The following is a 72,089-nucleotide window of genomic DNA, read 5'->3' on the forward strand; positions in this document are numbered from 1 at the left end:
AGGGGAATAAAGTCATGGAATTCATGGCGCATAAACTTCAAAACTGGGATTTTTATTCTAATTCTGTTACTAAAGACAGAATTTTGGTTATTTGGAGGAAGACTTTTGTGAGGGTTACTATTATAGAGGAGACTAATTAGTATGTTCATTGTGTGGTTAAATTGGCTGGTCAAAGGCAAGCTGTCTGTGCTACTTTTGTCTATGGGCTCAATACGATGGAGGGAAGGAGGAGTTTATGGAAAGGGTTACATAGGCTTTCGCTCCCTATTAAAGCTTGGATTATATTAGGGGATTTTAATGCAATTTTTACTGGTATGGACAGGTCTGGAGGGAAATCGATTTCTGCAATGGAGTTGACTGACTCTATTCAGTGGCTTGCTGGAAATCAAGTTGAGACTCTTAAGAGTACCAGATCTTATTTTACTTGAACGAATAATCAAGAAGGTCCAGCTAGAATTTACTCTAAAATAGACCATGTGTTTACGAATGAGGAGTGGCTTGATATTTTTCCTAATTCTACAGCTGTGTTTCGGTGGGAAGTAGTTTCGGACCATTGTTCATGTGTTATTTCTACTATGACCATGGAGAATGTGGGTATCAAATTATTTCAATTCTATAATTTTTGGACAGATCATCAAGATTTCAAAGAGGTGGTTCTGAATAGTTGGAGGAAACCTATTAAGGGGACTGGTTTAAGGGCTATCTACTTGAAGACTATGAGGCTGAAGCACATATTAAAGAGGTTTAACAGGGAAAACATTGGAGATATTGGTCTGTATTATCAGAAGGCTAAGGAGGCTTACCAGGATGCTCAACTTCAAGTTCAATCTCATCCCCGAGACTATGGGTATCAAGAGTTAGGGAAGGCTACTGTTGAAGCTTTTACTGTTCAGGAGCACATGTACCATAGTTTCTTGGCCCAAAGAAGTAAAATTACATGGTTAAGGAAGGGAGATATGAACACTTCGTATTTTCATGCTTGTTTGAAAAAGTGCAGAGCTGAAAATGGAATTGCAACCTATATCACTGAACAAGGCAGTTTGATAGATAATTTTTCTGATGTAGTCTCTCACTTTGTGGATCATTTTAGAAGCTATATGGGAAGTCTGAGTTCAGCTACTGGTATGATCGATTTACGCTGTATTGAGATGGGTACCAAGCTTTCAGTTGATCAACAACTTATTTTTTTGAAACCCTTCTCTCATAAGGAAATTTGAGATGCTCTTTTCAGTATTCCCATCACTAAGTCACCGGGGCCTGATGGCTTTGGATTAGGATTTTTCAAGGCGTTATGGCAGGATATAGGGGTGAAGTTTGTACAACAGTTGGTCAGTGTTTTGAAACAGGGAAATTTCCTTCTGAACTCCATGAAACTACTCTGTCTTTGGTCCCTAAAGTTGTTAATCCTTCTCGGGCTGTAGACTACAGAACTATAGCCTGCTATTCTACATTATACAAATGCATTTCTAAGCTTTTGTGTTCTCGTATGGCCTTAGTTCTTCCAAATGTCATTCAGCCGAACCAAGGAGCCTTCATTCAGAGTAAATCCATTGCTCATAACATTATGATATTCCAAGATCTTATCAAGAATTATGGGAGGACCTCTACATCGCCTAGATGTGCTATTAAGATAGACTTAAGCAAAGCCTATGATACAGTTGAGTGGCGGTTTCTTGAGGATCTTTTAAAGGATTTTTGCTTTCCAATGAAGTTTATAGGATGGATTATGGTTTGCTTGAAAAACTCATCTTACTCTTTGCTTATGAATGGTAGAGTTCAAGGTAGTTTCAAGGGCGAGAAAGGGCTGCGTCAGGGTGATCCTATGTCTCATCTTTTGTTTGTGCTTATCATGGAGTATCTTACTCGGAGCCTTCAACTAGCAGCTCACAATTACACTTTCAGATTTCACCCCATGTGTAAAAGTCTTAAACTTCTTAATCTTTGCTTTGCTGATGATTTGATTTTATTCTGTAAGGGAACTTTTTCTGCTGTTAGAGTTTTCAAAGAGGTTCTTGAGGATTTTAGTGCTGCTACAGGGCTTTCTATTAATGCTAGTAAATCTCACATTTTCTTTGGAGGAGTTATTGCAGCAGAGAGAAGGACTATAGCTCAAGAGATTCAGCTCTCTGAAGGATCTTTTCCGCTTAAGTATCTTGGGGTGCCTATGCGGCCAACTAAGTGGAGACATGAAGATTGTGACATTATTATTCAAAAAATCAGATTGAGGCTTCAGTCTTGGACTAGCAGGCATCTATCTTTTGCTGGCCGAATGCAACTTATTCACTCAGTTTTATTTGGGCTTCATAATTACTGGATGAATATCTTTGTGTTACCTCAGAGTATTGTTAAGGAAGTGGAAAACTCTACCGTGGGTTTCTTTGGGGAATATCTGGAAGTAGAAGCAAGATTCATATTGCTTCTTGGCAGAAGGTTTTCCTCCCTAAGGCCTATGGTGGTCTCGGTTTCAGAGATGGTGCTAGTTGGAATAGAGCTAGTTTAGCTAAATATATTTGGGCCATATCTGAGAAGCATGATATTCTTTGGGTCAAATGGGTTAATTCAATCTATTTGAAAGGTTCTAATTTCTAGAACTACAACTTGAAACTAGATTGCAGTTGGTATTGGAGGAAGTTGTGCCATATGAGGGGAAAATTCAGCTTGGCTGAGGTCCTAGCTGCTGGTGTAACAGGAAAGTTTAAGGCTTCGAAGCTCTACAACAACTCCTTAAATCAACAGCCGGTGGGATATCATCAAGCAATTTGGTGTAAACTTGCTATACCTAAGCATCAGTTTCTTCTGTGGCAGGTGGTTAATTCTCATCTTCTCACTAGGGATAACATGCTCCAGTTTAACATTAAGTTGGACTGTCTGTTATGTCCAGTGTGTGGTGATCAAAATGAGAGTCACACTCACCTTTTCTTTGAGTGCTGCCTTTCTAAGAAGGTTCTTGATTTAATATTTGCTTGGATGGGATTTAGAGCTTGGCCTGGTGAGTTCACTAGCTGGATTGTTTGGATTGCAAGTAATAGACCTGGAATTGTCTCTTCTATTATAAATTTGATTTTGGCTGCTGTTACTTACTATATTTGGAGGAACCAAAACAGGTGTATCTTTGATGGGTGTTCTTTGGCAGCTGATTGTATAGCAAGGGATGTTATTAACATAGTGCAGTACATATTTTTCATAGTTAAAAATAGGAAGCTTTCTCTTCAGGAACAACATTTTATAGGAAAACTTCAATGTAATTATTTGGGGTGTTTAGTTGGTTCTTTTATTAGTTTGTACATTATTGGTTGGTTGGTTTGTGGGTGAATTGCCCCTTCAGTTGTATTGGTTGTTTTGTTCAATGAAGTTCATTTTCTTCTTGATAAAAAAATAATAATAATAAAAAATTTGCAAAACAACCATGGAAAAATTTAATATAAAAATAGTTATATAAAATAAATATAAAAAAATCAAATAAACTAAAAAAAAATAATCAAATTACAAACATACCCTTCCAAATTAATAAAACTTGATTAAGAGTAAAACTATGGCATAATCAAACTTTTATACAAAAATATGGGAAACTAAACCCATAAAAGTGAAATTTAAAAAAAAAAGCCATAGATTAACTTTTCTTAAAAAAACCATATTTTTGCACAATTTATTAAAAATCTCATATAACATGTAATTTTCACTTAATTATAAGCCCGTTGGACTTAAATTCAAGGCCCGTATTATTTTCTATTGATTAATTAATTAAATAATTTATCAAATTAATTATTTATAATTTGAACTTTGATTTAAACTTATTTATTAATTTAGACACTAATTTGTCTTAATTAATAAATCTGCCCTAAAATTTCTTTTCTTCTCTAAATTGCATAACTCTTTTAAACTATCCAAAATTGACCTGGTCAACTTTGATAATTCTAATTGATAATTGAATCAATTAATTGGGACTATATAGAAGATTTTATCCAAGGTACATTGTGGACCATGGGCCTATGAAATCAACCTCCAATAAGTTATCATAAATTTAACAAATAAATTTACTAACTTATTAATTCCTTGTGACTCCACTAAAGACTCAGAATTCGCTCTATAAGCAATATAGATATGTTATTAGTTATCCATTGTTACAACCATAATTATCACCCAATCCTCTATAGACGATCTACAATGAGATGAGACTAAAATACTGTTTTACCCCTCATTGTATTCTATCCTTAAAACACTTAGTTCTTTGTAAATGATATTTTAGTAAACTAATATTAATGACTGAAATGAGATCTCTATCATTTAGCACCTTAAACCAAACTAAAAGGAAACCATCGTTTTACTTCCTCATTAGAAGCTATAGATGTTCATATCTATGATTAACACTCCCACTCAATTATACTACCGAGTTCCCAAGATGTAAGTATGGCTAGTTCGTAGGGTAAGTTGGTAATGAACAAGTCAAAGAACTCAAATAATACAATCAATTAGAATACTAACCACTAAGAATTGAGATTGAATTGACCTATGGTCAACTATATGATATGACTAGAATAGATAATAATTGTATGTTTACTTGTCTTATCTACTGTCAATATCGGTCCAGTCCGATGTAACAAATACATCTGATCTTATCTAATCTGCTAATATTATGGAAAGAACATAACACTACAATGTGTAAGTAGATCATATCATAGATTGGTAAGTCAGTGTAAATCCTGTACACTGACTAATCTTAGGACTAACTTATTTTTGAACATATAATCATATTTATATTCCATTGTGATTACGTCACTATAAATATGATTAACTATATGTTCGGGATTTAATAGAAGTTTATATTAAACAAATAATAATGAAAATAAAACATGTGAGCAAAGTGATTAACCAAGTCAAAAATGATTTGTATTCTTTTATTGATAATAAAATGAGATTACTTTTAATTAGGGCATAAAACCCCAACAAACTCCCACTTGCACTAATTGAAACTAATGCCTTAATTCTACTCATCTCATTTCCTTGATATGCTTATCAAATGTAGCTTCTGGTAGTGTCTTTGTAAACGAATCCGCAAGATTGTTTTCAGGTGCAATCTTCATAACCTTCACATCTCCCCTGGCCACATATTCTCGAATTATGTGATACTTCCTTTCTATATGCTTACTCATTTTGTGACCTCGAGGTTCTTTCGAGTTGGCTATCGCTCTTGTGTTGTCACAAAACAACACAAGCGGTTTATCCATATCTGGAATAACACCAAGATCTGAATAAAACTTCTTTAGCCAGACTATTTCCTTAGCTGCTTCAGACATAGCTATGTACTCAGACTCCATGGTGGAATCTGAGATTGCAGACTGCTTTACACTTCTCCATATCACAGCTCCACCCCCAAAACCTGAATAAAACTTCTTTAGCCAGACTATTTCCTTAGCTACTTCAGACGCAGCTATGTACTCAGCCTCTATGGTGGAATATGAGATCGCAAACTGCTTTATGCTTCTCCATATCACAGCTCCACCCCAAGAGTAAACACCATTCCAGAAGTATACTTCCTGCCATCGACATCAATCTTAAAGTCTGAATTGGTGTAGCCTACAGTAGGGGTGAACATTTGACCCGAAAAACCTAAAAACCCGCCCGACTCATAACCCAAAAACCTAATTTTTTGCAAAACCCGTCGGATTCGGGTGAAATCTAGTCCGAACCCGACATGGTTTGGGTAGGATTTTGAAATTAAGGACACATGGGTTCGGGTTACACCACCCGAACCCGAACATAATTTTTTTTTTAAAAAAAGTAGACTTTAGAGATTAATGCATTTTTAAATTTTTTTTACCAAGACCCAATTTGTAAAATATCAACATTATCAAACTAACAACAAAGTTAAAAAAACATGTGAAAAGTAAAAAAAAAAAAAAAGTGTCAAAAAATGGTATTTTTGAATTTTTTTTACCAAGACCCATTTTTCAGCCCAAAGCCCATTTTTAGATTAATCCCACTCGCAACCCGACCCAACCAAACATGACACCCGAAATCAACCCAAAAATTGAAAACTTTGGAGCGGGGTCGGTACCCTATTTTTCCACCTGAAACCCGCAAAACCTGAACTCGATGCACCCGAAACCTGCAAAACCCGAACCCGATGCACTCGAAATCCGAAAACTCAACCTGTGTGCACCCCTAGCCTACAAGGTTCAGAACACCACCCTTGTAGACTAACATATAATCCCTAGTCTGTCTTAAATACTTCAGAATATGCTTGACTGCTATCCAATGTTTCGGTCCTGGTTTGATTGATACCTGCTCACTACTCCCACTGCATAGCATATATTTAGTCTAGTACACAACATATCATACATCAAGCTTTCAACTGTAGATGTGCAAGGAACTTTTCTCATTGCATCTTCCTCTTCAGAAGTCTAGGGAGACTGCTTATTTGAAAGATGAATTCTATGGCGGGATGGTAGACGTCCTTTCTTGGAATTTGTCATTGAAAAACGTTCAAGCACTTTATCAATGCAAGCTGCTTGAGATAGAGCTAAGAATTTGTTCTTTCTATCCCTAATGATCTCGATACCTAGAACATAACTCGCTATATCTTTCAAGTAATGACCTTCCCTTCTTGTTTCAGATGTTCGTAGGAGATCACAACTATTGGGGAGGTCAATTGCCAATTTTGAATGACTTGCTCCGCTTGTTGACTGACAAGGAGTCAGATCCAAAACCCGCCTCATCAACTTTCCAGGAAAAATTAGAGTGTCACCAAGAGGAGTGGCGTTGCCAATATGACAAGTCAGTCGAGAAGGCTTCTCACGATCGTCATATTCGTGAGTTAAAAGAAGGAAAAAAAAGGTTTCTCCTTGCTAGCTGGACCCACATTGTCGGTGTTGCACAAAACCAATGAGGTGAGATTAAGCCTCCAGTTTCGACGGAATTACAACTACAAGTGGAGGTAACAATCCATTTTGTTCAAGCGTCATCAATGGCACCTCAGAGACCTAGCGAAGACCAGGTGAAAAAGAAGAATTGACCTGTTGTCACTGAAAGATCTACTGCTACTAAAGGCTGAGGTGATTCAGGGTCATTTGATTCCCTTCACTTGGTTGAGGTCCGAAGAGAAATCGCAGACCCAACCTTGACCTCCCGGGAGGGGAACTTTAATCTTCCCCCTCCGATTTTAAGCCTAATGTCTTCAAGAGGATGAAGAAGAGGCACATGTGGTACGATGGGCCAATGATGAGGCTCGCAATAAGTGATGAGCGACCTAACACATCTTCTGAAGGCTTACAAGATTGAAGCCCCAAACACTACGAGGTGGGGGAACTCTTGCCACTAAACAGCTACTACGTCAAGGTCATCGACTATTTTAGGATTCCAACATTCTAGTTAATTCCTAATAGCTACAGAATAATCGCGACACTCCGTATCTTTTATAGAATAATGCATGGGGCTCCCCCGACACCACATGAGATAAATTACATGTATCACATGTAGCCAAACCCAAGGGGTAGAGATTGTGGCTTCTATCACTTGCACCCCCAACAAGGTCTTAGGAATCTAGTGATCAGCGGGGTGTCCAATTATAGTGGCTACATGCGAGAGTACTTCCTTGTGCAAGGGTTCACGACTGAATTTAAGACTTTTGGGTCGTCAATGAGTTCCCTAGACTTTGGCCTTTTTCCTTTAACTGATACTTAGGTGTTTACGCCATACGTTCACTAATTTCAAGTCCTTTTCAATGACTTGGTCTCTTCCCAAGGTATGAGGATCACTTGCGGTACATTCATGGGCTTAATCAACCATTTTACACTGCCCACCTCCTTTTGTTTGCTGAGAATATGTGAACCTACAGGCTATTTAAGGGTGAACAATCCTTCAATTGCAAGAAGGCTCCTCCTCTAATCAACCCAATGTAAATCGCGATCCTTATCCATCAAGAACAGCTTGGTCAGCCCAAAGTCACTAAGGTAGAAGCTCAAGGAGTCAAAGTTTTGGATGGTGATGAGGTGGATGGGGATGATGAGGTTGAGGTCAATTTCAGAAGTGGCGATGTGTAGGAAGTATACAGGATCCCTTCCTCTCTCGAGCCATGATAACTCTATATTTTAGAGTTATTAATTGAGCTTTTGAACTTAAAAATTTAAGTGAAATAGAGTGTTTGTGTTGTTATTGTGTGGTTTTAGTCATTTCGTCTTTTAATTTTGTTTGTTTATTTTGTTTTAATTAATGATAAATCTTGTAGAAAAATAATGGGATTATGCTCTAAAAAAATGTGGTATCTATTTTGAAGGCAAAAGGAAAGGATGCTTGGAAAGCTTAGTGAAAAATGTGCAAAGAAATTATCTTGGAGCTGAAATTCTAGCACTTTGCTGTAGCATCAATCAACTTTGCTGCAGCAAAGTGTGTGCAGCCAGCAACATAAAGTTTGCACACTTGACAAGTGATTAAATGAGGTGGAGTGACTTGAATAGTGGGAGGATGAGGTGGAAATGAGCTGACATTTTTGGAGGAAAGAGTGGTCCCCACGTGTAGAAGAAAAAATAAAAGGGTTTATACCCATTTTTGGAACCCTAAAGAGAGAGGGATCATCTTCAAAAAAGACCTAGCCACCCAACACCATGAGGGACTATTTTTTATCTGCATTTTTGAGTTGAAAAACACCAAGAAAAGGAGGAAAAACCTAGGAGAAGGAAGCTAGAAGAAGAAGAAGAAGAAGAAGAAGAAGAAGAAGAAGAAGAAGAGTTAGAGGACAAAGAATAGAAGATTTCTATCATTTTGGCTTGTCTTTCTAAACTCTCTTTTCCTATAATTTTATTTTTCTCATCGTAAACTCTTGAGATAATGTTGAATATTTATTGTGGTGATTTGGGTATTTTGATTATGAGCTAATTTGTTTGAGTTAGGGATATTGATGAACCCTAATTTGTATTTAACCCCAAAGTGTTGAATGTTTTATGCAAAAAAAAAAAAAGAGAAATAAAATAGAAAAAGGCTTTGCTGTAGTGGGTGCGTCGGGGTTGAAATGCAAATTAGGGGAATTCATTATGCCTAACTTTTATCATAATATTAATAAAAAATTGTCATTTCCTAGCTTTAGTTTTAAAGGTTTATTTTAATTCTTTCATTTAGTCTTTTAGTTTCAATTAATTAAATCATCATAAATTATTTGTACCCCAAATTGTTTGGTGTTGATTTTTACAATTTTTGTTTGAACAATCCTCGAGGAGATGATAAAAATTACTTTCATTATATTACTTGCTAGCGATTGTGTACACTTGCACGCTTCAGAAATTTCACAACAAGTTTTTGGCGCCGTTGCCGGGGATTGCTTAAAGTCAATTATTGTAAAGTTAATTATATTGCAATTTGGTTTAAATTTTCTTTTGTGCTAACTTGGGTGATTATCGTTAAAAAATCAGGTTTACAAAGTGTATGAATGAGAATTAAGACCCTGAACTACTTCCCATCGAGCATACATTTAGAAGAAGACGAAAGATACAAAAATAAAAAAGGGAAGTAGTAGTGATGGATGATGAGCAAGGGGCTCAACAGGGGCGAAAAATCTAGTAGGAGTTGCTCAAAGGGCAACAAATCTAGCAGGAGCTGCTCAAGAAGGAGTAGCTCAAGGGGGAGTAGCTGCTAATAATGGGCAAAATGCAGTTATTGTGGCTGATGACAGAGATCGTGCTATTAGGAAATATGCTCTTCCTCTCTTCAATGAGCTTAATCCGGGCATCATTAGACCAAAAATTTAGGCCGCACAGTTTGAATTGAAGCCAGTCATGTTCCAGATGCTTCAAATTGTGGGCCAGTTAAGTGGAATGCCAATAGAGGATCCTCACCTTCATCTTTGCTTGTTCATTGAAGTGAGTGGCTCTTTCAAGCTGCCCAGAGTTATAGAGGATGCCTTGAGATTGAAGTTGTTCCCATACTCCTTGAGAGACAGAGTGAGAGCTTGGTTGAATTCTTTGCCATCTGATTCTGTGACTACTTGGCGAGAGTTGGCTGAGTGATTTTTGATGAAGTATTTTCCTCCCACTAAAAATGCCAAGCTCCACAATGAGATTACTTCATTTCAGCAACTTGATGAAGAATCTTTATATGAGGCATGGGAGCGGTTTAAGGAGTTGTTGCGCAAATGCCCTCACCATGGCATTCCACATTGCATCCAGATGGAGACCTTCTATAACAGTCTCAATGCTCATACTAGAATGGTGGTTGATGCTTCAGCGAATGAGGCTCTTCTTGCTAAGTCCTATAATGAGGCATATGAAATCCTTGAGATAATATCCAACAACAACTATTAGTGGCCCACTTCTAGATCGTCTACAGGTAGAAAGGTGGGTGGTATTCATGATGTAGATGCCATAACTTCTTTGAAAGCCCAAGTTTCCTCTATTTCTAATATGCTCAAGATAATGAACATGGGGATGAATCAATCAATGTGGCAGCCTATGGGGACACAAATGGAGCAAATGGAGAGCATTTGTTGTGGGTATTGTGGTGAGGGTCATACTTTTGACAACTGTCCTTCCAATCCAGCAACTGTGTGTTACATGGGGAATCGAAGTAGGAATGGTCCTTATTCTAATTCCTACAACCCATCATGGAGGCTGTAGTGTCTCAGAATTTTACTTAGCTAGATAGTAGCTAGTAGTAGCTTGTAGTATGTTAGTTTTTGTGGATATTGGTTCAAGCCGGGATTTACTTGGAAACCCATAGAAATAGTTATAGATTTTATAAGTTTAACCTATAATTTAGAAATATTAATTATAGCATAAGGTTTGATTAATATAGTTGGTCCTAGAAATATTATTTATTATAACCTAAGGTTTAGATAGAAATAATAAGAACGCGACACTTGTCACAAGCATGTTTATTAAGGATTTAAGCATTTTTGATGAATAATTTGATAAAGGATAAATCTAGAAGCTCTAGAACCTTCCAGCTGCTGTTAGGATCACGTTTTACTCAGTCAAAGCTGTTTAAAAAAAATTCAAAAGGTGCTGAAAGAGTGCAAAAACATGTTTGATATATCAACGTATGCCGATATATCGTAGTTATAGGAGTCGATATATCGCCTACGGGAGATACGAAAAACACGTCGACTTCGCACGAACGAAAGCACGGGACATAGGTAGGGGCGATATATCGCCTAGGGTAGGCGATATATCGGCTCCTGGAGCCATTTTTAAATCTTTGTGGATTTAAAATTAGAAACAGACCCCAACCACTTGGACTTGCTCTTGAACGATTTTGACCGAGTTCTGGGCATCTGTTGAAACAAAAATTCAAATCTTTTTAATTATTATTCATTTATTTTAAAAGGGGTTAGTTTCACTCCTTGAACTCTATAAATAGGACCTAATACTCAGCCATTCCATTCATCATTCAAGCATTCTTCAGAGCATCCAAGCTGCTAAGATTACTCTAGAGAGAAAACACTTGGGTTTTGGGATAAAAGCTTTTCCAATCTAAGCTTTTCTAAACACTTGGGAAGTAAGATAAAGTGTTATTTCGATATCGAGGTGTAGATCAAAGTCATAATCCATTCAAGGTATTCTTATCCTCAGGTTTAATCCATCATAGTTCTTTTATTTCCTTCCATTTTCTTTCAGATCCTAACTTATTGTTATGGATTTTTGGTTAGGTGTTTAAGTTTCTTGAAACTTAAGGTTTTCGGTAAGTTTCTACTTTGATGGTTTAGTTCTCTTTTTCATCTCCTTTTCAATAGAAACTCATGGTTTTTATTGTTGGTTTTAGGAGTGTTCCAATCCCATTCTTGTCTCCAATATCTAGTGTTTGGTAAGAAAAATAAGTTAGATATATGTGTTATGATATGTTTATGTGATATGATATGTTATATGTATGAATATGTTTTGTAGTCACTTGGGGCTTATAGTTGCTTAGATAGCAAACCCCAAGGTTTTTATCATTATCGTGGAGTAGAGTGTTTACCCAAAAATGACCCTTGATGATGTGGCAGAATTGACCTACACATGGTAGGCACGTGATGACTTTAAGTGAGTATCCTGCTCGGCCATCAATAGGAGATTATTGGTTTATCATTCATCATGCTTCCAGTCAACCAGCCTAGTCGCATACTTTCATTTATTTCCTTTATTTATGCAATTATGTGATTATACATTGATTGTAATTTATATTATTACCTAGATACACAAGTCTTAATGGTAATTAAGGCCCATTGGCCCATGTAACCTTCTTGAGCCTATAAATACGAATCAAAAGGCTCAAGGGAGAGGACTTTTTGATCTTTGAATCCTGAGAGAAAATTAGAGTGTGATTATTCACCAAAGTTATAATTCTCCCAAGGCCTGTAAAACTCATGAACCCTAGCTTATTGATCACAGTATTGGGATTCTACATCAATAAGAACACTAAGTGGACGTAGGTCATTACCATCCAATTGGGGCAGAACCACTATAAATCATTTATGTCATTTACTTTTCCATTTGAATTTCTTCTTGTTTTCATCTCATTTTATATCGTTTATCTGACTCGGTGTCGTTGACCAAATTGAGGGTCAACATTTTTGGTGCTTTCATTGAGAGTTGAACTCAAGACTGTCAAGAAAATCAAATGGCTAAAACATCCAGGAAGACGGGACAGACTTCTGGCGCTGCATCCACCCAGCCTCCTCCACCAAATGTGGCTGAAGATGAACCACAGTTGGATTTCAAAGTGGAGGAAATGGATTTTGAAACCCTGAGGACAAAACTGAGTGTGTTGCAAGAGGAGTTGGCCAATTTGAGGGCCAATCAAGAGAAGGCGGTTGAGACGTTGGCGTTGCATCAGAGGGAAATTGAACGTCAACGCCAAGAGTTGAATGAGTGGCAGGCTGACATGGACCGATGGCAAAGAGACGCCACTGTCGCCCTGGAAGCAGCCATTCAGTTGGCCCGAGGACAGGCTGCGCTGACTTCTCAACTAGATCAATCACCAAGTGCACCACCACAACAGGCCCCAAACCCAAGTCCTCTGCTTCAGCCGGCAAGCCCTCAAAGGCCGGAGCAACCACTTGCTGCTCAACAGGATATCCCATTTCAGGATCCTGAGCAACAGCCACCTTCTCGTGCTGGTCGAGATAATCCTCAGCGTCAAAGGCAGAATAGGGCTGGGTAACCTCCCCGAAGCCCTAGACGTCCAACGACTGAGGAGCCAAATCCACCGAGCAGGGGGCAATGTCCTTCTGCTAATAGAAGACTCACCGACTCAGGCTCTGTGGTCAAGGGACCCCCACGACATAATAATGCCTGGGGACCCACTGACCAACGCAGACCTCCCCGTGACACTCGGGAGATGCCAGCTAGATGAGGGATTAGTATGACCAGCTGGTTGCGTCATAGCCAGTCACGTTTCAGAGACTGCCATGATTACAATGAAGCTGATTCCGGCAGAGGGAGTGCTGGTCGAGGGCAAGGAGAAAGAGGTGGAGAAAGGAACCCCCACCAAGAGAAAATAGGCCTACGAGCCAAAATGCTGGGGGACAGCCTAGGCAGCCTAATGTTTTTGATCGGTTGGGCGCTAGCGAGCAAAGGCGCATAGATGACGACTTGAGGGATGTGCTCAACGACAGGCGCCAAAGGCACGATGAGTACGCTCCTCCGGCACCAGTCGCCTCAGCGATCCCAGACGCTGTGCAGGCTCAGATCGATGCACTAAACCAGGCTATCCAACAGCTAGTAGGGAGTTGGACATCCCACATTGAGTATGATCGGAGAAGAGGCACTCCATTCATACAAATAATAGCCGTGGCAGGAACCCCTAGTAAGTTTAAGATGCCAGTACTGCCCAATTTCAATGGATATGGGGACCCGGTATCTCACGTGAATAAGTTTGAGATACAGATGGACATCCAGAAAGTGTCATATGATGCTCGCTGCAGGATCTTTCCGGCCACCCTATCTGACACCGCTCAGGAGTGATTTTTTTAAATTCCCTCCTGCTAGCATAGTGCCATAGGAAATGTCCGTGAAGGAGTTCTACGGGGAATTCTATGCTGGTCGTGTTCACCCGACTGAAGCCAATCAGCTGGTCGGGATACGCAAGAAAGAGGGAGAGTCCTTAAAGGATTATGTCCAACATTTTATGCGAGCAACAACTGGGGCCAAAAAAGTTGGCGATGAAGGGAAAATGATGGCCCTTATTGCTGGAGTGAGGCACCACACTCCCCTCCGGAATAGTTTAAGGAAGATTAGGGTGAAGAGTACCCAGGAATTCCTTGATAGAGCAGATCGGTACATTAAGCTCAAAGAGGCGATTGCCAACGAAGGGAAGTCGCCTGCGAAAGACAAGGGACCAAAGGAAGATCTTGCTAAAGCCACCAACGGGTCAACCCAATGGCAACGACAAAGGCAACGAGAATGGTAAAAATGGTGGAAAAAGGGCGAATAATGAGCCGTCGACGTCCAATAATAAGCGCCCTAAGGGCAACAGGTATGAGCTAAGGTTCACCAATTATACGACCCTTGTCTCAAACAGAGCGGAGGTGTATCAGGCAACCAACTCCAATGTCCCTTACAAGTAACCAGTGCCTATAAGGAAGGATATCTCCAAGAGAGATACAACGAAGTTTTGTCGTTTCCACAACGACTATGGTCATGACACTAATGAGTGTAACCAACTGAAAGATGAGATTGAGTTCCTTATCAAATAAGGACACCTGAGGAGATACGTACGAGCCACTGGAGGTTCTCAACGAGAGGCTCAAGGAGGCAACAAGCAGGCGCTTGTACGCCAACACTCGCCACCTTTACAGCCAGCTCTTGTGGCAGGTACGTTGCTGACCATCTGTGGCGGCCCACACCTTGCAGGAGATAGTGGGAAGGAAAGGGAGTGATACACTTGGACCTTACACCACGACCAAGACATCAAAATGCTGAATGTGGAGGAGCAAACTCCCAAAAAAGATCGAACAGAGAAAGAGCTAATAACTTTCTCTGAGCTTGACACTCAGCATGTTCGATTTCCTTATTCAGACCTTTTGGTCATGGACGTCCAGATAGCCAACATGATGTTTAAGAGGGTGTTAGTTGACACAGGGAGCTCAGTAAACATCTTGTATAAGTCTTCACCAGAAAGAATGAAGTTGTCAGTGAAGGACCTGGAGCCATGCAACCAAACCATTTATGGTTTTTCTGGCGAAGGGCTTGCGCCAACAGGGTCGATTAGGCTTTCGGTTACAGTAGGAACTGCACCTGTGAACAGGACATTACTCACTACTTTTATAGTAGTTGATTATCCTTTCGCGTACAATGCTTTGATTGGAAGGCCTATTCTGGTCGACCTGCGAGCTGTAACCTTGGTCTGACACCTCGCCATGAAGTTCCCAACTAACGCGGGGGTAGGATGCGTGTTGGGAAACCAGCGAAAAGAGAGGGAATGCTATAATTCCTCGATTACTAAGGCAAAGAGGGGTGGATCAAGGGAAGTCGCCGGAAAAGAGTTGCAGTTGGCCAATGAAATACAAGCCCAATCAGGTGAGCGCATCACCAAATAGGGTGTTGCCCAAAGTGAGGATAGGGATTTAGACCCTCGCTTTGGGGATTGTGATGAGGAAGTAGGACCAGTCAAGGACCTTGAAGAGGTTTAACTCGATGAGGCAAATCCGACCAGGGTTGTGAAAGTCGGTAAAAACTTAGAGACAACAACAAAACAAAAGTTGGTGGAATTTTTGAAGAAGAACCAGGAAGTCTTTGCCTGGTCGCATCAAGATATGGTTGGAATTGACCCAGCAGTTATCATCCATGTCCTGAACATAGATAAAAGTTTTCCACCAGTACAACAGAAAAAAAGGCTGCTCGACAAAGATAGATCGAAAGCTTTAAAGGAAGAAGTCGAGAAGCTAAAGGTGAACAAATTCACCAGGGTAGCGTTTTATCCCTCGTGGGTCTCTAATCCCGTACTAGTTCCCAAGCCGAATGGAAAATGGAGAACATACGTGGATTTTACAAACCTTAATAAAGCCTGCCCTAAAGATTGTTTCCCGCTCCCAAGGATTGACCAGCTGGTCGATGCCACCTCAGAGTACGAGATCCTATCATTTATGGATGCATACTCTAGACACAATCAAATCAGTATGCACCCGCCTGATGAGGATCACACGAGCTTACGGACCGATACATGGCTTTACTTACCAGCGATTAGTCAATCACATGTTCAAAGAGCTGATCAGTATAAACATGGAAGTATATGTTGATGACATGCTGGTTAAGTCGAAGAAGGCAGAAGAACACATTGGGGATATGCAAGAGTGCTTCAACGTCTTGAACAAATATCAGATGAAGCTAAATCCCCTTAAGTGTTCCTTCAGAGTTGGATTAGGGAATTTTTTGGGATTTATAGTGAACTCACGAGGTATTGAAGCTAATCCCGAAAAGATCAAGGCCCTGGTCGATATGAAATCGCCAACAAAGATAAAAGATGTTCAAAGTTTAACCGGGAGGATTGGCGCTTTAAGTAGATTTATCTCTAAATCCACGAACAAGTGCATCCTGTTTTTTAATCTACTTAGGGGAAATAAAAATTTGAGTGGACGAAGGAGTGCGAGCAGGCTTTCCGGGCTCTAAAGTCTCATATGTCGCAGCCACCGATTCTATCTAAGCTGGTTGAAAAAGAAACTTTGTTAATCTATTTGACGGTCACAGAATATGTTGCCAGTGCTGTCTTGGTAAGAGAGGAGGAAAATGTGCAAAAAGCTGTATATTATATAAGCAAAAGGCTAATAGGAGCAGAACTGCGGTACCCACCCATTGAAAAATTAGCCTACTTCTTGATCTTAGCCTCCAGAAAGCTGCGGCCATACTTCCAAGCTCACCCCATCACAGTACTAACCGACCAGCCCCTATGGCAAGTCCTGTAGAAACCAGAAGCCACTGGTCGATTATTGAAATGGGCGATTGAACTTGGCCAGTTTGATATTTCTTATTCGCCGTGAGCAGCAGTAAAGGGACAAGCACTAGCAGACTTTGTTGCAGAGCTCACTGGGCTTCCAGACATTGAACAGATAGAGGAGCCTGAGCCTCAAAACCAAACCCCCTCTTGGAAGTTGTTCACAGACGGCTCTTCTAATGAGCACCACACTGGAGCCAGTGTGATTTTGGTAACACTTGAAGGACATCAATTCCATGGCGCAATCAGATTCGACTTCACAGCATCCAATAACGAAGCTGAGTACGAAGCGCTGCTCGCAGGGTTAAGATTAGCTAGGGACATGAGCATAAAGTCACTTGAAATCTATAGTGACTCCCAATTGGTGGTTAATCAAATTACTAGAGAATATCAAGCCCGGGGTCTAAAGATGGTTGCTTATTTGAACAAAGCAAAGGATTTGTTGGCGCAGTTTGAAAAATATACTCTCCAGCAAGTACCTTGCAACCAGAACTCAAACGCTGATGCTTTGGCCAAATTAGTAAGTGCAAAGGATGCTGACACCCTCAATATAGTGCTTGTTGAACATTTGTCCACACCAAGCATCAAAGCAAAAGAAACCTTTATGATAATTCAGGCAGCAGACACGTGGATGGCACCCTTCATTGAGTACTTGACCCACGGAGTGTTGCCAACAAATAGAAACAAAGCCAGAGCCCTCCAGAGGCAGTCTGCTCGGTTTATATTGGTTGACAGAATTTTATACAAGAGGGGGTACTCAATGACACTCCTAAGGTGTGTCTCAAAAGAAAAGGCCAAATAATTAATGCGAGAAGTCCATGAAGGTTTTTGTGGGGATCACGCTGGGGGGCAGAGTTTATCAAAAAAGATCTTAAGGCAAGGATACTTCTGGCCAACAATGAATGAAGACTCTTTGGACTTTGTTCGAAGATGCGACAAGTGTCAGAGATTCTCCAAGATACCACGAGCAGCCCCTAATGAGTTAAAGCTAATGCAAAGCTCGTGGCCATTCGCAGTGTGGGGAATATATTTGATTGGGTCTTTGCCCACAGGAAAAGGCAACGTCAAATATGCCATGGTAGCTGTTGATTACTTCACAAAGTGGGCTGAAGCTGAGCCACTGACACCATAACAACCAAGAAAGTGCTGGATTTTGTGGTCAAGAACATAGTGTATCGCTACAGATTGCGAAGAAAAATTATTTCAGACAACGGCACACAATTTGATAGTGATCTGTTCACGGATTATTGCGAGAGGCATGGGATTATCAAAAGCTTTTCCTCAGTAGCTCATCCACAGGAAAACAAACAAGTTGAGACTGCCAACAAAAGACTAAAGGATACTCTGAAGAAAAGGCTTGAAGAAGCAAAGGGGGCATGGCCAGAACAGTTGCCTGAAGTCCTCTGGTCGTATAGAACATCCCATCGAACAACAACATGCCATACTCCATTTTCCTTGGCCTATGAGTATGAAACTATGTTGCCTATTGAATTAGATCCGCCATCACATCGAAGGATGGCATACGATCAAGATGCCAATAGTCAATTGTTGATGGAATCTTTGGATTTGGTCGATGAAAGGCGCGAACAAGCCCAACTTCGAGTAGCAGCTTATCAACAAAAGGTTGCCCGGTATTTCAACTCTAAAGTATGTGAAAGAAAATTTAATGAGGGAGATCTGGTACTTAGAAGAGTTTTTCTTAATACCCGCGATCAAGTTGCTGGAGTGCTTGGATCTAACTGGGAAGGACTGTACCAAATCAAAGAAGTCCTTCAACCAGGCATCTCTAAACTTGCTTGCTTAAATGGAGATCTCATTCCTCGCTATTGGAATGGAGAACACCTGCGCAAGTACTATCAATAAACAATTCTTCTTAAAGAATTGGCTTGTATTAATTTTACTTTTTACAAGTTTATGAACAAGGGTTAGTCAATCATGTGACAAATCACTTATAAGTGTAAGATCAAATTTTTGATCACTCATACAGACACGATTGTCCATTTATTACGAGAAATAAAAGGGACTGTGCGTAGCCATTCAATCTTGCCAACTACTGTATTTATTACAAGTATTTGCTCATTACGTGTGTTGTTTTGCTATATTATCATTTTTCTCTTTATTACGAGTAGTAATGTTCGAGCAGGTCTTGGTCAAGGCAAGTGACCGAGGACCTAAAGCTCCTCAATCACTTAGGGGGCATATAAGGTATCTAGTAAGCAAAGCATATCAACAAGTATATGTAAACACACGAGCAAAATAAGTGAAAGCATGCTACAGTACTTAGAGTATTTTTCAAAATTTTGTTTAAATTTTGCTAAATCAAACCAAAGTGCTATGCTAAGTTTGGTCATGCGAACATGATGTTGTAATATATTGCAAGTATTATAATATCTAAATATTAAAAGTAAATTGTTTTACACTGCGAGCAGTTACTGCTCGGATGTAATTCTCTGTTTAAAAGAAAAAAGCTGCCTGTGCAACAAAAAATATATTGTTTTGACACTATGAACCAAGGTCAGTGTGTCCCAAATTACAAAGTTAAATAAAAAACAGAAAATTATGAAGTAGGAGGATCTTGAGAAGTTTTCTGGTCGACGGAGGCCCCAATTTTCTCTTCTACGCCATCGATGCCCGTAGCCAAGGAGATTTCGGGGGAGGCTGGAACTTTCGCTCTCTCCTCCTCTTCAAGGTGAGCCAGGCACTTGTTTATCTCAGACTGCCTCATACGCTCTGATAGATAGCTGAAGTCTGCCTCACGATTATGCTTCTAGAACATATAAAAGCATCTAAAGGTGGCTCCCTTGTACTTCTCCAGGTTACTGGCATTGGTCTGCTCGAGCTCTTTAATGCGTTCCTCCAACCTCTCAGTCTCCTTTCTGCTGATGACCAGATCATCTTGAAGCTTAGAGGCTTCCTTGAAATTAAGCAAAGAAGCCTCCTTGTACTTCTCTTTAGTTTCAATGGCTTTGGTCAAAGTAGCCTGATGCTGTTTTAGCTCTTCGGCCAACTTAGCCTTCTATTTGAGCAGCCCAGTGTTTTTCTTCTCGGCTGCCTCGAGCTGCTTGGTGTATTTTGCCTCAGCCATCTTAAGCTCCTTAGCGTGTCTGATTGGTTGAATTTTTCGAGAAGGCATGGACGACTCTGACAGATTTGATAAGGCATATGAAAGGTCTGTTGTCTAAATTTATTTTATGCTGGTCGCAATAAAATAAACTTGGGGGGCAAATGTTTACCCAAAAAGGCCCCTGATGACATGGCATAATTGGCCTACACATGGTAGGCACGTGACGACTTTAAGTGAGTATCCTGCTCGGCCATCGAATATGAGATTATTGGTTTATCATTCATCACGCTTCCAGTCAACCAGCCTGGTCGCATACTTTCATTTATTTCCTTTATTTATGCAATTCTATGATTATACATTGATTGTAATTTCTATTATTACCTAGATACGCAAGTCTTAAAGGTAATTAAGGCTCATTGGCCTATGTAACCTTCTCGAGCCTATAAATACGAATCAAAAGGCTCAAGGGAGAGGACTATTTGATCTTTGAATCTTGAGAGAAAATTAGAGTGTGATTATTGGGATTCTACATCAATAAGAACACTAAGTGGACGTAGGTCATTACCATCCAATTGGGGTCGAACCACTATAAATCATTTGTGTCGTTTACTTTTCCATTTGAATTTCTTCTTGTTTTCATCTCATTTTATATCGTTTATATGACTCCGTGTCGTTGACCAAATTGAGGGTCAACATAGAGTTATGATTTACCCTACCTCGATTAGTAGATAGAGGACCTAGATGGGTTATCATATACTATTTTGTGATCTAACCTACCTCGATTAGTAGACTGAGGACCTAGATGGTTTTATCACATGCTACGGTAATGAGTTAATGGCCATTAATATTGTAGTCCTATATGATATACATTTTTACGCCATATGTTTTATGATATAGTCTTATGATTTATGATATATGATTTTAGTAGATTTTCCTTGCTGGGCATTAGGCTCAACTTGGAAGGCGAGACAGATTCGTGGCAGCTTGGCATGTGTATTGGGGATGGATGGATTGAATGGACTCCGGGAAGATCGAGGATGACGTTCTTTAAAGTCTTTTAATTTATGTTTTATGTATTTCCGCACTTAGTATTTAAACAATTGATTAAGGTTTATATTTTTATGTTTTATGTACTAAACAATGGGTACCCATACCTTATTTTGTATTTCGTACCGTATTTTGGATTTTTAATAAAGTTATAATATTTTATGTATGTATGTATTCCAAAATAGTAGTTATGTTTAGTAGTTTTTAATGGTATGAGGTCTAGAATTAGTCGGGGCATTACAATTGGTATCAGAGCCACAGTTCATTTGCATGAAGTTCTCCTTGATACACACACACAAGCTCCGGATCTAACTGCCAATGTAAGTGTTTATGTTATGATTATTATGTTTATGTTAATAGATAACGTTTTAGCTATTATGTTTTCAATTAAAATGGATGGAGCCTTGACCTATCATGATATCCGAGACATTAAGGCATTGAAAAGAATTAGAGAGCCAAGGAATACAATAGGAGTGTTAGAAAGAATCACTAAAGATTGATCTTATTTCACAAGGGGATAGTTCACCTTCAAACTACTAAGCAAATTATAATGAGAGCTATGGAGCAATATGTCTTAGTAATTAGGCTTTTTAAAGATTTTCCTTCTGTAATTTCAACATTAGAAGAATTATGGGAGACTATAGATGATGAAGGTGATTTACCGGTAGGCATGAGATATTATTTTCTCATACTTAGGTTCACCTCTAAGTTTGAATTTCAATTCACAAATGAACAAAAGCATAATATCTTGATGAATATTCCCCGAGGTAATTTTGAGGCTCAAGATAATGATGACTATGAAGAAATAGATGATGATATGCTAGATGAAGGGTTAGATGTAGAAGATCCTAATTTTTTAGATTTACCCTAGTTATTTTTAGTTTAGTTTATTTATTTCTTTCATTTCTTTGCTTATTTATTTTTGAATTTATGATTGTACTTAGTGAAAATCTTTTTCCAAATGAATATAATTGTTATTTTTGAATGACATGTATGAGTTTGATTTTTTTGTACAATCATAATAAATAATAAATTCAATAAATAATGATTAAGTTCAGTGAGGGTGGATACAAATCAATGGACCGGGTTCTGTATTGAGAGTTTAGGGGGCCATACTAATGGGAATGATTTTACTGATCCCAACCCTCCCTCAGTTTGGTTAACTTTGGAACAACGATGAGTTTCGAGCCTGAGAATTTAGTCATATAGGATGGTTAGAAACAGACTTAGAAAATAATAAAGATGACTAAATTTTCTAAGTATAGAAACACACCCTAATTATAAAGAAGGCTTACATAATTTTTCATTAGAAATCATAATTGATAGGTCCGAGTTATGTTTGCTTAGACTAAGTTTTGCCTTAGAACCTATTAGGGTAAGTTCTAACATGTTTTTCTCGACTGTTAGAACTTTACTAAAGATGTCGCTATGAAGGTCTGGACGCACAACCGATAATGCCTCTAGCGCCGCCAATGAGACTAATGAATCCCCTCCAGTTCGAAGAAGGGGAACGCGTGCTACCAATGCTGCTCCCAACAGAAATGCACCACCTCCAGTTGACAACACCGTTGAGATTGTCAGGCTACGTCAACAAGGGGAAGAATTGCTGCAGCAACAACAACAACAGACTCAGCCACAGCCTCAGACTCAGCTGCAACTGCAGCCTCAGCCAGCGGCTTATGCACCCTAGCAAGTAGGTCCATATGGGGGATGGCCGATGGCGAACTATGCGCCTTATCCAACTCAGTACATAAAGCCAATCTATGAGCATTTCTGTAAGCAGCACACTCTAAACTTTGAAGGGACAACTGACCCCTTTGAGGTGGAAGAATGGCTCAGGAATGTAGAGCTGATACTTGCACCACATGAACCTCGGCAATGCGGATCACATATCTTGCGTTTCGTCTCTTTTAAAGAAGGATGCCAGAATCTGGTGGGATTTAGTACAACAAACTCACGATGCCGCCACCATGACATGGACTAGATTTGTGGAGCGCTTTCACAAGAAGTACTACAACTCGGCATTCATCGCTACGAGGGTAGAAAAGTTCACCAGTCTGAAGCAGGGCAACTTAACGGTAGTCGAGTACACTCGACAGTTTGATTGACTAGCCAAGTTCGCACCAAAGTTGGTCCTAACTAATTTCTTGAGGGTCACCAAGTTCACCAGGGGACTCAGACCAAAGATTGATCTAGGAGTCAAGCTAGCAAATCCTGGAACCACTTCTTACCCCGAAGCTTTAGAAACGACTATAGAAGTGGAAAGGCTTCAAGCAAATGTTAGTAAGAAGGAGGCCAGCAAGTCTGAACCCAAGCAGCAGAATCAGACGCAAAATGGTCGAAACCACAACAACAATCACCAGTGCAATAATAATGGCTAGAGGAGGAAGCATCCTGATAGTAAGCAGGCCGATGGTGACAAAAGAGCACGTGAAAATAATGAAAATAATAGGTCGGGTTATGTAGAATACCCATAATGCTCCAAATGCTAGAAAAGACATCCTGGGGAGTGTCGTACAAACACCAAAGGTTGTTACAATTGTGGCCATGAAGGTCATCGAAAGAAGGAATATCCACGGCTCAAACAAGAAGAAAATAGGGACAAAAAGATGGTTCTAGCCAGAGTCTTTGCCTTAACCCAGGGAGAAGCCAAAGCTAGTAACAAAGAGGTCACAGGTCAGATTCCTATCCTCGATAATATATGTTCAGTATTGTTTGATTCGGGAGCAACACACTCGAATATCTCGTTAGGAATGATAGAGAAATTAGACAAACCTTGTGAAAGATTTAGAACTAGGTTTGTGACAGAATTGCCTTCGACCGAAGTAGTTCTATCATCACGAATAGGATGAGGAGTACCGATCAAAATCGAGGGTACAAAATTAGAAGGAGACCTGATAGAGCTAGAAATCAAAGACTTTGACGTAATACTAGGCATGGATTGGCTAGCAAGGCATGGCGCAACCATCGACTGTAGACGTAAGAAAGTGACATTTGAAACTCTTGCCGGTCAAAAACTATGTTTTATGGGAAAGATTTCAGGACTACGAACACAACTTATCTCATCTCTCAAAGCTCAAAGGATGATAGAGAAAGGATGTCACACATTCTTATAAAGCGTCACAGATGTGGCAAAGGAAACACCACTAAAGGTTGGAGATGTCTACATTATAAAGGAATTTCCAGATATATTTCCTGTAATGCCCTGGATAGCCAAGACCATTACACTTGCTAATCAAGTCATTTAGTTAGAAATGTGTTACTGAAACTATAATTGAACTAGGGCTAAAAGATTTTGGTCACAAAAGTTGCATTTCATATAATTAAACATTTTAGTACATGGGATCCCAAAAGAAATAGCGTCTAAAAGACAGTTTACAAAAATTTCAGGTTATAGGTACAGCTACTAGCCACTCTAAGGGCAAAATAGACATTTAGGCTTTCCCGTCTTGTACCACTCCTCGGCCGTGGCTGCCGATCAGCTGACAATGTACATTCAGCCTCAAAGCTCTCATACTCAGGACTGGTCCACTTTACCCTTGCCTTTACCTGCACCACATAGCACTCGTGAGCCAAGGCCCAGCAAGGAAACACAATAACAGAGCATAGTCATCAATCAACAGTCAGATAATTTATACAGTATAATCATACACTTAACAATCCATAATATCCATATAATAAGGCAACCAACATACCAAGCTTATCAATTAACATTAATAACCAATTCACATGTAACAATCAGGGTCGACACCCTTAGGACGCACCCCCTATTTATCCCACTGACTTTGGCCCGCTTAAACCGAGCTCATTGAATATCAAGCTGTCCTCAGATACCAGTGGCCGAGCCACGCCCTGTGCGCAAATATTGATTCCGGCACTCTTAGGCCGTTTATCACATGTCCCATGGCATAATACCTTCTATGACATCATACAGATAAAGGGATCTCTTAGTCCCAATACAATCGCATAACCGGGTGCAGTTTTCTTACCTTTGAATTCTGGTAGCTTTGATCAATGATGACAGCCCTCAAGCACGATCCCTTCTGAGCCCTAGCGTACACCTAGTCACGGCCACAAATTAGAATCAACACCAAACTTCAATTCCAAAACCTAGCCTTGGGACCAATCCCGAGCCCTTGGGAAGCCCTACTTCCACCAAACGGGGTTGTGGAATCAAACCCCGAGCCCCCGGGCAAAAACCCTAAGAAATAACCCAAAACCCCCTTCTGGAAACAGGGTAGCGCTACAACGCCATAAAGAGGGCGCTATAGCGCTACAAGTAGAGCCAAAAAGCTCTGAAACAATAGGGCCTTGCGCTGTAGCGCCCAATGACTAGCGCTACAGTGCTAGTCACAGCACAACCAAACTTCAGACTTTCTTCCTTCGATTTTCCCCGAGCCAAACCTCTCAAAAACTCATCCAAACCTCAACCATATCCCAAAACAAGCCTACCAACACCTATAACACATCCCATAAGACCCAACTATATGAAAATCAACCACATGCAACCCAAGATAAAGAATTCACCATGATTGAGCTTTAAGCTCAAAACTCAGTAGAACAACAGAAATTCAGAACTTTGAAGCTAGAACTTCTCACCTTTGATGGAGGCTTTCGACCTAGGTTATCTTCCACACCTCCTCAGCTTTCAACTCCTCAAATCCTCAGGCTTAACTCCCTAGAATTCCCATCAAAACTCAGCTTAGAAAACCATTTCAACATCAAAACTAGAAACTAAAGAAAACCTTGAAAACTTACCTTAATTGGACTAAATTTCAATAGAATTCCTAGTTCCACCAAGAACCTCAAGTGCTAAACTTGACCTAATCCTCCTCTGAACCACAGATCCAAGAATTCACAAGAAATGGTGCAAGAAGATGATAAACCGATAGAGAGAAAATGGTAAGCCCCAAGTGTTATGTTTTTCCTTTTTTCCCTTTGTCTTTTAGCTTCCCTCAGCTTCTAAACATTCCACTAAGTGTATAAAGGCTGAATTAACTCTTATCCCTTAAAACCCAAATGACCAAAATACCCTCCCATTAAATCTAAGCCCTTTAAACATCCTTAGGGCATTTTAGTCATTACTCCCGATTCCCGTTAATTCCTCGAATGTCTCTAGTATTTACCGCTTACTTCCTGACACCTAGCTAATCACCAATTATATTCCTCAATATCAAATGGTCTCCAATATATTTTCTAAATTCCCTAAAATACTCCCAGACTCACCCCGAGCCGGGTATAAATCCCCGCTGTGACTTTTCCGCTAAACCACTCACTAGGATCGCCTCGATTCACAGGCTACAAATATATCCACATAATAATGTGGTCTCAATAATTTATCACAAATATTTACATTTATGCCCTCAACGGACCAAAATTACGAATATGCCCTTATAACCTAATCAGGACCTACATGCATACTAGTACACATAATCATGCATCACATATATCCAAATAATCATATAAACATGCTTTTAATCATTTAAATCACATATAATCCAGTTATGCTCTCTCGACACACTAATCAAGGCCCTTAAGCCTTATTTGTAAATTTGGGTCTTTACATTTCCCGACGACTTACCAGGGTTACCACTGACTCAGGAAATTGACTTCACAATTGAACTAGTACAGGGAACTAAGCCTATCTTAAAGGCACCATACTAGATGGCACCAACCGAACTCAAGGAGTTGAAGACGCAGTTGAAAGAACTCTTAGACTTGGGTTTATCAGACCAAGCCATTCGCCATGGGGAGCACCGATTCTATTTATGAAGAAGAAGGATGGAAGCATGCGGATGTGTATAGATTACTGTGAGCTGAACAAGGTGACAATTAAGAACAAGTACCCACTACCATGGATCTATGACTTATTTGATCAACTCCGAGAAGCGATCGTGTTTTCTAAGATTGATCTATGGTCCGGTTATCACTAGCTCAAGGTACGGGAAGAGGATACACCAAAGACAACTTTTAGAACTCGATATGGACATTACGAGTTTCTAGTCATGTCTTTTGGTCTTACCAATGCTCCAGCTGCATTTATGGACTTAATGAATCGGGTCTTCAAGGATTACTTGGACAAATTCGTCGTAGTGTTCATTGAAGATATTTTGGTGTACTCCAAGAACGAATTCGAGCACGAAGAACATTTTAGATTGATCATGCTGCGACTGAAGGAGCATCAACTTTACCCCAAGTTCAAGAAGTGCGAATTTTGGCTTCCACAAGTAGCGTTCCTCGGCCATATAATATCCAAGGATGGAGTTGTTGTAGACCCAGCTAAGGTAGAGGCTGTGAAGGATTGGCCAAGACCTAAGAATGCGTCAGAAGTTAGAAGTTTTCTCGGGCTAGCAGGCTATTATCAGAGATTTGTAGAAGGCTTTTCTAAGATAGCCACTCCTCTTACCAACCTGACCTGGAAACAACAAAAGTTCAACTGGACAGATAAATGTGAAGAGAGCTTCCAGTTGCTCAAGGATAAGCTATGCTCAACACCAGTACTTTGTGTATCGACACCCAATGACAAGTTTGTAGTATATTGTGATGCGTCGAAGCAAGGTTTGGGTTGTGTGCTAATGAAAAATGACAAAGTGATAGCCTACGCCTCAAGGCAGCTAAAGGAATATGAGCAACGCTATCCAATGCATGATATGGATTTGGCAGTGGTGGTCTTCGCATTGAAAATATGGCGCCACTATCTTTATGGAGAACGATGTGAGATTTATACGGACCACAAGAGCTTCAAGTATTTCTTCACACAGAAGGAGCTCAATATGAGGCAGCACAGGTGGTTAGAACTAGTAAAGGATTATGACTGCAAAATCCTATACCACCCAGGAAAGGAGAGCTTAGTTGCAGATACGCTAAGTCGGAAGAGTTACGAAAATCTAGCAGCATTATCTGGAATAGAAAAGCCGCTACAACAAGAGCTAATCAATGCCAGAATAGAAGTAGTCATTGGTCAACTGGCTAACTTGTCCATCTAATCAAATCTATTAGAAGATATACGAATCGGGCAAGGGCATGATGACACATTAGTAACACATATGGCTGCAGTCAAAGAAGGCAAGGCCACAAATTTCTCTATATTAGGACAGGGGTTCTTGAGATATAAGGGTCGGGTATGCGTGCCGAATGATTATGGAATTAAGATAAAGATTTTAGAAGAGGAACACACTACCCCATACTCAGTTCACCTGGGGTCGACCAAGATGACTCACGACCTTAAGGCACTATATTGGTGGCCGAGAATGAAGAAAGACGTAGCAGAATATGTGTCCAAATGTCTTATAAGCCACCAAGTAAAAGCAGAACATTAGTGAGCTGCAGGCTTATTGCAACCGCTTAGTATTCCAGAATGGAAGTTGGAAGACATAGCCATGGACTTCGTGACAGGATTACCACGAACAAATAAGCAGCATGACTCGGCTTGGGTAGTGGTAGATAGACTAACCAAGTTAGCTCACTTTCTGCCTGTTAAGACTACGTACACTACAGGTCAGTACGCAAACATTTATGTTCGAGAAATTGTACGACTGCATGGAATCCCCAAGATCATAGTAACATATAGATGATCGGTGTTTACATCGAGATTTTGGGGAAGCTTGCCGCAAGCCATGGGTACCAAGTTAAACCTTAGTACGACATTTCATCCTCAGACCAATGGTCAGTCTGAGAGTACCATACAGATTTTAGAAGATATGTTTTGCGCTTGTGTACTAGACTTCGAAGGATCATGGAGTAAGTATTTTCCACTTATAGAGTTCTCCTACAACAATAGCTACCAGTCAACGATCAATATGGCACCCTATGAGTTACTTTATGGAAGGAAGTGTCGATCGCCGTTACATTGGGATGAGGTAGGAGAAAGACAACTTCTTAGACCCGAAGCTGTTAGAGAGGCTCAAGATGCAGTGGCACTGATTAGAAAGCGTATGCTCGCTGCTCAGAGCTGACAGAAAATTTATACGGATGCCAAGCGGCGAGATGTGGAATTCAAAGTCGGAGATCAAGTCTTCTTAAAGATATCTCCTATGAAAGGAGTGAAGCAGTTTGGGAAGAAAGGCAAACTTAGACCCCGATTTATAGGATCTTTTGAGATATTGGACAAGGTGGGAACAGTTGCATATAGATTAGCCCTACCATCAGCTCTAGCAGATAGTCACAATGTGTTTCACATCTCGATGTTGCATAGATATGTGTTGGACCTATCTCACATCCTCAAGTACGATACGATAGCACTCCAGAAAGACTTGAGTTATGAGGAACAACCGATTAGCATCCTAGAGAAGGGGATGAAGGAATTACGGTCTAAGAGTATTCCAATAGTCAAGGTCCTATGGAGTAATAGTTCAGAATGGAAGGCAACGTGGGAGTTGGAGGAAGACATCTTAGCACGATATCTAGAATTGTATGGTAAGTAAATTTCAGGGACGAAATTCATTTAAGTAGGGGAGAATTGTAGTGTCTCAAAATTTTACTTAGCTAGATAGTAGTAGTAGTAGCTAGTAGTAGCTAGTAGTAGCTTGTAGTATGTTAGTTTTCGTGGATATTGGTTCAAGCCGGGATTTAGTTGGAAACTCATCGAAACAGTTATAGATTTTATAAGTTTAACCTATAGTTTAGAAATATTAATTATAACATAAGGTTTGATTAATATAGCTAGTCCTAGAAATATTATTTATTATAACCTATGGTTTAGATAGAACTAATAAGAACGCGACACTTGTCACAAACATGTTTATTAAGGATTTAAGCATTTTTGATGAATAATTTAATAAAAAATAAATCTAGAAGCTCTAGAACCTTCCAGTAGCTGTTAGGATCACGTTTTATTCAGTGAAACTCATGAAATCCAAGATTACAGAAATCATATTCATCCACTGCTCAGCCCGCAGTGGGCTGTTCCCCCCTCAAAGGTAGGAGGTTGCTGCTTTCTGAATCTTTCATACAGAGGTTCCAACCTGTTCTCAACCACAGGCTGAACCGGAGCTGGTGCTACACTCGGCTGTAGTGGTAACCCGGTGACTGGTGGAGGAGCCTGTTGCCTCAACTGACTAAGCTCTTCCTCTGTTTTCTTCAATCTAGCCTCCATTTCAGCTAATATCTGCTGCCAGTTCTGAGGAGCAGGTGGAGGGTCCTGGCCCTGATTGTCATCCTCGGCCCGAGTGCCGCAGAGTCTCGATGATTGCCAAGGCATTACAACTAAATGCCTGCAATTAGTGACACCGCTCATCAGGCATGATAACAAGATCCAATTCCACCTCTCAATCTCAACAACAACCAAGGTCAACAATCCAAGTAACATACAGATATCATACAGCACACAACGGGCCTTGCCTTGGCATCATGCATATGTTATTTCACTCATCATGCTCATAATAACCTAAGCAGGCACACAAGGCATTCAAACACATATTCAGATATATTAATCAACCATACCAATCAACCCTGAGTCGAGCTTTTCAATGGCATCGTGCGTACATGTTCGGTCAATCTCCAGAACCAATAAACCTTGGCTCGCTCTGATACCAAGTTGTAACGCCCTACTACCTTAGAGCCGTTACTAAGTGAGTTTAAAACGGAAATTGTGCAACTAACTGACTCTTCGAGGTTTCTAAAACCAAAAGTGTGACTAAACCAGAGGTTAAGGCTGTAATCTTTGAAAATGCTTAGTTTCATTGAAAACATTAAGTATCAAACATCCGGGATCCCAAAATAAGGTTTACAAAATATTTACAACTCAAAAATAGATTTACACTTGATTAACTATCAAAAGAATAGGTTAATACAGCCACATTCAAAACGCCCCCAACCAAAGCAGTCGGGCAGGCCAAACATGTACGTGCCGCCCCCACGCTCTCCATACTCATGGTCGGTTGACTGAATCCTTGCTTTTACCTGCCACACAGAGCACCCGTGGGCCGAAGCCCAGCAAGAAAACTCATACAGTATAACATATGCATAAAATATAGCTGACATATAATCCACTGATAAATAGGAAAACCATCAGACTGAACAAACACGGCCATGCCGCCCCAGAGGCCTTACCAAAGCCTGAGGTCTCGGTCCTTACCGTAAGGATAACTCATGTATCCATTGGGTCCCACCCTGGCTACAAGCACTCCATGTGCTAAGTGTTACTTCCGGCCCCAAGGCCGTTCTCAGCCTTCGTCGCTCTCGGCCTTAGCCGTTCATTTCATTATAATCACACATATAGTGCATTTCGAAATAATCATTCAAACATATAATAATTCATTTAAGGTTATACATTCGCACATAATACAATCTAGGGCCATGCCCTGCAATAACACTGTGGGCCCATGCCCTGTTCTCGGGTACTACAGTTTTCTTACCTTTCAATTTGGTAGCTTTGATCACCTGACTCCTCGAGCACGATCCCACTCGAGCCCTAGCGCTCACCTAAACAAAATCCATAAGTCAAAGTCATTACCAAACCTCAAGTCCAAAACCTAGCCTCGGGACTAATCCCGATCCCCCGGGAAGTCCTAGATCCACAAAACAAGGTGGTGGAATCGAGCCCCGAACCCTAGGTCAAAATCCCTCAAAAATAGCCCAAAAACCCCTTTCTGTGAACAGTGCAGCGCTACAAGCAGAACCACACATCCCCAGAAACAGGGCCTAGCGCGACAGCGCCCAAAGACTAGCGCTGTAGCGCTAGTTGCAGACAGGCAACACCCAAATTTGTTTTCTGCGATTTCTTTCAACCATTTCAACCCCAAACTTGTCCAAATCTTTCCCAAACCCAAAAACAAACTTATCAACACCCCACACTCATCCCAAGCATCCCAAGAACTCATAACCCAAGCTCAAGCAACCCAAAACTCAAGATTTACCATAATGAACCCTAAACCCAGAAAATCAGTCAAACATCAAAGTTAAAGACTTAAGAATCATAACGTGGATGGAAATTCGACCTTGAGTTAAACCCTAGACCTCCTTAGCTTGATCCTTCTCAACCTTGGCCTGAATTCCCCTAAAATCCCCATCAATTCAGCTTAGATACACAGCTCAAACCAGTCAAACCCTAAAACTGAAACTTCTAAAAACTTACCTCAATGTTTGATGTGTTCTTGCTAATCCCTTGCCAATCTTCAAGTATAGCTTAGGATCCTTGATGCTCAGCCTATCCTAGCTCACCACTGAGCTTAACTCCAAGAAAAATGAAGGGAAATGGTGGGAGAACCACAAACCGATCCTTTGAAGAAAACCCACACTGTTTTTCTCTCTTTTCTTTTTCTTAGCCTTATAACTCTATTCTACCAATACCACTAAATATAAAGCTTCATTTAACTCATCTCTAAAAAGCCTAAAGACCAAAATGCCCTCCCTATTAATTCTAAACCTTTTTGTCCATGTAGGGCCATTTTAGTCATTTTACCCAATTCCCACTAATTCCTCAAGTGTCTCTAATAATTTCCCGCTTGCTACCCAATACCTGATTAATCACCAAATATACATTCCTCATCATCAAGATTAACCTCAATATATTTTCCAAATTCCCATTTAAACTCCCCAGGCTTGACCCAAGCCGGGTATAAATTCCTACTTTGACTTTTCCGCTAACCCGCTCATTCTAGGATCGTCTCGAGTCACAGATCACAGATACCAACACAGTCATGCCCAAAATGGCCAAATTACAATTATGCTCTTTCTAAGACAATCAGGTCTACATGCATACTAATACACATAGTCATGCATCTCAAATAGTCAAATAGTCATATAACATGCATTAAATCATAATCATGCATTTAACTCCTTAAAGTCACACACAAAAATCCCATTATGCCCTCCAGGCACACTAATCAAGGACCTTAAGCCTTATCAGCGAATTTGGGTCGTTATAGGTGTTTAAGTTTCTTGAAACTTAAGGTTTTTGGTAAGTTTCTACTTTGATGGTTTAGTTCTCTTTTTCATCTCCTTTTCTTTAGAAACTCATGGTTTTTACTGTTGGTTTTCGGAGTGTTCCAATCCCATGCTTGTCTTCAATATCCTGGTTTTTGGTAAGGAAAATAGGTTAGATATATGTGTTATGATATGTTATGTTGATATGTTATATGTATGAATATGTTTTGTAGTCACTTGGGGCTTATAGTTGCTTAGATAGCAAACCCCAAGGTTTTTATCATTATCGTGGAGTAGAGTTATGATTTACCCTACCTCGATTAGTAGATAGAGTACCTAGATGGGTTATCATATACTATTTTGTGATCTAACCTACGCCGATTAGTAGACTGAGGACCTAGATGGTTTTATCACATGCTACGATAATGAGTTAATGGCCATTAATATTGTAGTCCTATATGATATACGTTTTTACGTTATATGTTTTATGATATAGTCTTATGATTTATGATATATGTTTTTAGTAGATTTTCCTTGCTGGGCATTAGGCTCATTCCTTTTATTTTAGATGGTGCAGGAAAATGAACTTGGAAGGCGAGACAGATTCGTGGCAGCTTGGCATGTGTATTGGGGATGGAGGGATTGAATGGAATGTGGGAAGATCGAGGATGCCATTGTTTAAAGTCTTTTAATTTATGTTTTATGTATTTTTGCACTTAGTATTTAAACAATTGATTAAAGTTGACGTTTTTCTGTTTTATGTACTAAACAATGGGTACCCATACCTTATTTTGTATTTCGTACCGTATTTTGGATTTTTAATTAAGTTATAATATTTTATGTATGTATGTATTCCAAAATAGTAGTTATGTTTAGTAGTTTTTAATGGTCCGAGGTCTAGAATTAGTCGGGGCATTATAGAGGCAACATCCTAATTTTTCATGGAGTAATCAAGGAGTTGGCCTTAACAATTCTTCTATGCCTCCATGACCAAATTTCCCACTAGGTTATCCCCCACAAGCACCACAACAAAGGCCACAACAACAAGCAATACAATCTAACTTTCTTGAGAACATGTTGAAGGAGTATATAGTGAAGAATGAAGCCATGATCCAAAGCCAAGCAACATCATTGAGAAACTTAGAAAACCAAGTTGGGCAACTAGCTCATGAGCTTAGAAATAGACCCCATGGTACGTTACCAAGTGATACTGAGAATCCAAGAAATGTGAGCAAGGAAAGTTGTAAAGCCGTCACTTTGAGAAGTGGGATTGAGTCCTCTTCAATCCAAATAAATGAGGAAATCCAAAAAGATATTGAAATTCCTAGTGTACAAAAATCTGCCTCTACCCAGAATGCTGCAGGAATGCCGCAGCATAGGCCCCCAGACAGCTTAATTTCAAAGCAGCCACCTCCATTTCCCCAACGTTTTTCAGAAGCAAAAGTTGGATTCGCAATTCAAGAAATTTTTAGATATGTTGAAGTAGTTGCATATCAACATACCACTTGTAGAGGCACTTGAGAAAATGCCTAATTATGTGAAGTTCATCAAAGATGTTCTTACAAGGAAAATAAGGTTGGGTGAGTTTGAAACTGTGGCTCTAACCAAGGAGTGTAGTGCCTTTTTGCAAGACAAGTTGCCTTCAAAGTTGAAGGATCCTGGGAGTTTCACTATTCCATGTACCATTGGAAACATTTATTGTAGGATGAATTTATGTGATTTAGGTGCAAGCATTAATTTGACACCAATGTTTGTTTTCAAGAAATTGGGGATTGGAGAAGTCATGCCTACTACAGTTACTCTTCAACTTGTAGATAGATCTCTTTCTCATCCAGATGGGAAGATTGAAGATGTGTTGGTGAGGGTAGACAAATTCACATTCCCTGCTAATTTTATTATGCTAGATTATGTGGTGGATAGAGAGGTACCTATTATCTTGGGAAGGCCATTTCTTGCAACAGGAAGAACTTTGATAGATGTGCAGAATGGTGAGCTTACTATGAGGGTCCAAGATGAAGAGGTGACCTTCAATGTCCTTAAAGCTATGAAGTATCCTGATGAGGTTGAGGAGTGCTTTGCTGTTTCAGTGGCAGGTACTTTGGCATCAAAGGAGTTTGAGAAGGGGAGGGTTGGTGATCCATTAGAAAATTTATTGTTGTTTGATTCTCAAAATGATGAAGATAAGGAGGAGTATCTAGCTTGGTTGGAGGCAAATTCTCAAGGGCTAAGAACAAGAGCCCGATTTGATTCATTGGAGTTGTCATCTAGGGAGTTTAAGGCTCCCAAGCCATCAATTGAAGAGCCACATGATTTGGAGTTGAAAGTCTTGCCATCACATTTGCAATATGCCTACTTGGGTCCATCATCCATTTTATTTGTCATTATTTTAGTGGAGTTGAATCATGAACAAGAAGAAAAGTTGCTTGAGGTGTTGAGAAAGTTCAAGAAGGCCATTGGGTGGACTATTGCAGATATTCGAGGTATTATTACTTCTTTGTGTATGCATAAGATCTTGCTTGAAGACAATGAAAAAGGTTCTATTGAGGGGAAAAGGAGACTAAATCCTATCATGAAGGAAGTAGTGAAGAAAGAAATCATCAAGTGGTTAGATGCTGACCTATCTCTGACAGTTCATGGGTGATCCTTGTTCAGTGTGTGCCTAAGAACGGTGGGATCATGGTGGTGAAAAACGAAGACAATGATTTGATTCCTATCCGACTAGATGGAGAATTTTCATGAACTACAGGAAGCTAAACCAGGCCACTAGGAAGGATCATTTCCCTCTTCCTTTCATTGATTAAATGCTAGACAGACTTGTTGGGAGAGAATACTATTGTTTCCTGGATGGATACTTTGGTTACAATCAGATAGCAGTGGCTCCAGAAGATCAACACAAGACTACATTCACTTGCCCCTATGGTACTTTTTCATTTAGGAGAATGCCCTTTGGCTTGTGTAATGCTCATGGTACGTTTCAGCGATGTATGATGGCTATCTTTACTGATATGGTTGAGTAATTTCCAGAAGTGTTCATGAATGATTTCTCAGTCTCTGGGGATTCTTATGATGATTTCTTGAGCAACTTGTCCAAGGTGTTGAAGAGATGTGAAGAGACAAACCTAGTCCTTAACTGGGAAAAATGTCACTTTATGGTTAAGGAAGGTATTGTTTTGGGGCATAAGGTATCAAAGCAAGGGATTGAAGTTGATAAAGCAAAAATTAAAATTATTTAAAAGCTACCTCCTCCTAATTTAGTGAAGAACATTAGGAGCTTTCTTGGGCATGCTAGTTTCTATAGAAGATTCATCAAAGACTTCTCTAAGATTTCCAAGCCACTTTGCAATATTTTAGAGAAGGATACACCATTCCATTTCGATGGAGCATGTTTGAAGGCTTTTCAAGAGTTGAAAGAGAGATTAATTACAGCCCCTATCATTATTGCACCAGATTGGAGCTTGCCTTTTGAGTTGATGTGTGATGCCAGCGATAATGTTGTTGGGGCTATCATGGGCAGCGAAAGAACAAGGTGTTTCACTCTATTTATTATGCCAGCTGCATTTTGATAGGAGCTCAATTGAATTACATTGTGACTGATAAGGAGCTACTAGCTATTGTCTTTTCTTTTGACAAGTTTCGCTCTTATCTTGTGGGCACTAAAGTGATTGTCTACACCGATCACTCATCCATAAAGTATTTGATTGCCAAGAAGGATGCAAAGCCAAGATTGATTCGGTGGGTGCTTTTGCTTCAAGAGTTTGATGTTGAGATTTAAGAGAGAAAAGAGGTAGAAAATCAAGTGACTGACCATTTATCAAGAATGGAGCGTGAAGAAGATTCCAACTCTCTTGTCCCTATCAAAGAAACATTCCCCGATGAACAAGTTTATGAGGTCAAACATTCTCATGAGCTTCCTTGGTTTGCTGATTTTGCTAATTACTTGGCTAGTGGGTTGATGCCTTCGAAGATGACTAACCAACAAAGGAAGAAATTCTTGCATGATGTGAAGTCTTATTTTTGGGAGGACCCTTTTCTATTTAAGCAATGTGCAGATCAAATGATTAGAAGATGTGTTGCTGGACATGAGGTGGAGGGTATCTTATTCCATTGTCATTCATCACCTTGTGGTGGTCAGTTTGGGGGAGCACGTATCGCTGCCAAAGTTTTGCAATCCGGGTTCTTTTGGCCTTCTCTATTTAAGGATGCTCATGCTTATGCCGCTCACTGTGATCATTGCCAAAGGGTTTGAAGCATCTCAAGAAAACATGAAATGCCTCTAGCTAATATACTTGAAGTTGAATTGTTTGATGTTTGGGGGATTGACTTCATGGGCCCCTTTCCACCCTCATATGGTAATTTGTATATCTTGGTGGCTATTGATTATGTTTCTAAGTGGTTTGAAGCTGCTACCTATCCCACTAATGATTCCAAGGTGGTCATGAGGTTCTTACACAAGCATATTTTCACTAGATTTGGCACTCCAAGAGCTATCATAAGTGATGAGATAACCCATTTTGTGTACAAAGTGTTGGCTAGCTTATTGGCTAAATATGATGTGAGGCAAAAAGTAGCTACTTCTTACCATCCTCAAACTAATGGGCAAGCTAAGTTGTCCAATAGAGAGATAAAATGTGTCCTTGAGAAAGTGGTGAATCCTAACCGCAAGGATTAGTCCAAGAGGTTAGATGATGCATTGTGGGCCTATAGAATAGCTTTCAAGACACCATTAGGGATGTCACCATATCGTTTGGTGTTTGGTAAAATTTTCCATTTACCGGTGGAACTTGAGCACCGTGGTTATTGGGCTATTCAAACACTCAACATGGATTTGCAACTTGCAGGAGAAAAGATAATGTTGTAGTTAAATGAATTAGAAGAGATGCACTTATTCTCTTATGAAAATGCCAAACTTTACAAGGAGAAAACAAAAAGATGGCATGACAAGCATATTCAACCAAGGGTGTTTGAAGAAGGCCAGCAAGTTTTGCTCTTTAACTTGCATTTGAAACTATTCCCAGGCAAGCTCAACTCAAGATGGTCGGGCCCATTCTTGGTGGTTAAGGTGTATCCTTATGGAGCGGTGGAATTGCGTGAAGAAGGCTCTGGAAGGGAATTCAAGGTTAATGGCCAAAGGATCAAGCATTATTGGGGAGGTGAGGTTGAGCGAAATAAGTGCTCAATCTCTTTGGAGGATCCTTGAAGAATATATAACAACTTGGGTTGCTGTGGAGCTTGGAGATTTAATTGTAAAGCAACCCAAGCTTTATATAAATATATATTATGTATATAAAAAAATTGATATATAAAATGAAAAAAAAATGAATGGAAAAAAAAATATAATACATTTATTTGAGATTTTTATTTTTGATGGTTTAATGTGTTTATGGTTGCAGGAAAATGGAATCAAAAAGGGGTTGCAAAGTTTGGGTGATGTTGTAGCAATTTTTGAGGAGAAATAGGAGTTATTTTCTGGGCCATTTTTGTTGTAACAAAGTTCGCATGATGTTACAACATCAATTTTGGGCTTGCTCTCTACTTAGTTTTGCTGCAGCAAAGTTCACATGATGTTACAACATCAATTTTGGGCTTGCTCTCTGACTTAGTTTTGCTGCAGCAAAGTTTGCATGATGTTACAACATTAATTTTTGGCTTGCTCTCTGACTTAGTTTTGCTGTAGCAAAGTTCACATAATGTTACAACATCAATTTTGGGTTTGCTCCCTGACTTGGTTTTGTTGCAGCAAAGTTCACATGATGTTACAACATCAATTTTGGGTTTGCTCTCTGAGTTGATTTTGCTGCAGCAAAGTTCTATGATATTACAACAAAGTTGATAAAAAACCAGTAAAGCAAAATTTGGGCCTAAATTTTCCCAATTCAGCCCTAATTTCCTTAGTAACCCTAAGATCATCATCACCATCTTGCCCTTCCTTTTCTCCTTGAAGAAAAAAGCCCAGTCGCCAAACCAGCTTCACCTCACCACCATCCCCAACCACCTACCCCACCTCTTCCCTCTCTGAGCCCTTTGCACCCTACCACTCTCGCCACGACAACCACGACCCGACACCCCGACGCCCATACCTAGCCTGTCACCTCGTTTCGCCTACCTGAACCTACCCACCTGAAATCTCACATCCACGACTACCTTCAGCCAAGCCACGAAACCCAACAACTCCAACCTGACCCAGCCACCCAAAAAAAAAAAAATCCCAAATTTCTCCACCCACCTGAACCCACCCGTGCCTACCCAGCCCAAAAGCCCCTCACCAGCCCTTGCCGCCGTGAAGCTCCCACCAACCACCAAAACCCGAAAGCCCCTCACTGCCGCAATGCCTCCCCCATCTCCCATCGCACCTCCATGACCACCTTTAACCAACCCACGAAACCCACAACTCCAACCTGACCCAGCCACCCAAAAAAACCCAAATCGCTTCCCTCCCTGACCCAATCCATGGCACTAGTCAAGCACAAAGACCCAAGCCTCCCTACGCTAAGCTCATTTGCCTCTCTCACCCTCTCTCGGATCTCAGTTTCCCATTCCCGATCAAGATTTGGTAGCTCATTGGATTGATCTTCATTGGGGGTTTCGAGATATTTTTCCAATTACCAAGTGCATTCAAAAGTGTATCCCGCTCCTCCAAGGTACCATAGTACTCTTGTTTCATCACTTTGGGCATTGCAATTCACTACGGTTGTTTGAATTTTTGTTATTGAGCATTATGACTAGAAGCAAGCAAGTAGCACATAGAAAGAAAAAGTCAGTGGCCAATGAACAACCTGTTGTTGAAAAGTTCATATCCCCAAGGGCTGTTGAAAAATTCAGGAATCTTGTCGGGCGAGATATTTGGTTTGAGAGAGCCTTCCCGACTGTTGGAAATCTGGATTATGTGATCACTGTGATTAACAATCGAGGGTGGCTTGACTTTTGTACAACATCTCATGAGGCTATCATTCCTTGAGTCAAAGAATTCTATGCTAACTTTTGTCACAGAAATTAAGACAAGTCACGATCCGGGGCAAGCAAGTTAGTTATGAACCTCAGGACATTAATGTTGTTTTTGGGTTGCCTGATATCAAGGTGGCTGAGTATGGAGACGTTGCCCCTAACCAAAGTGATGTGGAACTTACCAATATGCTGACATAAGTGACTGTGGAGGGCACACAATGGAATGTTTCAAAGAAATTTGGAGCTCATACTATCCCCCACACTTCCTTAACAACTCCTGCTCGTGTATGGAATCATTTTATCAAAACCAACATGTTGCCCACCATTCATGACACCTCGGTCAACAAAGATCGTGTCGTCCTGCTTTTCAGCATTTTGACTGGCCTATCAATTAATGTGGGGGGAACTCATTTAAGAAGAGATCATTGCCTTGGGTGTTATAAAGAATAGGGGACCATTATTTTTTCCCACATTGATCACTGCCTTATGCGGCAACGTGGGTGTGCCCCTAGCTCCGGATGATGAAAGGAGTCACTCTCTCGATTACATTGATGCACATACAATTCAAAAAGTTACCAAAGTTGTTTCCAGTTAGAGAGAGCGGGCCTCGACCTCTGCCCCACCCCATCTTCTAATCATGACTCTGTTGTGCCTCCAGACCCCACTGTCGCTGAGCTTTATGCCACTCAGCAAAGTATACTCATTATGATGCATCACATGGAGGCCTAGCAACATGCCTATTGGGGATATGTGCGCCAGTGTGGCAATGTATTACATCACTCTTTCTATCCCACCGAGCCATTCCCCGAGTTCCCTGAGGCCATCATGGAGCAGTGGCGTGCACCTGAACCTTTCGCTGTGCATGCCTCTTCGGACGAGGAGGAGGACGGCGAGTAGAGGGAGTTTCTTTATTTTCCAGCATAATTTTCATTTCCTGTTCTGTTATGTTTTGTGTTATCTGTGTTTTTCTGTTCTTTTTTGTAATGCCCCGACTATTTCTAAGACCTCAGACCATTAAACTTCTATGATATAGCAACTAATTTGAAATACATACGTATGAAATAACATAACTTTATTTAAAACCCAAAATATTGCACCAAATACAAAATATGGTATGGGATCCCATTGTTATAAAACATAAAACATAAAACATAAACTTTAAATCAATTGTTCAAATACTAAATGAGGAAATACATAAAGTTAAATTAAAAGATTTTGAAAATAACGTCATCCTTGATCTTCTAGCAGTCCATTCAATCCATTCATCCTCAACACACATGCCAAGCTGCCATGAATCCTTCCCGCTTTCCATGCTCATTTTCCTGCACCATCTAAAAAGAAAGGAATGAGCCTAATGCCCACAAAGGAAAATATACTAAAAACATATATGTCATAAATCATAAAACATAAGACTATATCATAAAGCATATACTATAAAACATATGACTATAAAAACGTATATCATATAGGACTACAATATTAATGGCCATTAACTCATTATCGTGGTATGTGATAAAACCATCTAGGTCCTCAGTCTACTAATCGAGGTACGTTAGATCACAACTATAGTATATGATAACCCATCTAGGTCCTCTGTTTACTAATCGAGATAGGGTAAATGATAACTCTAAACCACGAAAATGATAAAAATTCTTGGGGCTTGCTATCTAAGCAAGTCATATGCCCAAGCGACTACAACATAAATTCTTGGGGCTTGCTATCTAAGCAAGTCATATGCCCAAGGAATACAACATATACCATATCACATATCATATCATAACATAAACATATAAACACATATAATCTAACCTATTTTCCTTACCAAAAACCAGGATATGGAGACAAGAACAGGATTGGAACACTCCTAAAACCAACAGTAAAAACCATGAGTTTTCTAAAGAAAAGGAGATGAAAAAGAGAACTAAACCATTAAAGTAGAAATTACCAAAAATCGTAAGTTTCAAGGGACTTAAACACCTAACCAAGAATCATAACAAAGAGTTAGGATCTGAATGAAAACAAAAGTAAACTAAAGAACTATGAAGAACTGATCTTAAGGATAAGAATACCTTGGATGAACTATGACTTTGATCTACACCTCTATACTGAAATTCACTCAATCTCACTTCCTAAGTGTTTAGAAAAGCTTTTAACCCAAAACCCAAGTGTTTCTCTCTATAGTAACCTTAGCAGCTTGGAGGCTCTGAAAAATGCTTGAAGAATGAAGGAAATAACTGAGTACTAGGTCCTATTTATAGAGTTCAAGGAGTGAAACTAACCCCTTTTAAAATGAAAAAAATAAATGAATATAAAATGAAAAAGATTTGAATTTTCGTTCAACAGATTCTTAGTACTCTGTCAAAATCGTTTAAGAGCAAGTCCAAGTGGTTAAGGCTGTTTTTAAATTTAAACCCTCAAGATTAAAAAAATATCTCCCAGAGGCGATATATCACCTACCCTGGGTGATATATCGCCTGGACCTATATCCCGAGCCTTCGTGCTTTCGTTCGTGCGAAGTGAACGTATTTTCCGTATCTCCCGTAGGCGATATATCGGCCCCTATAGCTGCGATATATCGACATATGTTGATATATCAAACACGTATTTGCACTTTTTCAACATATTTTGAATTGATTAAACAACTTTGACTGAGTAAAAATGTGATCCTAACCGCTGCTGGAAGGTTCTAGAGCTTCTAGATCTTTCTTTTAATTTAACTATTCATCAAAAATACTTAAATCCTTAATAAACATGCTTGTGACAAGTGTCACGCTCTTATTAATTCTATCTAAACCTTAAGTTATAATAAACAATATTTCTAGGACCAACAATATTAATCAAACCTTATGTTATAATTAATATTTCTAAACTATAGGTTAAACATATAAAATCCATAACTGTTGCTATGAGTTTCCAACTAAGTCGCGGCTTGAACCAAAATCCATAGAAACTAACATACTACAAGCTACTACTACTACTATCTAGCTAGGTAAAATTCCGAGACACTACAATTATCCCCTACTAAAAAGAATTTCATCCGTGAAATTTACTTACCAAACAATTCCGGATACCGAGCTAAGATCCAACTCCCACATTGCCTTCCGTTAAGAACTATTACTCCATAGGACCTTGACTATTGGAATACTCTTAGATCGTAATTCCTTCATCCCTCTATCTAGGATGCTAACCGATCGTTCCTCGTAACTCAAGTCTTCTAGAGTGCTATCGTATCATACTTGAGGATGTGAGATGAGTCTGATACATATCTATGCAACATCGAGATGTAAAATACGTTGTGGCTATCTACTAGAGCTGGCAGTAGGGCTAATCTATATGCAACGATTCCCACCTTGTCCAATATCTCAAAAGGACCTATAAACTGGGGACTAAGTTTGCCTTTCTTCCCAAACCGCTTCGAACCTTTCATAGGAGATATATTTAAGAAAACTTGATCTCCAACTTTGAATTCCACATCTCGTCGCTTGGCATCTGCATAACTTTTCTGTCAGCTCTGAGCAGCTAGCATATGCTTTCTAATCAGCGCCACTGCATCCTGAGCCTCTCTAATAGCTTTGGGTCCAAGAAGTTGGCTTTCTCCTACCTCGTCCCAATATAGTGCCTTAAGGTCGTGAGTCATCTTGGTCGACCCTGGGTGAACTGAGTATGGGGTATTGTGTGCCTCTTCTAAAATCTTCATCTTAATTCCATGGTCATTCATCACGCATACCTGACCCTTATATCTCAAGAACCCCTGTCCTGATATAGAAAAATCTATGGCCTTGCCTTCTTTGACTGCATCTATATGAGATACTAACGTGTCATCATGCCCTTGCTCGATCCGTATATCTTCTAATAGACTTGACTGGATTGACAAGTTTGCCAATTGACCAATGACTACTTCTATTATGGCATTAATTAGCTCTTGTTGTAGCAGCTTTTCTATTCCGGATAATGCTGCTGGATTTTCGTAACTCTTTCGGCTTAGCACATCTGCAACTACGTTTGCTTTTCCTGGGTGCTATAGGATAATGATGCCTTAATTTGAGTTCTTTCTGTGTGAAGATATACTTTAAGCTCTTGTGGTCTGTATAAATCTTACACCATTCTCCATAAAGATAGTGGCGCCAGATTTTTAATGCGAAGACCACCGTTGCCAACTCCATATCATGCGTTGGATAGCTTTGCTCATATTCCTTCAACTGCCTTGAGGCGTAGGCTATCACTTTGTCATTTTGCATCAGCACACAACCCAAACCTTGCTTTGACGCATCATAATATACTACAAACTTGTCATTGGGTGTCGGTACACAGAGTACTGGGGCTGAGCATAGCTTATCCTTAAGCAACTGGAAGCTCTCTTCACATCTATCTATCCAGTTAAACTTTTGTTGTTTCCGAGTTAGGTTGGTAAGCAGAGTGGCTATCTTATAAAAACATTCTACAAATCTCCGATAATTGCCTACTAGCCTGAGAAAACTTCTAACTTCTGATGCATTCTTAGGTCTTGGCCATTCCTTCACAGCCTCTACCTTAGCTGGGTCTACAACAACTCCATCTTTGGATACTATATGGCCGAGGAATGCTACCTGCGAAAGCCAAAATTCAGACTTCTTGAACTTGGCGTAAAGTTGATGCTCCTTCAATCGTAACATTGTCAATCTTAAATGTTCCTCGTGCTCGACTTCGTCCTTGGAGTACACCAAAATATCGTCAATGAACACTACGACAGATTTGTCCAAGTAATCCTTGAAGACCTGATTCATTAAATCCATAAATGTGGCTGGAGCATTGGTAAGACCAAAAGACATAACTAGAAACTCGTAATGCCCATATCGAGTTCTAAAAGCTATTTTTGGAATATCTTCTTCCCGTACCTTGAGCTGGTGATACCCGGACCGTAGATCAATCTTAGAAAATACGGTCGCTCCTGGGAGTTGTTCAAACAAGTTGTCGATCCGAGGTAGCAGGTACTTATTCTTAATCATTACCTTATTATGCTCGTGGTAATCTATACACATCCGCATGCTTCCATCCTTATTCTTCACAAATAGAACCGGTGCTCCCCATGGCGAATTGCTAGGTCTAATGAAACCCAAGTCTAAGAGTTCTTGTAACTGCGTCTTCAACTCCTTGAGTTCGGTAGGTGCCATCCGGTATGGTGCCTTAGAGATAGGCTCGGTTCCTGGTACTATTTTGATTATGAAGTCAATTTCCCAAGTAGGTGGCAATCCTGGTAAGTCATTAGGAAATATTTTTGGAAATTCCTTTATAATGCGGATGTTTCCAACCTTTAGTGGTGTTTCCTTTACCACATCCATAAAACTGGCTAAGAATGTGTGACATCCTTTCTTTATCATCCTCTGAGCTTTGAGGGATGAGATAAGCAGTGTTCGTAGTCCTGAAATCTTTCCCACAAAACATAGTTTCTGACCATCAGGAGTTTCAAATGTCACTTGCTTACGTCTACAGTCGATGGTTGCGCCATGCCTTGCTAGCCAATCCATGCCCAGTATTACGTCAAAGTCTTTGATTTCTAGCTCTATCAGGTTTCCTTCTAGTTCTATGTCCTTGATTTTGATCGGTACGCCTCGTACTATCCATGATGATAGGACTACTTCGCCCGAAGACAATTCTGTCACAAACCTAGTTCTAAATCTATCACAAGGTTTGTCTAATTTCTCTATCATTCCTAACGAGATATATGAGTGTGTTGCTCCCGAATCAAATAATACTAAACATATATTATCGAGGATAGGAATTTGACCTGTGACCACTTTGTTACTAGCTTTAACTTCTCCCTGGGTCAAGGCAAAGACTCTGGCTGGAACCATCTTATTGTCCCTTTTTTCTTCTTGCTTGAGCTATGGACATTCTCTCTTCCGATGACCTTCCTGGCCACAATTGTAACATCCCTTGGTGTTTGCACGACACTACCCAAGATGTTTCTTTTGGCATTTGGAGCACTGCGGGTATTCTACATAACCCGACCTATTGTTTCCATTGCTAGTCCATGCTCTTTTGTCATTGTCGGCCTGCATACTATCAGGATGCCTTCTCTTCTGGCCATTATTGTTGCTATGCTGATGGTTGTTGTTGTTGTGGTTCTGACTATTCCGAGGTTGATTCTGCTGCTTAGGTTCAGGCTTGCTGGCCTCCTCCTTACTAACATTCGCCTGGAGCCTCTCCACCTCTATAGCTGTTTCTAGAGTAGTGGCGTAATAAGTGGTTCCAGGGTTTGCTAGCTTGACTCCTAGCTCAATTTTGGGTCTGAGTCCCCTAACGAACTTGGTGACCCTCAAAAAGTCGGTTGGGACCAACTCTGGTGCAAACTTGGCTAGTCAGTCAAACTGTCGTGCATACTCTACTATTGTCAGATTGCCCTGCTTGAGACTGGAGAACTCTTCTACCCTCGTAGCGATGACTGCCGAGTTATAATACTTCTTGTGAAACAGTTCCACAAATCTAGTCCATGTCATGGTGGCGACGTCGTGAGTCTGCTGTACAAAATCCAACCAGATTCTAGCATCCTTCTTTAAAAGAGATGAAACGCAGGATATACGATCCACATTGCTGAGGTTCATGTGTGCTAGTATTGGCTCCACATTCCTGAGCCATTCTTCCGCCTCGAAGGGGTCGGTTTTCCCTTCAAAGTTTGGAGCGTGTTGCTTACGAAACTGCTCATAGCCTGACTCTATGTACTGAGCTAGGTAAGGTGCATAGTTTGCCATTGGCCATCCCCCATACGGACCTACTTGTTGGGGTGCTTGAACCGCTGGATGATGCTGCAGTTGCGGCTGAGACTAAGGCTGAGGCTGCGACTGAGTCTATTGTCATTGTTGCTGCAACAATTCTTCCACTTGTTCCCGTAGCCGGAAAATCTCAGCCGTGTTGTCAGCCAGAGGCAGTGCACTTTTGTTGGTAGCAACATTGGTAACACGCGCTCCCCTTCTTCAAACTGGAGGGGCTTCATTAGTCTCATTGGCGGCACTGGAGGCATTGTCGGCTGTGCGTGCAGACCTTTTAAGCGACATCTTCAGTAAAGTTCTAACATTTGAGAAAAACATATTAGAACCTACCCTAATAGGCTCTAAGGCAAGACTTAGTCTAAGAAAACATAACTCGGACCTATTAGTTATGATTTCTTATGAAAAATATGTAAGCCTTCTTTATAATTATGGTGTGTTTCTATACTTAGAAAAATAAGCCATCTTTATTATTTTCTAAGTTTGTTTCTAATCATCCTATATGACTTAATTCTCACTCGTCGTTGTTCCAAAGTTAACCATATTGAGGGAGGGATGGGATCAGTAAAATCATTCCCACTACTATGACCCCCTAAACTTTCAATATAGAACCCGGTCCATTGATTTGTATCCACCCTCACCGTACTTGGTCATTATTTATTGAACTTATTATTTATTATGATTGTAAAAAAAAAAAATCAAACTCATACATGTCATTCAAAAATAACAATTATATTCATTTGGAAAAATATTTCACTAAGTACAATCATAAATGCAAAAAAAAAAAAAAAATTAAATGAAGAAATAAATAAACTAAACTAACATAAATAGGGTAAATCTAAAAATCAGGATCTTCTACATCTGACCCTTCATCTAACATGTCATCATCTATTTCTTCATAATCATCATTATCTTGAGCCTCAAAATTTCCTCAGGGAAGATTTATAAAGACGCTATGCTTTTGTTCATTGGTGAATTGAAATTCCAACTTAGAGGTGAACCTAAGTATGAGAAAATAATATCTCATGGCTACAGGTAAATCATCATCTTCATCATCATCTATAGTCTCCCATATTTCTTCTAGTGTTGAAATTACAGAAGGAAAATCTTTAAAAAGCCTAATGACTAGGACATATTGTTCTGTAGCTCTCATCATAATTTGCTTAGTAGTCTGAAGGTGAACTATCTCCTTGTGAAATAAGATCAATCTTTGAGTGATTCTTTCTAACACTCCTATTGTATTCCCTGGCTCTCTAATTATTTTCAATGCCTTAATGGCTTGGATATCCTGATAGGTCAAGGCTCCATCCATTCTTAACTGAAAACATAAGGGCTACAACGTTAGCTAATAACATAAACATAACATAATAAACATAAACACTTACATTGATGGTTAGATCTGGAGCTTGTGCGTGTGTATCAAGGAGAACTTCATGCATATGAACTGTTGCTCTGATACCAACTGTAATGCCCCGACTATTTCTAAGACCTCGGACCATTAAACTACTATGATATAGCTACTAATTTGAAATACATACATATGAAATAACATAAACTTTAAATCAATTGTTCAAATACTAAATGTGGAAATACATAAAGTTAATTTAAAAGACTTTGAAAATAACGTCATCCTCGATCTTCCAGTAGTCCATTCAATCCATTCATCCTCAACACACATGCTAAGCTGCCAAGAATCCTTCCCGCCTTCCATGCTCATTTTCCTGCACCATCTAAAAAGAAAGGAATGAGCCTAATGCCTAGCAAGGAAAATTTACTAAAAACATATATGTCATAAATCATAAAGCATATACTATAAAACATATGACTATAAAAACGTATATCATATAGGACTACAATATTAATGGCCATTAACTCATTAACGTGGTATGTGATAAAACCATCTAGGTCCTCAGTTTACTAATCGAGGTAGGTTAAATCACAACTATAGTTAATGATAACCCATCTAGGTCCTTTGTCTACTAATTGAAGTAGGGTAAATCATAACTCTAAACCACGAAAATGATAAAAATTCTTGGGGCTTGCTATCTAAGAAAGTCATATGCCCAAGGACAACATATATCATATCATAACATAAACATATAAACACATATTATCTAACCTATTTTCTTTACCAAAATCTGGGATATGGAGACAAGAACAGGATTGGAACACTCCTAAAACCAACAGTAAAAACCATGAGTTTTCTAAAGAAAAGGAGATGAAAAAGAGAACTAAACCATCAAAGTAGAAACTTACCGAAAACCATAAGTTTCAAGGGACTTAAACACCTAACCAAGAATCATAACAAAGAGTTAGGATCTGAATTAAAACAAAAGTAAACTAAAGAACTATGAAGAACTGATCTTAAGGATAAGAATACCTTGGATGAACAATGACTTTGATCTACACCTCTATACCAAAATTCATTCTATCCCACTTCCCAAGTGTTTAGAAAAGCTTATATTGGAAAAGCTTTTAACCCAAAACCCAAGTGTTTCTCTCTATAGTAACCTTAGCAGCTTGGAGGCTCTGAAGAATGAAGGAAATGGCTGAGTACTAGGTCCTATTTATATAGTTCAAGGAGTGAAACTAACCCCTTTTAAAATGAATAAATAAATGAATATAAAATGAAAAAGATTTGAATTTTCATTCAACAAATGCCCAGAACTCTGTCAAAATTGTTCAAGAGAAAGTCCAAGTGGTTAAGGATATTTTTAAATTTAAATCCTCAAGATTAAAAAAAATATCTCCCAGAGGCGATATATCGCCTAGACCTATATCCCGAGCATTTTTTCGTGTGAAGTCAACGTATTTTCCATGTCTCCCTTAGGCGATATATCGATCCCTATAGCTGCGATATATTGACATACGTTGATATATCAAACACGTATTTGCACTTTTTCAACATATTTTGAATTGATTAAACAACTTTGACTTAGTAAAAATGTGATTCTAACCACTGCTGGAAGGTTCTAGAGCTTCTAGATCTTTCTTTTAATTAAACTATTCATAAAAAATACTTAAATCCTTAATAAACATGCTTGTGACACGTGTTACGCTCTTATTAATTCTATCTAAACTGTAGGTTATAATAAACAATATTTATAGGACCAACAATATTAATCAAATCTTATGTTATAATTAATATTTCTAAACTATAGGTTAAACTTATCAAATCCATAACTGTTGCTATGACTTTCCAACTAAGTCCCAGCTTGAACCAAAATCCACTGAAACTAACATACTACAAGTTACTACTAGCTACTACTACTACTACTACTATTACTACTGTTGCTGCTGCTGCTGCTACTACTACTACTACTACTACTACTACTATCTAGCTAAGTAAAATTCCGAGACACTACATTTTTGTGCACTGAGGACAATGCTCTCCCTTAAGTTTGGGGGGTGTTGTTTATAATTGTTTTGTGTTGTTTTAATTTCCTTTATGTTTCTTAAGTTTTAGGTATTGTTAGGCGTGTTTTGTTTGAAGTCTTGAGTCTTGAGTCTAGTTGTAATGGAATCAATTCTTGTAATGGTTGTATTTAAGTGTGGAATGGCTCGATGATAAAATGTAAAAAAAAATTGCATCATTTATTAACTCTTGTGTATGAGCGAGCCTTTAGTACTTAAAGTTTTTGGTGCTCATTCAACTATAGTGGGAATGTGTCCCAATTAAGTGTGCATAGTTTGACCATGAAATCTCTCACCCTAGATTAAACTAAGTATTCACGAAGATTGAAGCTTTTAGAATGGGCTTGATAATTCCCTTGAGGCGAAATCCTAGGAGGCCTAGTGATTTAGAAAGGATTTAGGCAATTTTCTTGGACAGTTTGAGCTTTTCGTGCCTACCTTGGAAATACTATCTGTAATGACCCAACTTTGAGCTTATTGGCCTATTTTGTTCATATAACCTCAACTTATAGCCAACCCTACTTTTGAATATCCCATTTATATTTCTCACCAAACCTTAAGCCTACTTTTTCTTGGATATTATTTGAGATAAGTTTGGGGGGAAGTGAAGAAAGGGTACCTTGGTTATTGGGGGTGTTCATATTTGTTGATTAATGCACTTATATGCTTAAATTTGTTAAGTGTGTTTATGTTTTACTATCTTCAATGTTTTAATTTAAGTTTATTGCTTTTAAGTTGCCTTGTTTTCTTATTATTAAAAAAAATGAAAATATATGTATATATATACATATATAGAAAATTCAAGCCACATGAAGATGTCTATGAGGCTTGGTCTACCTCGGTGCCTATGTCGGCTCACTTTTCTACGAGTCAGCCAGGTCCCCCTTGCCCATTACATTGCACTTTAATGACTCAGAGAATAACTTTCACGTGTATCGTGACCTTAGTCAGCCCGAGTTTAAGTTTGGGCACTTGCCATCGCCATCTTTACCCATGTTCCATTCAAATAATTTCCCTCCTATTTATATTGAGGACCTTGCCGACTTGGGTCCTTTCCATATTAAGGTGCTCAGTGGCCACGAGGCCAACAACTTAGGCAACCTCAGCTCGATTCTTTCTTGAAAAATTGGCTTGCCCATTGTTTTAGAGATCCCCAAAATAGGCCTATTGAAGTTACCAATGAACCTTAAAGTCTGTTTTAATTATAGGCAACGTCGCTTATATGATATATTTTTCACATGTTTACCCCCGTTTTTCACTACGTTAATTATTGTCTTATTAAACAGGTTCAATGGCGGGGAAGGTGAATGTGTCAGGCTTTTTTCCTCATCCCACCCTAGGCATCGGGAAGAAGGTGGAAAAGAAAAAGAAGTGATCCTTGTTCGACGATCTAATGCCAAGGATAGCCAAGAACATTACACTGTGTATTTTAAATAGTGTAGGACTTGCTAATTAAGTCGTTTGGACAAAAACATGTTACTAAGGTCAATTAACGGATTAGGGTTAAAAGATTTTGATCATAAAAATAGTTGTTTTCATTAAAAAGTTGAGTTTGTACATGGGATCCCAAAAATAGGGGTATACAAGGAATTTACAACTCTCAAAATGATTACAATTAAAGCTAGCCTAAGCAGCAAAAACAAGTTTGGCTCTAGTCCCTGTTGATCCCTTGGCCATGGCAGTCAAGCAGCTACAAATGTACATGCCACCCCTAAAGCTCTCCAACTCATGGATGGTCCAGCTTTCCCATTCCCTTACCTGCACCACATAGCACCCGTGAGCCAAGGCTTAGTAAGAAAACTTAATTCACAATCACAAATGAACAACAATATATAAACAGTAAACTTAAATCGATCAATTCAATAACAACATAACATAAGCAATAAGCTAGGCAATGATAAACAGTTCAATCCAACATGTAATTCAATCTCAACATTCAATACAGCTAGTTAAGTGCAAAAAGGAACTTCTGTTTATTCAGAGACGTTCAGGTCAGGCGCCCTTAGGCCGAGCCCTCTGGTTATTTAGCTGACCCCGGCACGCTTAGGCTGGGCTGCGTTCTTCACGCTTAACATTAGCCCTGACTCCCTTAGGTCAGACTTTCAGATTAAATATAATAAATGAATAGACAACAGAACACACAATCGATTGTAGCAAAAACAAGCAAGCCTATCCAGATATTCTCAAATACATATATATTCACAATCATAAGCATATTCATTAATAGGGGTCCAAGCCTCAATTACAACCTGGGTGTAGTTTTCTTTCCTCGAGTCCCGAGCTGAAGGTGTAAGGCGGTCCCGAGCACGATCCTCAATCCGGAGCCTTAATGGTAAACCTAGTCACAAAGTGATAATGGATAACCATTAAAACCTAAACCAATTAAAAGCTTTAGAATGACATACTAGCCTATGGGACCATGAATTCTTGTAATTCGGGTAGTAGAATCCTTCCCGAGCACTTAGGTTTGAGTTCCTGAGCCTCAAAACCTGGTTTGGCAAATTCTCTCAATTAGAGCTATGGCCTAAGCCTAAGGGCCACAGGGCGCTACAAGTCAGAGAGCAAGGGGGCTCTCTCCTGGAAGACACGGGCCATGACGCACCCCAACTAGCATCGTAGCACTTAGGCAATTTCAGAGAATCGCCAAGGCCATCCCCTGCACACGGGCCGCGACGCCTGAAGAACAGCACCGCGGCTCAAGCCCAAAACCTAGAAATCCCCAACGTTTTCAATCCAAAAATATTCATAGTTTCCTACCAAAAACCTCATTTTCCCCAAACTTAAACCCCCAAACAAGTTCACTGCGGCATACACAACATTTATGACCTATAAGCTAGCTCAAAACTACCTCAAATCTCAAAATTCACACTTAAGCTAACAACTCCAAAAACCATAACTTGATCATAGAAATTTACAGAGAAATCAAGTTCTAATGCTTACCTTAGAAAGGATTTTGACCCTTGAGCTAACTCCAAACTTGCTCCTAGCTTGATTCCTTAATTCTCAGCCCAAAATATCAAAGCTTCATCTCAAAATCCCAAAATCTTCCCAATCACCATGAAGAGAAGAGAGAAACAAGAGAGAGAGGGCTGAGAGATTGTTTGAGAATATTCTAAGTGGTTTCTGGTGGTTTCTCTAACATCTATGTCTAACAAAAGCTTAAAGAATGACCAAAATGCCATTATACTTATCATTAGCCTCTTAATGCATTTAAGGGCAAACACATCATTTACCACATTTCCCGCTAATCCTCAAGTGGTCCTATAAATTCCCAATTAATCTCGACGTGCCCAATTAATCACTAAATAATTACCCGTTACTCGGTAAATCCAAAATATACACTAAGTTTCCCAAAATACCCCTAGGCTCACCCTGAGCCGGGTATTTAACCTTGTTGTGATTATTCTGCTAATCCGCTCACTAGGATCGCCTCAAGTCGAATATCGCAAATATATCCACATAATAATGTGGTCTCAATCATTTAACTCATATAATCACATTTATACCCTCAATGGGTCAAAATTACAAATATGCCCTTATTATCAAGAACAGGCTCACATGCATATATAATACACATAAACATGCGTATATATATATTCATATTACCATATAAATCATGTATGCCACCTAGTCACGCATTTAATCAATTAATTCCACACACAAACACACACACACACACACACATATATATATATCCAATTATGCCTTCCCGACACACTGATCAATGCACTAAGCCTTATTAGCAAATTTGGGACGTTACAACCTCCTATTGAAAATTTCGTCCTTGAAATTTACTTGAATAACTCGGGATGCTGATCCCACATAACCGACTCTAGCTCCTAGGTATCTTCCTCAACCTTTCTATACCTCCACAAGACATTAACTAGTGGAATCGTCTTGTTCCTTAGAACCTTGTCCTTTCTGTCTAGGATTTGCACTGGTTGCTCCTCATAGGACAAGTCCATTTGTAGCTACAGACCTCATATCCCAATACGTGGGTCGTATCTGACACATACTTCCGTAGCATTGAGATGTGAAACACATCATGAACTCTTGATAAGGACGGGGGAAGAGCCAATCTATAGGCTACTTGCCCGATCCTCTCCATGATCTGAAAAGGTCCTACGAATCTAGGGCTTAGCTTGCCCTTCTTCCTAGATCTCCTTACTCCCTGCAATGGCAAAACTCGCAGAAATATGTGGTCCCCTACCTAGAACCCCACGTCCCTACGCTTAGGGTCAGCGTAGCTTTTCTGTTTGCTCTGCGAAGCGAGCATTCAAGTTCGGATCTTCTCAATAGCTTCATTAGTCTTCTGAACCATCTTTGGTCCCAAATACATCCTTTCCCCCATCTCATCCCAATGAATGGGTGACCTACACTTCTTTCCATACAACATTTCGTATGGAGCTACTCCAATCGTTGACTGATAACTGTTATTGTATGAGAATTCAATCAACGGGAGGTACTTACTCCAAGACCCCTCGAAGTCTAGCACACATGATCTAAGCATGCCTTGCAATATTTGAATTGTACTCTCAGACTGCCCGTCTATCTAAGGATGAAAGGATGTACTGAACTTCAACTGAGTCCCCATAGCCTTCTATAAGCTACCCCAAAACTTGGAGGTAAATATGGGATCCCGATCCGATACTATAGACTTTGGAACCCCATGGAGACGTACGATCTCCCTAAAAAATAGTTCCGCATACTGGTCCACATTATAGTTCATCCTCATCGGCAGAAAGTGAGCTGGCTTGGTATATCTGTTTACTATCACCCATACCAAGTCACGTTGCCCCACCGTCCTGGGCAAGCCTCCTACAAAGTCCATGGTAATGTCTTCCCATTTCCACTTGGGAATACCTAAAGGTTGTAACAACCCTACTGGCCGCTGGTGTTCAACCTTCACCTGCTGATAGGTTAAATACTTCACTACGTAATCGACCACGTCTTTCTTCATCCCCGGCCACCAGTACAATGACCTTAGATCTTGATATATCTTCGTGGTGCCCAGATGTAAGGAATACAGTGTGGTATGAGATTCATTGAGGATCTCTCGTCTGATACCCATGTCCATTAGAACACAGATCCGACCCTTAGATCTTAGCAAACCCGTCTCTGAAATGGCTACTCCCGCTAGGACATCCCCTCTAATCTCCTTCAACCGTGTATCACTCATCTGTCCCACTTTTATTCTCTCCAAGAGGGTAGAATGCAAAGTAATATTGGCCAATTGGCCCACTACCAATTCTATCTTCGCTATGATCATGTCTTTTGCTAATTCCTTAGATATTTGCTTCGAACTGAATAGCTGTTTTGGGCCCCTCCAACTCAAAGCATCTGCCACTACATTGGATTTCCTTGGGTGATAAAGGATCTCACAGTCATAATCCTTTACCAACTCTAGCCAACGTCTCTTTCTCATATTTAGGTCCTTCTGGGTGAAGAAATACTTCAACTCTTGTGATCGGTGTATATCTCACGCTTCTCTCCATACAGATAGTGTCGCCACACCTTTAGTGCGAATACCACCGCGGCCATTTCCAAATCATGAGTAGGGTACTGTTGCCTCATATCCTTTAGTTGTTGCGATGCATAGGCAATAACTTTCCCACTCTGCATCAATACACATCCTAACCCCAGTCTCGATGAGTCGCAAAATACAACAAACTTATCCCCATCAAAAGGGAGACTGAGCACTGGAGCAGTAATCAACCGTCTCTTATACTCCTGGAAACTACTCTCACATTTTTCTGACCATACGAACCTCAGATTCTTCCACGTTGACTTGGTCAATGGTGTGGAAATCTTCGAAAACCCTTCCACGAACTGCCTATAATATCCCGCTAACCCAAGGAAGCTCCTAACCTCCGAGGTGTTTCTTGGCCTCGGCAAATCTCAAACTTCTTCTATCTTGGCTGGATCTACCTTAATCCTGTATCCACCGACAATATGGCCAAGGAATGTGTAATGTCCTCCTAATTTAGAAACGTTAAACTGTGCACTTTAAATAGTGTTAGACTTGCTAATCAAGTCATTTGGTTATAAATGTGTAACTAAGGTTAATGTCAAGGGTTAGGGTTACTAATTTTGGTCAAAGGAATCATTGACTTTTCATTTAAAAGTTTCATACATACATGGGATCCCAAAATATTACAAAAAAATGTTTAAAATGGTATATACAAGTCAAAAGTTACACCTAGCCTGCCTAAGTGGCAAAATAAAGGTTACAACCTTAGTTCCTCTGAACTATCCTTGGTCGTGGTGGACGAGCAGCCGCATATGTACACGCCACCACCGAAACTCTCCAACTCATGGTGTTGACCCGCGATTTGGTCAACGACATGGAGTCAAATATACGACAAAGGATGAAACAACAATAAGAAAGATGATCTAATGGAAGAGAAGAAAACGCCAAGGATTTATAGTGCTTCGGCCCCAAAAGATGGTAATGACCTACGTCCACTTAGTGCTATTATTAAGATTGAATCTCAAAGCAGTGATCAAAGAACTAGGGTTCTTGAGTTTCACAAACTTTGGAAGAAATACAATAAAGCGATGGATAATTACACTATAGCTCTCTCTTTTTCTCTATCTTAGCCAAAATATTCAAGGATCAAAAGTCCCTTCCTTGAGCTATTTCATGCATATTTATAGGCTCAAGGAGGGTTACATGGGCAAATGGGCCTTAACTTTCCTTAATAACCGCGTATCAACTTAATAAAGAAGAAATATTCAATGCAATTATTATAGGATTACAATCTTAGAAGTAAATAAATCAAATTATACGACTAACCTGGTCGTATCTAATAGTTAAGCCTGACGAAGTGATGTGCCTCTGGTCAATAGCCGAACAACACTCCTGCCACGTGCCAACCACATGTGAGAAATCCTCACCACATCATCAGCAACCGTTTTTTGGGTAAACATTTGCCCCCCAAGTTTATTTATTATGACCAGCAATAAGGAAACTTAGGAAACTAACCTTTCGTATGCCCCATAGAACCTGTCAGAGCCGCCCATGCTTTCTTGAAAAAAGCAACCAATCATGTCCAATCAAGTCTTTTCGGTTTCCCAAGAATGTGTCCGACGACCATTTCACTTCCCCATGTTTAGAAAAAGTAATTCATGATTACCTCTTTTAACGTGTCGCAGTCACTATATATAATACCCCAAATCCATATTTTTACTTTTTACTTTTCACTCGCCATTTTCTTGTCAAGAACTCCTAAGAACTCGACCTTCAGAGCCCAAAAAATTTGAGGAGTTTTCATTACTGTTCTAAGGATCCTCCGTTCGGACGGTCAAAGCTTTCGTTTCAAACCCCTCTTTCCGTCCAAGTAAGTTTTACGAACCCCTTGGACGTGTGAGATACCATGCAAAACTGTTTTTTATGTATTCAAATCTGTGTTCTTGACTGTTCTTGACCGAAACTGTTTTGGGGTAATGGGAATATTAATCGATGCTTGATAGGATAGTGAAGTAACGTTTCGTAGGAGTTAGGAGCTAGTTTGGTAGTCGAGATTGTAGATTTAGGGCGTAAAATCGAAGTAAAAATTCAATTTTTAGGCTAGTTGAAAAACTGGGTTTTTCCCGCTCCTTCGGAGTCGAAAAAGCTTTTTTCCAAAATTTTTTTACTTCCGCTTTTCAAAAGGTTTTTCAAACTGCTCGTATAGAACTTAGTGTTTTTGCTAGAATGCTGCTTGTCGTATAAAATCTTAACTTTTATACGCGAGCAACGTTATTCTAACTCTCAACTCATATTTTTAGGCTTTATGTTCTCACCTCCCCCTTTCTCTGTTCGCAGCTTTTCATGCAAGATCCGTGGAGAGGTGAAAGACCCATCGATGATGACTAGCTAGCTCAATTGCTCGAGGACAAAGAGCAACCGTCGTTACTAATACCTGAAATTCCCTTTTCTCGTGCCACTTTAAACACTCCATCGACCTTCATCCAAAATATGGGTCGAGCAAAAACTAAAGCCCAGAAAAAGAAACCTTCCAATCCTTCAAATCAACCTGCTCCTCGGGCTGAAATTCCCTCGACCAATGGTCGAGAAAGAAATATCCACGACCCTAGCATCCAAACTTAAGCTCAACTTTGAAATGCCATTCAACCAGATGTTGAATGGTATGTCACCCCTTCTAGTCAAGTAACAATTAGGATGATTGCGAATTATATTAAAAAATATGGACTTCCTGGGGTAACCCTAGTCCAACCCACCAAAGACCAAAGGGCAAACTTTCCTGGAGGCGCTTTCAACGCTTGGTCGAGGTATCACATCGAGGCAGGAGCCATCCTGCCTCTTCACCCTTTCTTCCAAGGAGTGGCCAACTATTTCGGGGTCGCTCCTTTTTAAATAACCCCTAATGGATATAGAATGCTCTCGGCACTCTCTATCCTTTATAGCCATAAGAAATGGCCTGTCCCCACACCACATGAGGTCAACTATCTGTTCGACCTAAAATCCAACCCCAACCAGGAAAACATGGGGTTCTTCCACTTCTGTCACCAGGAAACAGGTCGCACTTTCCTGAGTGACACAACTTTTATTTCCAATGTGGGGAGGTACCACCTTGAGTACTTCCTGACTATGGACATGGTTGCCAACAATCTGGCCTTCACCCAAGGAGGAAATACTTTAACACCCCTGGTCGTTTATTTTTCTTTAATTTTTTCCTGCACTTTCCTTAGATTTTTAGCGTCTTTCAGGCCCATGGTTGCGACCAGACCCAACGTGGAGAAGAGCGATAAGATAACAAAAATATCTCATTATTTAAATATCAAATTAAAAAAATAGGATATTTAAACATTTTAAAATTAAAAAAAAATAACAGATTAATTTCAGAAAAAATAAGAAAATACTGGACCAGTCAGGTAGGGACACATGGCGTCAAACGGGGCTGCCGGGGCTGGACTGTACGGATCGTACGGATCCGTACGGACCCGTCCGTACGTCGTCCCAGCAGCGGCTCGGAGGACCGGTGGCTGAATTCTGAATCCCGGGCTCCGTTCTGACTTTTGTGTGATCGAAATTACAATTTTATGGTGTCAAAAACCAAATAAAATTACATAAATCCTATGCCCTTTAATGGCTTGCACAATGATCTAATCATAAACAAATCCTAACCCAAAAACACCATACAATTAACGATTCAACATTCCCATGCATTCAATCACATTAAGCCATCCATTCATTCATCAAAATAAATAAATGCATAAAAAAGTAAACCCACACAGATTCAATATACATAAATATGTGAAGATGGCTCTGATACCATTTGTTGGTTTTTATTGATCAAATCAGAGATTATACGCAGCGGAACAACAATCAAATTGTTAGTTTAATCCCATAAGATTTCTAGATCTACTTCTTCACATGCATATATATATTGAATCATAGACAAGAATAGAAAAATTACCTCAGGTCCTTCCTTGCTGCTATCTTTTTGTATGGCTAAATCCTTGAGATCTCACACCAAGATCTTCCAAAATATTCTCAGCACACAAAGAACGAGTGTGGGCTCGCTATACAAACAATAGGCAAAAAACTATTTATCAGATGTTCTCAACTCATGAGATTTGATAAAGTTTTGGACCTAGGTTTTGTGAAGAATAGTGACTTTTGTTTGTGTCACTGTTCTCTTTCTCTGAGAGAGATTTCTAGATATTTAATTATCCCTGAAAAGTTACGTTCTGTAAAACTGATATCCTATATTTAATATATCCATTATATTAAAATATTTGTTATTTTAAACAATTTAAAATAATTGATCAGTTATTAGATTTTTGTTTAAATAATAATATTTTAATCATATTAAAATCTCTCATTATTTATTTAATATTTAAATAACTAAAATTGTGGAACCAAGAAACTGATCACAGTTAATTATATTTTTGTTAAATCAAATAATTAATTAATTCTTAATTAATTAATTACACATAATTAAGCAATAATTATGTTTGATACATAGAAAAATACTTTACTTATCACATAAGTCCTTTTTGCCCATTTTTGTGTTTACCTTTGTCAGTGTTTGTTTGAGCCATTTCGGGGACCATGGACCTATAACATTAAGCTCCAATAAATAAACTAAATAATTAAACTCTTTAATTATAATAGTTAATTTATTAATTATGATATTACTCCACTATAAATTCAGAATTGCACTCTTTATGTTATAGATATACTTTTACAGAAATCTTTTCTTAAGTCGTCCATTGATATAACCATATTACAATAGTTCAACCCTCTAATTAATTAGTTAATAAATTAGAATGGAAGAATTACCATTTTACCTTTCTAATTTACTTCTTATTCCTTAAGTACCATTAATTCACTAGTGAATAATTAATCTATAATCTAATTATAGATTTGAGCTCAAAATCATTCAGTTCCAGAATTAACCCTTAATGGACATAATATACGATCCGTTAGGAAAGATTAGATTCCGTATTATTGATACATGTTTCCAGCCATCCATGATATTAAATCTCCAAAACAAAAGTCATTAGCCTCATTCTTTGAAGAGACCTCAACGAATGAATCAAAAGATTTAATAAACATGAACAGGAGTTCATGAACACTCAGTATTTAGGTTGATCTATAAATGATCATCAGTTATGATATGAATTACAAGTCTTTATTGTTAAATGGTTTTTGGATAAAGACTTTAATTCATATCGGTCCATGTCATATATAATCATATTATATAAAGCACCTTTGCCGAGATGTCTTTCCACATCAATAATCCGAATCTAGATTATTTGTATCATTATGATACTCAGTAAACCATACTTACAACTCCAATTAAAGAATTCCATAACTTTAATTTGTTGTTGTTGACTATTTTTTATTCATTCATGTGATCTTAATTCTCTCGTACTAATACAAGATCACATCCTCAATAATGAATATGGAATTTTTCTGATATTTACAAAATTATTCAAACAATAATTTAACAATCTAAATATAACAATAATAATGAACCATTGTATTTATTTATTCACAGAAAAACAAAAGTCTTTACATGCTTTTAGGACACACTCCTAACAATCTCCCACTTGTACTTAAAGCAAGTGAGGCATTTCTCTCAATCCCATATTACGTACATGACCCTCGAATTGCTTTGCTGGAAGCGTCTTCATGAATGGGTCCGCCAGGTTGTGTTCTGATACGATTTTCAGAATGGTCACATCTCCTCTATGTACGATTTCTCTGACTAAGTGGTATTTGCGCTCTATATGCTTTCCCCTCTTGTGACTTCTTGGTTCTTTAGAATTGGTCACTGCTCCACTGTTGTCACAGTAAAGAACAAGTGGTTTCTACATTTTTGGAACTACTTCCAAATCTGTGTAGAACTTTTTTAGCCAAACTGCTTCCTTAGCTGCTTCACAAGCTGCTGTGTATTCAGCTTCCATGGTTGAATCAGCTATACTGGATTGCTTAATGCTTCTCCAGACAACTGCTCCACCACCAAGAGTGAATACTGACCCAGAAGTAGACTTTCTACTATCCTTGTCAGATTGAAAATCTGAGTTAGTATATCCAGTAGGTTCGAGGTCACTACCCGAATATACTAGCATATAGTCTCTCGTTCTCCTGAGATACTTGAGAATATGTTTCACCGCAATCCAGTGTTCCAAACCTGGATTTGATTGATAACGACTGACAATTCCTACTGCATAACATATGTCAGGTCTAGTACATAACATTGCATACATTAGGCTCCCTACAGCTGATGCATAGGGATACTTTCTCATATCCTCTTGCTCTTGTGGTGTTTTTGGACACTGATCTTTGCAAAGAGTAATTCCATGTCTGGTCGGCAATTGACCCTTTTTGGAATTCTCCATAGAGAATCTTTCAAGCACTTTATCAATATAATTTGCTTGTGAAAGTGCTAGGAGCTTGTTCTTTCTATCTCTTAGAATTTTAATGCCTAGAACATAGATCGCTTCTCCCAAATCTTTGGAATTTGTCAGCCAACCATTTCTTTACATTTGATAATGTCTCTACATCATTCCCAATGAGTAGGATATCATCAACATAAAGAACTAAGAAAACCACAATTTTTCCTTTGATGTATTTATAAGCACATGCTTCGTCAACATTTTGTTCGAAACCATATGTTTTAATAGTTTCATCAAATGTTAAGTTCCAAGATCTTGATGCTTGTTTCAATCCATATATGGATTTCAAAAATTTGCATACCTTTTGATCTTGATCCTTCTTTATAAACCCTTCTGGTTGTTCCATATAAATGGTTTCATCAACATGGCCATTCAGAAAAGCTTTCTTGACGTCCATTTGCCATATCTCATAATTATAGATGGCAGTTATGGATAAGAGTAAGCGAATGGACTTAAGCATGGCCACAGGAGAAAATGTTTCTTCATAGTCTACACCCTCTCTCTGTGTGTAGCCTTTGGCCACAAGCCTTGCTTTATAGGTCTCTACCTTTCCATCTGCACCCCTTTTCTTCTTGTAGATCCATTTTCATCCAATGGCATTAACATTGTCAGGCAGATCTACAAGTTCCCAGACTGAATTGGAATACATTGATTCCATTTCTTGATTCATGGCATCTTGCCACTTATCAACATCAGGGTCTTCCATTGCTTCTTTAAAAGTCAATGGATCATCCTTTTCAGTATCTGATACAAGAACGTGTGCCTCATGTTCGTAGCGAATAGGTTGTCTCACAATCCTCCCACTACGACGTTGCACTGGTTTTTCCTTTTCAGGAATTGTGGTTTCTTCGGTTGTTTTATCATTAATTGCTGCTGGTGACTTTGCGACTTTATTTGAGACCATCTCCTCCAGTACAACCTTACTGCGAGGTTTGTGGTTATTAACATAGTCATATTCAAGAAAAGTTGCATTTGTCAATACAAATGTTTTATTTTCTTTTTGGACTATCGAAAATTCCACTTCTAGTCTCTTTGGAATATCCCACAAACATACACACTTCAGAGCGCGTTTCCAACTCCCCAGTCTTCCTTTTAAGCACGTATGCATGACACCCCCAAATTCTAAAATGGTTTAAACTAAGTTTACAACCATTCCATAATTCTATGGATGTCTTTTGGATAGACTTAGGTGGAACATCATTCAATGTGTATAGAACACATTGAATCGTATATCCCCTGAATGATAGTGGTAAGGTTGAGAAACTCATCATTCATCTAATCATATCTAATAACGTTCTATTCCGACTTTCTGAAACATCATTTTATTGTGTTGTTTCAGGTGTAGTGAGTTGGAATTGAATGCCATGCTCACGTTAATGGTTCTTGAATTCACAGTCCAAGTACTCTCTTCCTCGATCAGATCGAAGTGCTTTTAAGTGATTTACCTAATTGCTTTTTAGCCTCTGCTTGAAATTCTTTGAACTTTCCAAAAGTTTAAGATTTTCTTTGCATTAAGTATAGGTAACCATATCTTGAATAATCGTCAATTAAAGTGACAAAATATTCACAACCTCCTCTTGCTTGTACATTAAGTGGATTGCAACATCCATATGTACTAGCTGAAGTGGTTCTGTGGCTCTTGAACCTTTATCAGAGAAAGGTCTCTTGGTCATTTTGTTTTCTAGACAGGATTTACAAATAGGGAGAGATCCAATAGATAGTTCTCTTAAAGGACTATCCTTTACAAGCCTATTTATTCTTTCTAGACCAATATGGTCCAATCTCAAGTGCCACAGATATGTCTCACTATTGGAATCAGTTAAATAGATCTAGGATTAGTTGTGTTAAATAATTCAGAAAAAAATTGTCATTCATTATAAGTATGTAAACTTTGTTTATCCCAAAGCATTTGCATAACAAGTAAATATATAATTTCTTTAAATAATAACTACTTTATTAATAAAGAAATAAATGTTATGCAAAAATAGAAATAAGTTTCCAAACATTAATAATCAAGATTACTAACAATAAACTAAATTTCTAGACTGTAGTTTTCGTTGTTCAAAGAAATCTAAAATTTCTAAAACAAAATAAAGAAATTTAAATTGTTCAACTAACAATAAAATTACTAAATAAAAACTACTGCTCTCCAACTTCTCCAGCTCCTTACTTGCTACCAAAATCCTCATCAGTCTCTTCCTCCTTTTCAGGGTTCTGATTCTGCAAAAGGAAAGACAAAAGAAAAATAGATTAGTTGCATATATTTTTGAATCTACTATCCAAAAATTTGAATCTTATATTCATAGTGTTTGAATCTACTATTCATAGTTGAAAAATATATGTAAATCTTATTTACCTTTTTTGTTTGATATAAACAATGACACTCAGCATAGACTTCCTCTGTCATTGCTCGCCATATCTCATGTGCTGAGTCATAGTGTATAAATTTTTCCTTTGTTTCGTCAGGCATGGTTTAAAGCATGCAATAACGTGCCAACCGATCGGATTTCATCCAATTTGCATATTTTTCTTCTGCTTCATAGCTAGTAGCCAGAGGTGGTTCTGTTGGAGGTTTTTCACAGACAGTCGACATCATCTTCTTATAAGAAAAAATAGTCAACATGCCTCGAAACCAGTGTTGCATATTTTCAGGCTCAAAAACCAAGGATTTGAGAACGACATCGGTGTGTAATTCACCAATAGACATTTTTCCTGGCAATAAATAAAAATAATATTATTATTATATTTAGAAAAATAAATATCAAAGTTTTCAGAAATTAAACGTGATGCATGAGCACAATTAAAACACATAAAATAAAGATTAATTTCCACGATAAAATTTTCTAACAATTAAAGTGCCGACTTAGGGTCGGTCAAATTAATTTTAGAGAATTTATAAGACATTCTTATCTTTATTGTTTAATACTTAAAATAACTCTTTATTTTCTCTTTTAAACATCAAAGTACCGCTTAGTTTGGTCAAGTTATGATTATCCACTGCATAAGCTTAATCATAACTTTGTGAGTGTAGCCCATTATTTCAGAGTTCATGACTTAACTTAGGACATGCCGCCTTAGGGTCGGTCAAACCTAAAATACATCATTAGTTCCTATCTATGTAAGAAATGCAACCTTGCTATTGATATGTCTAGACACCTTCCTTAAGGGGACGAAAACAAAGTCGTCGTGATGCGCTATTCATATCTCATGGTGTTATATTAATAATGGAGACCATGGGTTATGTTTGAGATATCAACCCTCTCCCACTCACTATTTTGAAATAAGTGTTTTTAACCTAATTAATTCCAAATTAATTATAACATCTTTACACCTTATGAACATAATTAAAATTGGAAAGAAAGTGAGTTTCTAGGTCCATATCCAATTTTAAATTACCAATCATGTTCATCTAAACTTTACTAAAAAAAACACTTTTAAAATAAAGTTGGTTTAAAGAAATTAAGTCATAAAGACTTAAAATTTGGTGTGATATTTTACCAAGTTTTCAAAATAAAACTAAGTAATTTACATGCAACTGATTTCTCAAAACAATTTATATAAACATATAGGACAGTCCTAATAATCATGTTTCTACTAATGAGATGCATGATTATGACTGTGTGGGTTTTTATGTATGGCACACAATGCATGAACATGTTATCAATCACATTAACCACATGAAAAAAATTATTTAAATAAATAAATAAACAATAAATGTTGAACCGAGTGCTTTTGGGTATTTCTAATTTTACAACCACTATATAAAATTATAATAAATAAAATAAAACCGCCTTGATCTCCATCGGGCTTCTTTACTTTGTCGGTAGGATATGTGTCGTTGTTGGTCCAGAATAATAATAAGAAAACAAATTTCTAATTATTTTGATTAATTAAAAAAAACTTTTAAATAATCATTATTTTTATTTTTCTTTTTAATTAAAACAACTTTTAATTAAAACTGAAATGAATTTAAATTAAAATCTGTTATTTTGAAAAAATAAATTTTAAATAAGATATTAAAAAAGGGTTTGTTAAGATAACAAAAATATCTCATTATTTAAATATCAAATTTAAAAAAATATGATATTTAAACATTTTAAAATTAAAAGAAAAATAACAGATTAATTTCAGAAAAAATAAAAAAATATTGGACCAGTCAGGTGGGGACACGTGGCGTCAAACAGGGTTGCCGGGGCTGGACTGTATGGATCCGTACGGACCCGTCCATACGACGTCCCAGCAGCGACTCGGAGGTCGGCCTCGGAGGATCGGTGGCTGAATTCTGAATCTCGGGCTCCGTTCTGACTTTTGTGTGATCGGAATTACAATTTTATGGTGTCAAAAACCAAATAAAATTACATAAATCCTATGCCCTTTAATGACTTGCACAATGATCTAATCATAAACAAATCCTAACCCAAAAACACCATACAATTAACGATTCAACATTCCCATGCATTCAATCACATTAAGCCATCCATTCATTCATCAAAATAAATAAATGCATAAAAGTAAACCCACACAGATTCAATATATATAAATATGTGAAGATGGCTCTGCTACCATTTGTTGGTTTTTATTGATCAAATCAGAGATTATACGCAGCGGAACAACAATCAAATTGTTAGTTTAATCCCATAAGATTTCTAGATCTACTTCTTCACATGCATATATATATTGAATCATAGACAAGAATAGAAAAATTACCTCAGGTCCTTCCTTGCTGCTATCTTTTTGTATGGCTAAATCCTTGAGATCTCACACCAAGATCTTCCAAAATGTTCTCAGCACACAAAGAACGAGTGTGGGCTTGCTATACAAACAATAGGCAAAAAACTATTTATCAAATGTTCTCAACTCATGAGATTTGATAAAGTCTTGGACCTAGGTTTTGTGAAGAATAGTGACTTTTGTTTGTGTCACTGTTCTCTTTCTCTGATAGAGATTTCTAGATATTTTATTATCCTTGAAAAGTTACGTTCTGTAAAACTGATATCCTATATTTAATATATCCATTATATTAAAATATTTGTTATTTTAAACAATTTAAAATAACTAATCAGTTATCAGATTTTTGTTTAAATAATAATATTTTAATCATATTAAAATATCTCATTATTTATTTAATATTTAAATAACTAAAATTGTGGAACCAAGAAACTGATCACAGTCTCTTATGCATGTAGCACAGTGACATCACTGTGCTACATGTGTACCATATGCCAGTGATGGCATGTGATTTTTCCCAATTTTTATTATTATTTAAATACCAAAAATCCCAAAAATAAATTAATTATATTTTTGTTAAATCAAATAATTAATTAATTCTTAATTAATTAATTACACATAATTAAGCAATAATTATGTTTGATACATAGAAAAATACTTTACTTATCACATAAGTCCTTTTTGCCCATTTTTGTGTTTACCTTTGTCAGTGTTTGTTTGAGCCATTTCGGGGACCATGGACCTATAACATTAAGCTCCAATAAATAAACTAAATAATTAAACTCTTTAATTATAATAGTTAATTTATTAATTATGATATTACTCCACTATAAATTCAGAATTGCACTCTTTATGTTATAGATATACTTTTACAGAAATCTTATCTTAAGTCGTCCCTTGATATAACCATCTTACAATAGTTCAACCCTCTAATTAATTAGTTAATAAATTAGAATGGAAGAATTACCATTTTACCTTTCTAATTTACTTCTTATTCCTTAAGTACCATTAATTCACTAGTGAATAATTAATCTATAATCTAATTATAGATTTGAGCTCAAAATCATTCAGTTCCAGAATTAACCCTTAAGGGAACTAATATACGATCTGTTAGGAAAGATTAGATTCCATATTGTTGATACATGTTCCCAGCCATCCATGATATTAAATCTCCAAACCAAAAGTCATTAGCCTCATTCTCTGAAGAGACCTTAACGAATGAATCAAAAGATTTAATAAACATGAACAACATGAACACTCATGATTTAGGTTGATCTATAAATGATCATCAGTTATGATATGAATTACAAGTCTTTATTGTTAAATGGTTTTTGGATAAAGACTTTAATTCATATCGGTCCATGTCATATATAATCATATTATATAAAGCACCTTTACCGAGATGTCTTTCCACATCAATAATCCGAATCTAGATTATTTGTATCATTATGATACTCAGTAAACCGTACTTACAACTCCAATTAAAGAATTCCATAACTTTAATTTGTTGTTGTTGACTATTTTTTATTCATTCATGTGATCTTAATTCTCTCGTACTAATACAAGATCACATCCTCAATAATGAATATGGAATTTTTCTGATATTTACAAAATTATTCAAACAATAATTTAACAATCTAAATATAACAATAATAATGAACCATTATATTTATTTATTCACAGAAAAACAAAAGTCTTTACATGCTTTTAGGACACACTTCTAACACCTTATATGCCCCTAAGTGATTGAGGAGCTTTAGGTCCTTGGTCACTTGCCTTGACCAAAACCTGTTCGAACATTACTGCTCAGAGCAAAATAATTATAATTATAATACAGCAAAACAACACACGTAATGAGCAAATACTTGTAATAAATACAATAATTGGCAAGAATGACTGGCTGCGCACAATCCCTTATATTTCTCGTAATAAATGGACTAAACATGTCTGTACGAGTGATCAATAAGATCTTACACTTATAAGCGATCAATCACATAAAATGACCAACCCTTTTTCAAAACTTGTAAAAAGTAAAATTAATACAAGCCAATTCTTTAAGAAGAATTTTTTATTGATAGTACTTGCGTAGGTGTTCTCCATTCCAATAGCGAGGAATGAGATCTCCGTTTAAGCGAGCAAGTTTATAGGGGCCTGGGTGAAGGACTTCTTCAATCTGGTATGGCCCTTCCCAATTAGGTCCGAACACTCCAGCAGCTTGGTCGCGGGTGTTTAGAAAAACTCTTCGGAGTACAAGATTTACAACGCTAAACTTTCTTTCTCGTACTTTAGAGTTGAAATACCGGGCGACTTTTTGCTGGTACGCAACTACTCAGAGTTGGGCTTGCTCACGTTTCTCATCAAGTCGAGGGATTCCATCAATAGTTGGCTGTTCGAGTCTTGATCGTACGTTATTCTGTGATGCGAAGGTGGATCTAACTCAACAGGAAACATAGCCTCATATCCATAAGCTAAAGAATGGAGTGTGGTTCGTTGCTGTTCGATGGGAAGTTCTGTACGACCAAAGGACTTCAGGCAATTGTTCTGGCCACGCCCCCTTAGCTTCTTCTAGTCTTTTCTTCAGTGTATCCTTTAGCGTTTTATTGACTGCTTCAACTTGTCCATTTTCTTGGGGATGAGAGATTGAAGAAAAGCTCTTGATAATGCCATGCAATTTGCAAAAATCTGTGAATAAATCACAATCAAACTGGGTGCCGTTATCTGAGACGATCTTCCTTGGCAATCCATAGCGACAAACGATGTTTTTGATCACAAAATCCAGCACCTTCTTGGTCGTTATGGTTGCGAGCGGCTCGGCTTCGGCCCATTTAGTGAAGTAGTCGACGACAACCACGGCACACTTGACGCCGCCCTTTCCTGTGGGCAAAGATCCAATTAGATCTATGCCCTAAACTGCAAATGGCCACAGACTTTGCATCTGTTTAAGCTCATTAGGGGATGCTCGTGGGATTTTGGAGAACCTCTGGCATTTGTTGCACCTCCGTACAAACTCCATCGAATCTTCATTTATCATGGGCCAAAAGTATCCTTGCCTCAGTATCTTTTTTGCCAAGCTTTGCCCCCCAGCGTGGTCTCCACAAAAGCCTTCGTGTACCTCTTTCATCAATTCTTTGGCATTCTCTTTCGAAATACACCTGAGGAGTGGCATTGAGTATTCTTTCGATACAAGATTCCATCGACCAGGATATACCTAGCAGCCTATTGCTGAAGGGTCCTGGCTTTGTTTCCATCCGTTGGCAATATGCCTTGCGTCAGATACTCTATATATGGTGTCATCCATGCATCCGTCATCTGGATCACCATAGCGGTCTCCTCTGCTTGGATGCTTGGCATTGTTAGCCGCTCAACCAGCACTATATTCAGAGTATCAGCATCCTTCGCACTTGCTAATTTGGCCAAAGCATCAGCATTGGAATTCTTGTCGCGAGGTACTTGCTGGAGGCTATATATGTCGAACTGAGCCAATAGATCTTTTGTTTTGTTCAAATAGGCAACCATCTTTAAACCTCGTGCTTGGTATTCTCCCATGATTTGATTTACCACCAGCTGAGAATCACTGTAGATGTCGAGAACCTTTATATTCATATCCGTGGCTAAACGCAATCCAGCGAGTAATGCTTCATACTCGGCCTCGTTGTTAGAAGCAGTGAAATCAAACCTGATTGCGCAGTGAAATCGATGCCCTTTCGGCGTTATCAAGATCACTCCTGCTCCAGCATGGCACTCGTTAGAAGAACCGTCTGTAAATAATTTCCATGTGGGAGCTTGGTTTTGACACTTAGGCTCATTAGGCTCTTCAACCTGCTCGCTATCTGTAAGCTCAGTGAATTCTGCAATGAAGTCAGCTAGGGATTGCCCTTTTATCGCTGCTCGCGGCAAGTAAGATATATCGAACTGCCCAAGTTCGACTGCCCATTTCAACAATCTACCTGCAGCCTCTGGTTTTTGCAATACTTGTTGTAGAGGCTGGTCGGTCAAAACCGTAATTGGGTGATCTTGAAAGTAAAGCCGCAACTTCCTGGAGGCCAAAACTAGGCAATAGGCTAGCTTCTCGATGGGCGGGTACCGCTGTTCTGCTCCAATTAGCCTTTTGCTCACATAGTAAACAACCTTCTGCACGCCTTCTTCCTCCCTTACTAAAACGAAACTAGCAGCGTATTCCGTGATCGCCAGGTAGATGAACAAAGTTTCTTTATCGAACGGCTTTGACAGGATGGGTGGTTGTGCCATGTGAGTTTTTAGTGCTTGAAAAGCCTGCTCGCACTCCTCCGTCCATTCAAAACTTTTGTTGCCTCTAAGTAGATTAAAAAATGGAACACACTTATCTGTTGACTTTGAAATGAATCTACAAAGAGCGGCAATTCTTCCGATTAAGCTTTGAACATCCTTAATCTTTGCTGGCGATTTCATGTCAATCAGGGCTTTAATTTTCTCGGGATTGGCTTCAATTCCTCTCGAGTTAACTATAAATCCCAAGAACTTTCCTGACCCTACTCCAAAGGAACATTTGAGAGGATTAAGCTTCATCTGATATTCGTTCAAGACGTTGAAGCACTCTTGCAAATCCTTTATATGCCCTTCTGCTTTCTTTGACTTGACCAGCATGTCGTCAACGTAGACCTCCATGTTTGTCCCGATCAGCTCTTTGAACATGTGGTTGACTAGTCGTTGGTAAGTCACACCAGCATTTTTCAAATCGAAGGGCATCACTTTGTAACAGTAGAGCCCTGTATCAGTCCGAAAGCTAGTGTGATCCTCATCAGGGGGATGCATACTAATCTGATTATACCCGGAGTATGCATCCATGAATGAGAGGATCTCATGTCCTGCAGTGGCATCAACCAGCTGGTCGATTCTTGGGAGTGGGAAACAGTCTTTGGGGCAGGCTTTGTTTAGGTCTGTAAAATCCACGCACGTACGCCATTTGCCATTTGGCTTGGGAACTAGCACGGGATTAGAGACCCACGATGGATAAAACGCCACCCTGATGAAACCATTCTCCTTCAACTTCTCGACTTCTTCTTTTAAGGCCCTTGATCTATCTTTGTCGAGCAGCCTTCTTTTTTGTTGCACTGATGGAAAACTCTTGTCGATGTTCATGGCTGATGACTGCAGGGTCTATCCCGACCATGTCTTTGTGCGACCAGGCAGAGACTTCCTGGTTCCTCCTTAAAAATTCCACCAGTGCTTGTTTTGTTGTTGTCTCTAAGCTTTTACCGACTTTCACAACATTGGTCGGATTTTCTTCATCGAGTTGGACCTCTTCAAGGTCCTCGATGGGCCCAACTTCTTCCTCAAAATCCCCAAAGCAAGGATCTAAATCCCTATCCTCACTTTGGGCAATGCCCTATTTGGTGACTTTATCACCCGAGTGGGCCTGAGCATCAGTTGCCATTTGCAACTCTTTCCTGTGAACATCTCTCGATACACCCTTCTTCGCCTTGGTGATCGAGGTGTTGTAG

General features: G+C 38.9%; 1 protein-coding gene and 1 non-coding gene across 2 annotated transcripts; one reads left to right on the forward strand and one right to left on the reverse strand.

Moving 5' to 3' along the window:
* Window positions 1-10,031: 10,031 nt before the first annotated feature.
* Window positions 10,032-10,138, reverse strand: LOC133807537 (small nucleolar RNA R71). Its single transcript, XR_009879443.1, has one exon. It is a non-coding gene; the product is annotated as a small nucleolar RNA R71 (small nucleolar RNA).
* A 26,998-nt stretch (window positions 10,139-37,136) lies between these two features.
* LOC133805974 (uncharacterized) lies at window positions 37,137-38,325 on the forward strand. The gene is made up of 3 exons (XM_062244118.1): window positions 37,137-37,514; window positions 37,885-38,112; window positions 38,260-38,325. Exons 1-3 carry the CDS (start codon window positions 37,137-37,139, stop codon window positions 38,323-38,325), a joined length of 672 nt encoding a protein of 223 aa, XP_062100102.1.
* Window positions 38,326-72,089: the final 33,764 nt, after the last annotated feature.

Source organism: Humulus lupulus, chromosome X (genome assembly GCF_963169125.1).
Source record: "Humulus lupulus chromosome X, drHumLupu1.1, whole genome shotgun sequence".
NCBI lineage: Eukaryota > Viridiplantae > Streptophyta > Magnoliopsida > Rosales > Cannabaceae > Humulus > Humulus lupulus.

Coding starts and splice junctions, on each gene's coding strand:
- LOC133805974 (XM_062244118.1), top strand. CDS start 37,137: ATGCCTCTAGCTAATATACTTGAAGTTGAATTGTTTGATGTTTGGGGG. Junction 37,515..37,884: donor AATGTGTCCTTGAGAAAGTG/GTGAATCCTAAC, acceptor AACTATTCCCAG/GCAAGCTCAACTCAAGATGG. Junction 38,113..38,259: donor TGGAGCTTGGAGATTTAATT/GTAAAGCAACCC, acceptor TTATGGTTGCAG/GAAAATGGAATCAAAAAGGG.